Below are 72,089 nucleotides of genomic sequence, written 5' to 3'. Positions count from 1 at the left end.
AAAAAGCCTTTTGAGGCCGGGAACCCTAGAAATCGAAGAAAATCGCGGGCCAGATCGATGAAGAGAACAACAGAAAGGGAAAGAGCGAAGCGTACCTTATCGAAATCTTACCTAAGATAGCGAGGAGATGAACGGAGAGAGAGCTAGGAAAAAAGGGCTAATGAAGGGACTCTGAAAGAGTGGTGATCTGACCCCGCTTCCCGTATTAGTACGGAATATTAAAACTTAGGAAAAGGGGGAAAAAAAGAAGGGAGTGCGAAAATTATTAAAAAAAGATAAAATCCCGAGGCTCCTTCTTGGAACCCGAGCGTGCTACGTGGGCGCGTTCTGACCCTATGATCTACGGCAACCGTCTATAGCCGGCGGGGTTCCATGGATTCTCCGGTGCTCGTGATCGGAAGCACGTGGAGGACGGGTCCACAGCTTCAGAGCTGAGGTGGTCCCCCGGCGGAACACGTGTCGACGTGCCTTCAGGGGGGGAGCACAACGTGGCGCGTGTGGCCAATCCGTCATGCGGGGGCCGCATACACGTGCGCTCTCGCTCGTGTGACCTTGGGTCATATGGTCTACGACGGAAAGGGAAAAAAAAAAAAAAAGGGAATCCGTGGGTGCTGACGGCGGGCACGGTTGGGTTACGTTAAGCACGGTAAAATGGGAGTAGTAATGTTGAGGGCCAGAACCATTGGTGGCTTATGGTGTCACAAATTAAGTGAACCGCTTATTAGTTGATGGCAATGATAAAATATTTTTTTAAAGATAAAAAGGAATGATAAGGGTTAGGGTAACATCGTAATATTCAATCTGAAAATATGTAGAGATTTTGACCATACGAAGCCATCGCCGACCTACACTCTGAACTGCCGATCCACACGAAGAAAGCGAGAAGTCTGCAAAGATCCCCTCCATCTCCAGTCGAAGGTTAAGAGATCAGCAAGGAGTCCTTCCAAGATCTCCTCTAACCAAAAGAAATCTCTCTGTCTCTGGTTAAAGGTCAAGAAGCCGATGAGAAGCTTCTCCAAAACCATCTAGACAAGAGGCGCTTTGCGGACGATAATAATAGTCACCGAATCCGATGCCAATCACCGAACCTCCCATCAGCCGCTAATTTTAATGTCAGCCGCCGATCTCAACTCCTGGCCGACTCCAAATACAGCTGCCAATTTAGGCCTCACTCACTGATCTTAATCTCGATCGTATATATGGAACACCTGCCAAAATGAATCTAGGGATCCCGTCTTTTTTCAAATTCAAAACAGTCCAACTAACTCCGAAAGTGGATAAGGCAAGTATAATCACCACATCTCGAAAATTTTGATCCCAAATCCCATCATTGTGCATCCGAATCGATCGGAATGAACCTAAAATATCGTCCCTCAATGGTTTCCACCTCTCTCTATAAAAAAGAAGATCCCAAAAAGATCCTACAGGTACATATACTATTCTCTTATGCACGCTTTTTCTTTCTGTTTCCTAAAATCTGATTTGGACATCAAAAAATTCTTATTGAAGCCATCTCCGATCAGAATTTATTTTGTAGATCATTTTTTAGGAGGACAAATCGCTGCTCCAACCAATCCAAACAAAAGTCAGATTTCAATGACAACAATAAAATATTATTTTCTTCTTGTGCACCAATAACTATTATTCTTATATGATCATATGGAACATTTTAATTGTGCTTATGGTTTCTAAAATTTTTGTTGTATTGGTTTTAGTACCGTTTAAATTTTGTGAGTGACCTTGCAGGTTCCAGATTAATCCTATAATAATGTTTCTCTACAAAAAAAAAATTATATAATAATATTAAGCAGCGTCTGTTTATGGCTGCCGAATAATGTTGTCTTTATGGCAATTATCATGTTGAATCCAATTCTGTATCTTTGTAGCATGGTGGCTTTTGGTGCATTGAACTTGTTGCTATCAATCCCCTCATCGCCTGGTCGCCGGGAATGAGCGCCTGCAAAAAAGGAAGTTCACACAGACCGGTGGTGACTCCGACGGGGACCCTCCGACGGTCAAGTCAGGGAGGTGACTGGACAACAATGAAATGAAGACAGAGAGCTCAATCGAGAGAGAGAAAGAGAGAGTTAGAGGGAGCAAGCCTGTTGTTTTCCAGACCCCCTGCATTGTTGCCTTCCCCGATATATATATAGTGGAGCGTGGTATGGCGCCGTCATTAATGGCGCAGACAATTGAGGAATTGTCAACTCACTGTAGACTGTCAGAGTCGCCGTGAAAGTGTCACACCGCCGTGGGACTGTCAAATCACTAGGGTTGACAATGCCCTAGGCGGGATAATGCCCTTAGGTGGCAGTGTCGCATGTCGCTGTCAGGGCTGACAGTCTCTGGCAGCTGTACGGCGATCGGAGGAGTCGACCGACCCTAGGTCGGTGGTCATTTGTGTGGCGTCGGGCGAAGATTCGGGCCCCTCTGATAATCAGCCGGGCATGTTGCGAGAGTCGGCCATCGGACTCCCCGGTTCTGTCGGTCGGGAGAGTGAGAAAGGTCTGTCCGACCGACATATCCTCAGTCGGTAAAGGGCCGTTAATCGGTCGGTGATGGCGTCCGGTCGGTCGGTCCGTCGGTCGATCGATCGGTCGAACGGTCGGTCGATCGGTCGGTCGGTCGGTCGATCAAACGGTCGGTCGGTCGGTCGGTCGATCGGTCGGTCGGGTATGTTCGACCATGAGCCGTCGTGAGCGGGAACAGTTGGTATCCCCCAACAGTTGCCCCCCTCCACTCCTGAGTCGGACGGTATGCTGGCCAATGCCTCCGTTTGGGCAGCAACGCCGGGCGAAAAGGAATGGATTCGTCGTATGCCACAACCCGACCATACCGCGAGTCGATACGATGTCAGGTGTCTCATGAATGCCGAGCGATTCGCTGACATCAGACGTTACGTCGGTGTCAGGAGTCCCGTCTTGTCGGCGTCAGATGTTACGTCGGGCGGTCGAGTGCCGGACGATTTGGTGTCAGGCGATCAGGTGCCGGACGATTTGCGTCAGGCGATCGAGTGCCCGGCACCTTTTGGGGAACGCAAATCGCCGCCCAACGCCGATTCTGGGAGTGCGGGGCGCTGTCAAGCATCCCATCGGGAACGCGAATCGCCGCGGGCGATTAAATTCGGAACCGCGGTCCTCTTGCCACGTGTCGGAGGTGGTTGGGACCAGCATCCTCCGTATTAAATGAGGGCGGTGCAGCTTTCTCGGGATGGGCGCGCCGGACCATCGGGTTAAATGGAGGGCCCGGACGTCGCCACGTGTCGCCCATCCGGGGGACCTCGATCGGCGCGGGGTCATCTTGGCCATTGAACGGCCCTATATATATAGGGCCGCCTGCGCTCGAAGCCCCACCCTGAACAATTTGCTGCAGAGACTCTGTCCGAGTGGTTCCTCCGTCGGCGCCGGCAGTTGCCTCTCCTTCCGGTCTCCTGGGGTTCGTGATCCTTCCCTTCCTTCTTCTTCTTCTTCTCCTTCTTCCTCTTCTTCTTCTTCTCCGGCCTCGCCTTTCCCTCGATTCTGGTGCGATGGCCGAAAATCCATCTCGGGGGGCTCGATCGGGAAATCCGACCGATGACCCTCGGTTGACTCCGGAAGTTGAGGTTTCCTCGCTTTCGGGGCCGAACGTTGATCGGCTTCGGGATCAGTATCGCATCCCGGAGCAGTTTCAACTTTCCGCCACAGGGGTCGGCGGTCGGGTTAACAACCCTCCGTCGGGCCAATTGGCATTGTACGTCGAAGATCTCTGCGCGGGTCTTCGGCTTCCGATTCTGGAGTTCGTCCGGAATCTGCTGGATTATTACGGACTTTGTCCGGCGCAACTGGCGCCGAACTCCGTCCGACTAATAATCAGCTTCGCTTTGTTGTGTCAGCTTCTGCCGACCAACCCTCGCATCTCGCTCTTCCGGGTATTTTTTGTGCTCCGACCCCACCCTAAGGCCCGAGGGTGGTGGCTCTTCAACCCCCGGAAGTGTCTTTCCTTCATCACTGGTCTTCCATCGTCCATCCACAGGTGGAAGAACCAGTTTTTCTTCGTCTCATCTTCTTCTCCCTGGGGCTTCCCTTCTCGCTAGAGCATGCCCCGAACCGAAGCAAACGAGAACAGTCGGGTGGAGACGGACGACCGGAAGGACTTCCACTGACTCAAGGACATATCGGTCCCGAAGCAGAGGGAGCTTGTTACCGAACAAGCTCTCTATGACGCTGGCCTGAGCTTGGTCCCCCGACTAGGTATCGCCCGATCCCTCGGTTCTCTTTTTATTCGGCCCTTATTCCGGTTCTTAGATTAATATTTCTGTCGGTATCGCAGGGACACCTCCGAGGATGTGGCCGACCGACGTCGAGATCCGGCAGTACGCAGCGAGGAAGAGGCCGGCATCGGGGGCAGGACCTTCGCATCCGCCGAAGAAGCCCACCCCAGCGGTGCCGATCGTCGAGGCGTCGGCGATCGACCAGTCGGAGCCGGTGATAGCACTCGCGGCTCCGGCAGCGCAACCGGAGGAGAGGCCGGCGGAGGAAGCGGCGGAAGGAACATCGACGGTTTCGCCGGTAGGTGTGGCGCCGGATGATGATCGGGAACCCGAACATCAACCGACGGCATCTGCAGCCGCAACGGGGGGTGCCGCGTCAAACTCGAGCATCCCCTCCCTGCCGGTTCCGCCGGTCGGGGTGGCTGATCGGGGGAAAGCCCCGATGGACCCTGCGGACGACACGAGGTCGGGGAGTCGCACTGTGCCACCCAGCGCTCAGTTCCCCGAAGGTGCGTCGGCACTGGCCGACCACAACCTTGCCAGGAGGCTGTGCCAGGGGATCCTCCTCCCAACCGACGTGGAGGCGCTGAGGTCTCGGCAAGTGACCGAGATGTTATCCTCGTTTTATCCGACCATGGTCGAGGTAAGTTCCGCTTCGCCTCCTCCTTCCTTAATATTTTCTTTGCTTTCCTGACGAAACGCTTACGTCGGCAGCTGATCTACACTATGTCCGAACTCGAAGCCGGGTACCGGAGGTTCGGAAACGTCCGGGCGGCTTGGAAAGACAGGGCGGCGGCGGTCGAAGCCGACCGGACAATGCTGGTCGACCACCTGAAGCAGTCGACCGATCGAGAGGCGAAACTGGTGGACGAGGTCTCTCATCTCGAGTCCGAGCTCAAGTCGGCCCGGAAAGAAGCCAAACGCAAGGGTCGGACCGTGCACCGTCTGCGGCGCGAGCGTGACGGCGTCGCCGCCGAACTCGAGGGCGAGCGCGAGCAGCTCCGGGTCAGCCTGGAGAAACTCGCCAAGGCTGAGGAGGACCTGTCGATCGCCCAAGCCGATGCTGACATATCGAAGGCAGAGGCAGAGTCAGCAAGGGACTCTCTCGACCGGGCGGAAGAGGAAGCAAGGTCGGCGAAGGAGTTGGCAAGTCGGGCGGTGGACGACTTCCGTGCCACCGACCAGTACCGAGAGGAAATGTTGGAGTCTGGCTTCACGTCGTACCGGGTGGGGTACGAGGATGGTTGGGATGCGGTCCAAGCACTGTACCCAGAGCTGGACCTCAGTAGTATCGTCCCGCTAGGAGCCGAGGACCAAGTCACGGAAGAGATGGCCGACCCATCGTCGGGAGGCATCGCTGTGGCGGGAGAGGCCATCCAGAAACAAGCTGCCGAAGGAGAGACGGCTGCGACTCGTGACCCGGCGTCGACTGCCAGTCCCTTGCCGACTGACGATCCTGCTTCGGCTGTCGACCCAGTGCCGATCGCGGTGGACACGTCGGTCATCCCCGACCTTCCATCGGTCGAGGAGATTGACTCGGAAGGATGACCGCGGCCCCGTCGTCTTTTATCCTTTTTGTTTTTTCTTCTTAGAACACTTGTAACTGGGCTTCGGCCTGGCTTTGTAAGCTTCTTTTGATCTTGAATGAAATCAGTCTTAAACTTTTCCCCCTGCCTGTTTTTCTTCCTTTCATGTGTTGTAGAATGCACCCGAACTCGTAGGTTGCCAACTCATATAGTTCGATTAGGACGTTCGGCAACTCACCCCGCCACGAAGGTAGGACAAGTCCCGACTTTGGATCGGCCTTTGACGATCGAGGTCGTAAGTCGGGCATCCTTCCTCCGGTCGTAAGTCGGTAGTCGGGTCTCTTCCGACGCATTCAGTCGAATGTCGTCCGGCGCATTTAATCAAGGGAGTACCGATAAGTCGGATCCCGATACCCTTGTGACGGGTATCCATACTGTGCCACATGATATACGGTGGTAAACTGAATATCTCCCGGTCGGTCGTAGCTCGGTCGGTGAGTCATGGACGCGACTGAGGTCGCATCGTGCGATAGACGGTGGCAAGCCGAATATCCTTCGACCGACCGTAGCTAGGTCGGTAGGTCGCGAGGGCGGTCGCGTAGGCATTCCGCCTTTCTTTGGTCGGGGCTCAGTCGGTAGGTTAGCCGATTGTCTGGCTCGAAAGTATGATCGTAGAAGGAGTGTCAACTCCCGTCAATATAGATATATCGATCCCTGTAAGGGTTCGATGTTTCATCGATCGTCGTGGGAGTGTGACTCCCGTCCATCAATCTTTGTAAGAGTCCGATGTTTCATCGACGATGGTGCCGTCAGTCTCAGGCAGATACCAAGTCCGAGTCGGCACGTCGGTGCTCGACCTTGATGAGCGTCGATCGTCAGTCGAAGAGTTAAAACTCCGAAATTTCAAACTGGATTTGTATTCCGAATGAATGAGTCCAAAGTTCATTGGTGATACAACTTCAGGTTGTCGGCGTTCCATGTTCGGGGAATGGGTTTCCCTTCCAAAGTCTCTAGTCGGTAAGCCCTTGGCCCATAGGTGTCTGCTACCACGTAGGGCCCTTCCCAGTTCGGAGCTAGCTTCTCTTGGTCCAGGGGCTTCGAGACCTCTGCCTTTCTCAGGACTAAGTCACCAGGCCTGAAAAGCTTTGGTCTGACCTTGACGTTGTAGTACCGGGCTACCCTCTGTCGGTAAGAAGCCATGCGAAGTTGAGCCTCGTTTCACAGTTCGGGGAGGAGGTCTAGGTCGGCCCTCCGACAATCGAGTTGTCCGGCTCTTGGTACCGCTCGACCCGCGTAGATGGCAGTCCAATCTCAAGTGGGATCATCGCCTCCGTCCCATAGGCCAAACCGAAAGGCGACTCCCCTGTCGGTACGCGGGGGGTCGTTCGATAAGCCCACAGAACGGAGCCTAGCTCGTCGACCCAGAGGCCTTTGGCTTCGTTTAATCGGGTTTTGAGCCCATGTAGTATGGTCCGGTTGGTCACCTCGACTTCGCCATTGGACTGTGGGTGCCCGACCGAAGTCAGTCGGTGCGTGATGTGAAACCTTGCACAGAAATTCCTGAAGTCTGGTTGTCGATTGCCGCCCATTGTCGGTGATGATAGTATGCGGCAACCCGAATCTGAAGATGATGGATTTTTGGACAAAGTCCTCCATCTTTCGTTCGGTAATCTGCGCCAGGGGTTCGGCCTCCACCCACTTGGTGAAGTAGTCGATGGGACAACTATGAATTTTCTTTGACCCGTTGCTGGAGGGAAAGGACCGAGAATGTCGACCCCCCACTGAGCAAAGGCCATGGAGCGACAATGGGAGCGATTTGGCTGGCCGGTCGTGTTGCATGTTAGCGTACTTCTGGCAAGGTTCGCACCTCCGGACCAACTCAGCCGCGTCCTTCCTCATGGTGGGCCAGTAGTAACCCTGTCGCAGACTTTGTAGGCTAGAGACTTGCCCCCCAAGTGATTTCCGCAGATCCCTTCGTGCACTTCTCGGAGAGCATAGTCTGCGTCGGTCAGTCCCAAGCACCTAACAAGGGAAGGGAGAACGACCTTTTGTAGAATCGATCATCCATGATCACATATTGGGAGGCCGACCATCGGAGCCGCTTGGCCTCCGTGGGATCTTCAGGACTGATTCCGTCAGTAGGAACCGAACAATCGGATCCATCCAGCTTGGTTCAGCTGCCAGCTGCAGTATTTCTTCGACCCGATCGATACTCGGCTGCTCGAGGTTCTCCACGAACGTCCGACCCAAAGAGTCGAAAGTCGAAGTCGCCAGTCTGGAGAGTGCGTCGGCACGGGCGTTCTCCGACCTAGGGATGTGGAAAATTTCAAAATACCTGAGGCGCGCTACGAGGTCCTTCACTTTCTGGAGATATTTGGCCATGGTCGGATCTCGCGCCTCGAATTCACCTTTGACCTGCCCCACGATCAGCTGAGAATCGGAGAACGCCCGGAGGCTGTCGACGCCCAGTTCCCTCGCCATCCTCAAGCCGGCGAGGAGCGCTTCGTACTCGGCTTGGTTATTGGAGGCTTTGAAGTCGAATCGGAGGGCGTACTCGTGACCACCCCATCCGAGTTGGTGAGCAGGAACCCAGCCCCGCTCCCCTGAGCGTTTGAAGCTCCGTCGATGTGCAGTACCCAGGTGGAGACGGGTCTAGCTCGGGGACCGCATCTCCTCCCGGGTCGCAGCTCCCGACCCTTGGTCGTTGGTCGGGCACTCGGCGATGAAGTCGGCCAGGACCTGAGCCTTCAAGGCAGGCCGCGGTCGGTACTGTATGTCGAACTCGCTGAGCTTCATCGCCACTTCGCCAGTCATCCCGATGTGTCCGTCGGTGCAAGATCGCCCTCAGGGCTGGTTGGTGAGAACCACTATGGCATGAGCTTGGAAGTATGGGCGGAGTCGTTGTGCGGAGACGGTCAAGGCGAAAATCATCTTTTCCGTCTCCGAATATCGGCTTCAGCACCGCGGAGTACTTTGCTGGTATAGTAGATGGGCTGATGGGTTCGGCTCTCATTTTCTCGGACGAGCACCGAACTGACCGCCTCAGAGGAGGTGGCCAAATAGAGATACAAGGTCTCCCCGACCTGCGGCTTCACGAGCAGCGGTGGGGAAGCCAAGTACTTCTTCAGATCTTCGAAGGCCCGTTGGCACTCATCCGACCAAGAAAAACCCTTCGCCTGCCGCAAAGTTTTGAAAAACGGGAGGCACCTCTCAGCTGATCGAGAAATGAACCGGCTGAGAGCGACGATTTTTTCGTTCAGCTGCTGGACCTCCTCTTGGTGTTCGGATGACGCATGTCGATGATCGCCTTTATTTTCTCAGGGTTGGCCTCGATCCCTCTCTGAGAAATGAGGAATCCGAGAACTTCTCCGAGGTTACCCCGAAAGCGCACTTAGTCGGATTCAGCTTCATTCGATGTTGACGTAGAGTGCGGAAGGCCTCTTCGAGGTCCTGAACGTGATCTGAAATCTGCGCACTTTTCACCAGCATGTCGTCCACATATACCTCCATGTTGCACCGATCTGGTCTTTAAAGACCTTATTGACAAGTCGTTGGTAGGTGGCGCCGGCGTTCTTCAGCCCGAAGGGCATCACTCGATAACAGTAGAGGCCCTTGGGGGTCACGAAGGCAGTGTGCTCCTCGTCTTCAGGCCCATTCGGATCTGGTTGTACCCGACAAAGGCATCCATGAAGCTGAGCAGTCGAAATCCGACGTCGCATCCACCAGCTGATCGATCTTTGGAAGTGAAAAACTATCTTTTGGACAGGCCCGATTCAGGTCGGTATAGTCGATGCAAATCCTCCACTTCCCGTTGGCTTTCTTAACCATGACAACATTGGCGAGCCAATCGGGATACGTGGCTTCTCTGATGAAGCCCGCCTCGAGCAGCTTGTCCACTTCTTCGTCGATGGCCCTCTGTCTTTCGGGAGCGAAGGACCTTTTCTTCTGCCTCACCGGCCTCATCGTCGGTCGATGTTGAGTCGGTGGGTTATTGTCTCTGGGGGGATGCCCGACATATCTGCTGCCGACCAAGCAAATATGTCGGCGTTGGCCGTTAGCAGCCTTTCAATCGTCGCGTTCTGGGTCGGGTAATTGAGACCCGACCCATACCTTTCGGTCGGGGTCTCCCGCAATCGGGATTGACACGAGTTGCTCGGCCGGCGAGCCCCGTTCTTCCTCCTCCCGCTGGTCCAGTTTGTCGATCGTCAGGGAACCCCTCAACTCGTCGTTCTGAGCGGAGATCTGAAGCATCGGCGAGCGAGCTGTTGGTCCCCGCGCATCTCTCCGACCCCGTTCCTTGTCGGAAACCGAACGAGGAGATGGTACGTCGAGATGATTGCCTTGAGGGCGTTAAGTCCGGATCGTCCAAGTATGGCGTTGTAGGCCGAAGGTACTTGGACAATCGCGAAAGTCAAATGAACCGTGCTTTGCCGTGGTTCGGTGCCGGCCGTCAGAGGCAGGGTAATTTCTCCTTCCGTCGCGACGGCGTCCCCGGCAAAGCCTATCAAGGGCGTGGAGACCCTCTTGAGTCGGTCGGTTGATAGTTGCATCCGGGAGAAGGTCGAGTAAAACAAAATATTTGTCGAACTTCCATTATCTACAAAAATTCTTTTTACATCATAGTTTGCTATTGTTGCCGAAACAACAACAGCGTCGTCATGGAAGTTTGGATGCCCCGACGTCTTCTTCTGTAAAAGTAATCACGTCGTCCGGGCGCGGCTTCTTCGTGGGCTCCCCTTAGCAGACGTCCCCGGGCCAAGTCATTTGGAAATCATATTGATGACCCGACCGTCGGCTGATTGGTGTCGCTTCCTCAGTCGGCTGGGGTCGTCGGTCGGCCACAGGTTGAGTCGGCGGGTTCCTCCGAATTTACCGAGATACCCTCGGCGGATGAGAGCTTCGATCTCATCTTAAGCTGGATGCATTGCTCGGTATTGTGGCCGTGGCCCGGTGGAATCGCAGTACTTCCGTCGGTCGAGGCCTTTTGCCTTCAGAGGCGGAGGCCGTCGCAGGTATTCTTTCCCCTCGATCTCCATCAAAATCTGCGCACGGGGGGCGGAGAGAGGAGTGTAGGAATCATACCTGGGGCGTGTCGGCCTTGGAGTCTGCCGTCGGGGCGACTTTTGGTTCCGTCGTGGTGTCGAGACCCGACCATCGGTCGGGGGCCTGCTGGGTTCAGCGGGGTCCCGACCCTTCCTTCGTTTTTCCTTCGGACCCTTGAACTCGGTTGAGCGTCGGTCGGAGGCCCCTTCGTCTGCGCGCATATACTTGTACGCGCGCTCCAGCAATTCGGCATATGTACGGGGGAGGGTCTTGTCCAGGGAGTAGGTGAATCGGGACGCCCTCAGCCCCCGTTTCATGGCTGAGATAGCCATGTCTTCGTTGAGGTCCCGACCTCAAGCGTGGCCGTATTGAATCGCGCCACGAAGTGTCGGAGCGTCTCGTTTTCTCCCTGTTTGAGGGAGAAAAGGCTGTCCGACGTTCGCGGCGGCTTCCGGCTGGTGCTGAAGTGAGCCATGAAAGAGTGCTCGAGCTGCCCGAAGGAGTGGATACTCCCCGATCGAAGATCGGAGTACCAGGCCCTGGCAGCCTTGCGGAGTGTGGCGGGGAAGCCGATGCAAAAGAGAGCATCGGTTGCCTCCTGAATCGTCATGAGAGCTTTATAGCTCTCCAGATGATCGATTGGGTCGATGGAGCTGTCGTAGGGCTCCACGTGCGGCATCTTGAACCGACTGGGATCGGTTCGTCGAGAATGAGTCGGGAGAGAGGTTGGGCGGTCTGGAAGTCAACGTCGTTCGAAGACTTCTGCCCGTCCACCTGCAACTGCGTAAGCCGACGGTTGATTTCCTTGAACCTGCGTTCGTAGTCGTCCGTCCGTCGGTGCTGGGAGACCCCAGGAGTGGAGTCTCCGGAAGATTCCGAGAGGGAGGCGGACGGCGTCCGCGGTCGCTTCTCCTTCCTCGCCCGTTCCAGCAGGGAAGGAGAGAGCTGCTGGGACTGACGGCATCGCGCCGTGGCCGCCCCTCCTCCTCTCCGTGGGAGCGCTGTGGCAGGCGCTCGCACGGAGACGACGGAGATCGGCGCGGGCGTCGGCGGCTGCTTCTGGAGGGCACCGGACGTGCCGTCGGTTGTTGCTGGAGGCTCTTGACCGCATCCGTCAGCACGGTCATCTGCCGTACGATTACCGCGATCTGCGCCTCCGTGGTCACCGCGGGTGCGGATAGCTGGGTTCCGCCGCGGAGGGTGACGGAGAGGCCTCTTCCCGGCGGGAGAGCGCCTCGCCGACCCTGTAACCCTCGATCGTTGGGCTCTTGTCTTTGTCATTAGTATCTACTAGGCTTCCCCCCTACCTGGCGCGCCAATCTGTTGCGGCCAATCCCCTCGTCGCCTGGTCGCCGGGAACGAGCGCCTGCAAAAAAGGAAGTCCACACAGACCGGTGGTGACTCCGGCGGGGACCCTCCGACGGTCAAGTCAGAGAGGTGACTGGGCAACAGTGAAATGAAGACAGAGAGCTCAATCGAGAGAGAGACGAGAGAGAGAGAGAGAGCAAGCCTGTTGTTTCCAAGACCTCCTGCACTGTTGCCTTCCCCGATATATATATAGTGGAGTGTGGTATGGCACCGTCATTAATGGCGCGGACAATTGAGGAATTGTCAACTCACTGTAGACTGTCAGAGTCGCCGTGAAAGTGTCACACCGTCGTGGGGCTGTCAAATCACTAGGGTTGACAATGCCCTAGGCGGGATAATGCCCTTAGGTGGCAGTGCCGCATGTCGCTGTCAGGGCTGACAGGCTCTAGCGGCTGTACGGCGATCGGAGGAGCCGACCGACCCCAGGTCGGTTGCCACCCGTGTGGCGTCGGGTGGAGATTCGGGCCCCCTTGATGGTCAGCCGGGCATGTTGCGAGAGTCGGCCATCGGACTTCCGGGTTCAGTCGGCCCGGAGAGTGAAAAAGGTCTGCCCGACCGGCATATCCACAGTCGGTAGAGGACCGTTAATCGGCCGGTGATGGCGTCCGCCGATCGATCGGTCGGCCGGCCGGACGGTCGGTCGCTCCGTCGGTCGGGCGGTCGGTCTCTCCGTCGGTCGGGCGGTCGGTCGCTCCGTCGGTCGGTCGGTCGGTCGGTCGGTCGGTCCGATTATAAGTCGGCGCGAGCGGGGTCGGTCGGTATTCCCAACAGGAGTGATCAACTTTTGGTAGGTTGGACAGCTTCTTACTATTGATGCTCAGGGATTGCATTTTCATTGATCTTAAGTCCAGGAGATCCTCTTCCAATCAACCCTAGCCCTTGTATGTATGCAAGCACCTAAATACACATCTATAATCTATTTCTAACCAAAATGCGCACCCACCAGTTCTAAATTATTTTGAAGATATTCTAACATCGGGTGTAAAGTTATGCCCTCTAAAAATTTTGATGAGTAAATTGACATTTTTTTTCCTTATTTTCATATGATTTGAGATGTTATTTTCCTTCGTGTTCTCTTTTCCATATCATTTGCCTCACTTTTTTTTCACATACTGATTCTTTTCTAAACCAAAATATCTTTTGTATGTGTGTCCGTGTGTGTATGTATGTATTAATGCATTTGTATGTGTGTGTGTCTATATATATATATATATATATATATATATATATATATATATATATATATATATATATATATGCGCGTGCGCGTGCGTTTTTCCTTTTTTTTTTTTTTTTCCCAGAGTTCATGTGATTCATGTGCGATATAATTAGTGATTCCTAATATCAAGCAATCATCACTGTTACAAAACATTGAACTCCCAAACAATCCGTTGTTCATCTATCTCATGCCATTACATGGTAACTCAAAAAAAAAAAAAACATGAAGAGTGATGGAAATGTAAGGCTATGGGATTTAATAAAAGTCCAAAAAAAAATCTATGAGATTTTTTCTACTTCACATCTCTTTCTCATGTACTTCAAGCCCCAATTAGCTAAATCATATAATACCGAATCAAACTTCCAAATAAACCCAAGATATCATACCTTCGCACCATCATTTTCTCTCGAGAAAGTCAAGATTTCTAATGGTATTACCAAAACAAAAATGTGATTATATGATGGACATACCATGATCATCCAAACTTCTCACTTCGATGCACGTGCTAAACACTAGTATGGCAATAAGAAATATAAAAAGTCACAAAGGATTAATTTTGCATTAGTGACAATAGGCCTTTTCTTTGTTTGTGTTATATCCGGCCACTTGTGGTCAAATTCTCCGTTCGCTAAGATTTATAGCATTTAGTGTATCTGGGAGCTCATTGCTTGACAGTCATCTTCGACCCAAAAGTCCATCATTAAAAAAAAAAAGGAAAAGGAAAAAGAAAAAGCCTCCTTTTTGTTCCCAAATACAATCTCACTCTGGCTGGAAAATTAATTTTCAGTTCAAATAACGAGGTTTCATACAACCACCACTTGTTATTACGCCTTTGTTGATATATAATTTACACAGACGATCCATTTGGAGGTAACAAATGACAGCTCTTTTCAGTTCACTCAATCTCAACAAGACAATTTGGTGATTCACCCTCCATCCCTGCATGGCTAGTTAAAAGGAAAAACATGAGATAGAGGAAACTCCAACCCAGACCACATAGGACAGCTCCAAGTTTTTGTTTTAGGCATGACCATACCAACACTCAGTGAATTTTATTGCGACCAAGACAACTTCCATGAATGCTGAAAATTAAGATGTAGATATGAGCTCTGCAGAATTTCGTAAGGGGAAAAAAAAATCTTATTTGCTTACCAAAGATTATGTCTTTTTTTTTTTTCCAGAAATGCTAAACAATTTACAAGATATTAAGAGAAATAGCAATAGATGCATTACTGCATCCAAAGATATAACCCAAGTACAGGAAACCACCCAAGCAACATGGATGTATATCATGAGAGGGGAAAAAAAAACTTTTGGAAACTCTGGTAAATCATACCAACCCTATACATCATATAACCCTAGAGACTCCACCCAACCATTTCCAGTAATCTCTTCCTACGACTTTCTGTTTTACTGTGCATACAAACAATACTTACGTTTGACACCAAATTTTTCATTCACTCCACTTCCAACTTCTCTTTTTAACCTTCTATTCCATATACTCATCATCGGGCAAACAAACTGTAAAAAGTGAGTACTTAACACGCAGAGAGATCTTACCCCGCTCCACATGCAGTTTTGCGCCAGAGACCACCCAGTAACCAGGCATAACCTGAGGACCCCGCACCATCTCAGTTGTATCAATTAATTTAAGAAGCTTTGGAGTCTGTATTGGAACTGGAGGTCCGCCAGGATACACTGCTGAGTTGACGTTCACATCTGCAGGCCGAGGTGGCTGCTTTTGGAAGGCAGCAGTAAAGTGGGTGCTGATCAGTGTTGAGATGATGCCAGATTTTTGGGCCAAACTAGGAGATCCCTCCCACTCTGGATTCTTGACCAGCGTAGCATTAGTAACAGTTGAGAAGTGGAGGCGAAGGAAAAGGACTTTCTTGAGGCCATGGTGCGCTACATGTAACTGAGCCCCAGTGACGATAGAGAAGTCACCAGATTCAACAGGGGCAGTGCAGATGTGGGAAAAGTGTCTACATTGAAGAGGTTCATAGTATTTGCGATCATGTGATTCATAAGAGAAGCTGTTGGTGGGGTCATCCTGGAGCTCAAAGATTCTAGGAAGAGAAGAGAGATGTTGGAGATGGATTGCTAATCTGTTGCTTCTCCTCCCTTCCAAGTACAAGCGAAGGCCAGTCACTGGCCTCTTGCCTGCATCAACCTGCATCAGAGCTGACTCAGAAACCTATATGAAGCAAAACCCATTATGTGGTATCCATAGCTGGAACAGTAGAGCTTGTGAATGTGAATTATCAATTAGATATAACGGCTATAACAGGCTCTACTATGATTTTTAGTTTGAGGGTGTTTCACTGTTTTCTAATTCTCATTCGATAATAATATACCACAGCAAGAGGTTATATCTTACTGCAGAACTGGAACTACTTGGAACTGCATTGCAAATTTCAGAAAAGCTACAGTTTGCATCATATCACATCCACAAGGTGTAGGATTAATGGATTTTACCTTAAAAATAGACGCCACTTGCCATTTGACTAGTTCCATGCACATCAACTTTGTCAGATCACAAATTTTAGCTCAAAATCCAATCCAACAAATTTGAATGTCATGAATAGCAAAAGATGAGGACAGTCTCTCCATTAAAGTTTCATCATAATCATTCATGGTTAATGCTTAAATATAGCCCCCTCAGCAGGCAGCTCCTTAATGTTAAAATAGGAATTTGCAACCCTTAGTTTTCTGTCAGATGGAATCACACGATTGAATTTAACTATCAAGCAAGGAGTGAGTAACGTACACAGGCCACGAATGAATGTGAGTGAGCCATTTACCAAATTCTTAAGTTGATCAATCTCCTGGTTCTCCCAGACGAGGGTACCAAGTCTGAGAACATTTTTATCTGGTCTTAAATGTAGGAGTATTTTCCCTGACATCTTGAGTAATATGTAACTCACACTGCATTAACGAGGGCACATGTAGAGAAGGATGTTTGTTACTCTATTTGCATGAGAAATTCTCTAGTGATGTTTTTGAAAGTTAAAAAATGAAAACAGCCTATACGTGCAAAACAACCAATATTCACCACTAAAACCACAAAATAGAACACAAGAAGAGAATGATCTCCAGAGTCAATAAAATTAAATCATTACCACATTAGTATTGACATAAAGCTTAGGACCCATGAACGTGAACTGTAGATATGCACCGCTCTGTTGCTTACGTTGAGGTCCAAGGGGAAGGTCACCAAAAATAGGGGCCCATTGCCTTGGTAACTGAAACTCCAAAAACTGATGAAGTTCTGTAACTGGTGGTTTATCTGTAAATAGAGAAAAATATGATCAGCTCAGATTAAGCACAAGTCAGCAGTAAAACAGAGGAAGCATGATACAGCATTCGATGTGGTGGGTAACAAATTTTAATTTCCATTGTTTAGCCATGATATAGCAGGGCTCAAAAAGCTTTTAGTGAAAAACTTGATTTGGATGTAAAATTTAAATCAGTTGTTTGACACCTTATTAGTGTAAAGCAAAATTTTTTGATACCCCCTATATTCCTCACAATTCTCCCATGCAGGAGCATATGTCATTATGCAAAAATGAGGTCCAGACAACACAGCCTTTCACATTACCAAGAAGCATAGCCCCTCCTATTACCCGAAGAAAAATTGTTGGTAAGAATGCAAAATGCACTCAATTAATGAACAGCAGAAGTAGCCAGATCATGACGATGATATAAAAGTGGTGTGGACACTTAGGTAATAATAGATATCCATCATCAATGCAGGTTAATTTTATGCATAATCCTAGTGAATAGGCAGTTAAAGAACACTTGTGAATGGGGTTCTAGATCTCTATTTGCTAACCACTGCAATGACAATATGGTCTACATTCTTAGAATTTGCCCATGATACGTACCATCCATCATGAAGGTTGTTTTATGTGCAAGACATTGTGATAACTTGCTATCTACATCAATTTTGACTACTTCTGCATAATAGTGTACAACCTCAGAAGTGAGATTAAGCACATACTCGTTGTATGGTATGACACAAAATCTTGCGAGTTAGTCCCTCAGCTCCATCTTGTGATGTAATGCCAATGAAAGCTATGGTGCAAATTGAGGAAGGGTCATGAATAAGAACAATATATAATATGTATGGCCCATTCATTAATGAGATGGATGACAAAATATATGTACATGGTACATGGAAATGTAGTCACCAACATGGAAACTTAAAACACAGAATTAGTAGATCATTTAGTGAAGTACACTGAGATATATGGTATTATAGATATTAAATAACACATAAAAACACCTAGTAGATACTATGCTGGATCCAACAAGTTTGCTGGGGATAACGGACAAGTAGTCCGCAGCTTCGAAAGCAAAAGCAATAACAAAACCACATTCAAAACCTACCGCAGTTCTATTTAGCAGTAGCTGAACTAAATAAATGTCTGATCAAATCTACTCATTTAGCAATAGTTAAACTAAATCAGCCTGAAAGTTTGCTTTGGGTGCATGAGAATCATATTTCGAGTCTCCTTAAAGCCAAGAAATCTACCTAAATAGCTTGCAGCTCATTAAAAAATGCACATGGATTTTCTTTTAACTTGAGATGCAAGACAAAAAAGACCAAAGAAAAATAACATGGTAGGATGACGACAACAATCCTAATCAATAAACAAACTGCGATTCAAAGAGGGGTGAGAGAAGCCTACACATGTGTGTAGGTCTGCCATGTGGTAGGTGAACATGAAAAACTCTCTCTATAGGTAAAGGTGATAGGTATGAAAGGTTACTTCCCATCTTCCCCCTCCTCCCATGTCTACTCCTTTGCTCAGTGTGCACCCCAACATCTGGCTCTGCCTCTTCATCCCCTCCCTGACAACCACCAATGCCCCCTTGCCATATATGGCAGTAGCCACATCTTCCCCTCCACCCTTTGTCGTCCGCAATGCCCTTTGCAGTTGCCTTTGTTGCTCAAACCATCATTTTCACTTTCATCAACTATTGCTTAGCCACCATGCACCAATTCCTCGCCCTCTATAATGATGGCATTGATGCTCTTCAATTCCTTAATGCTGATGGCCTCAATGAGGTCACTTCTGCCTATGACCTCTCTAACTGTTTTCTCATAGAGACAAACACCTGCAGAAACAGCATCAGCAGCAGTGGCTGCAGCAGCAATAGTGGAGACTGTGAGCATGGTGGGGTCAGTGACGAATCAAATGTTATATAAGGAAATGCAGACCTTCCATGAGTAGATCACCTGCACAACAAAAATCTATCCACTGGGATCCTGCAGCTACTTTGTCTTCTTCATCACCTCCTACTATTTGGCCAAGTCAATCTTATCTTTCCTTGCTGGATAGTTTCCTAGCCCAATGTGATTCCTACTGTAAGGCTGAGTTTGTTTCCTATCTAGAAACCGTTGGAAAACAAAGACATACCGGGATTGAGTCATCAAGGGATACCAAGGTAAGCAAGGGGGCAGGCATGAAAGTACAAACAACAACACTGGCATTGATTCATTGAGGGAGATTGTTGCAGAGTTATTGAGGGAGATCAACAGGAGCAAGCATGGAAGGAATGATGCCAACATCTGCTTTCAGTTGTTAAAGGAGGTTGAGATGATTAGATGTTTGAGGTCATTTTGGATTTGATTTAATTGAACAATCAATGTGCTGATCAGATGCTAGGATCTATCACCCTACATCACTACATGAGTCAATCTGATGCATGCCATGCCATATTATCAAACGATCTATGCCATGTCATTTGAGGCGCATCCCAGAGGTGCTATTATTATGGGATCTATCAAATATGCTACCATCCAATCATCAATGAACGTGATATGAACAAGGGAAAGGAACAATATATGTGTGGGCCTGCACCAATTTATCACGCCAGTTCTAGCTTCATAAGCTACGGCAGCACACTATGTAAGCCTCGCATCATATTTGTAGCCTTATAGGCTATCTTCAATATTAACCGTATTGGTCCATACCCAAATATAGAGAACCTCACTTAACCACATCATGATAAATCATCAAATTGGATTTGACCTGTGGCTGCCAATGCCTAATCTCTTAGGCCAACCATTGAAGGAAAGAGTCGCAAGCCAAGCTGAAAACAGGGCCAGGACAAAAAGGAAGCAGAACAATTTAAGGTTCTTGACATCTTTTCTCTCTCCTAATCCAATATTTTCTCTAACTCCTTCACGCTCTTTGCATGACCCCTCAAACTATCACGACAAGATATTTAAACTCTCTCTCTTACCATGCACCCTTAAGTTCTTGTGCCCCCATGACCAAGTTAGCGTGCTCCCCACTCACCCTCCAATCTCTCAAACTAACCCATTTCTCATCCCTCAACTCTCTTCCTCCCAAATATAATATTTTCAAGACTCAACAGAGATAGCAAGCACTCGAATACCCCATGACTTCTGCCTTTCCCCTCTTCTTCTCCCACCAAACTCTCTCATCTGATCTTTCCACCTCTTCCATAGCTACGCCAGGTGTGCCTTACATTCTTTAGAACTACAACTTTTTATCTTGAGCTACAGGTCATATATCTATAGAGCTATGGCTCGTTATCTCGAGCTGCAATTCATATACTTACAGAGATATGGCTATGGCTCCTTTGCATGTTGAGCTACAGCTCATATATTTACAGAGGTATGGTTCATAGATCTAAAAGGTACAGCTATTTTCCATTCAAGCAATGACTAATAGAACCATGGTTCTTTTTATCCTGATATAAGGCCCTGTTTCTATCTCAAGTTGCAGCTTGAAGGTTTTAGAACCATGGCTCTCGTTCTTCATGAACCAAAGCCATCTCTCTCAACAAAGCCTGTTGAATTTTCTTCCCCATAAGCCAGAGATCACATGGTCATCAAACTTGTTGGCCCTTATCCTTTGATGACAGTCCCATTTGCATTGCCTCAAAATGTCATAGCTGTAGTAGGGCCAGAACCAGCAGCATTTCAATGACAGTTTTGTTCTTCCAATGTACCCATTCCTTTTTCCTTCCCAAAATAATCAAAACATTACAGGGATGCCTTGATACTTGAAGCATCAGTTTCAATGACTCATAAGTCTGTTCACTATAAACATCAGTTGGTGCAGTTATTCTGTGCCCCGATGTTTCCCCAGCTCACTTTCTCTCATTTCCCCTTAATGGTTTTTCTAATGTGACATATTATAATCATGTAGCCTTCCAACAATCTGTGGCCAAATCTCGTCCCACACCATCCATTGTAGGATTCATAGGGGTACTGACATGTCAGAGAGATACGATTGAATTATCCTTTATATATGCACATGAGAATACAAAAGCATGCATAAGTGCATATCTATATTCATATCCCAAAAGAGGCGATCCTGTATGTCAATGCATGCAGATGAAAGTTCATCAAAATGCAATGTGGAAATTAATAAACATGCTCCAAGAAGACTCCTAACACCTGCTGGATGTGAACCAAGCCAGCATTGAAGTCCATTGGTCTGGAATTGAAGTCCATTGAACTAGCCTAAAACCAGGAAGATTAACATGGATTTGAGCCATAAAGGTATAAACAAGGTGAAGCTTAAGTTTTGCTGTACATGAAATAGGCTTAGGATCCCTTGTAATTATGGATAGAAAAGCGAGCCTAGGCATGTTAACCAGGCTTAGATACTGACTGAAAGAAGACCCAGTTCATGCAAATGTGCCATAATACAAACATATGAAACCAAAGTCCTCGAATTAACCAGTTTGGCAAGGGCTAGCTTAAATGTTTTCATTAGTTTTTTAATCTCTCTCTTTTATTACAAGCCTTGTGCAAGGGGTTTTCCTTGTTGAATCATCAACAAAGATAGATCTCTTGCTTCTTTTCTTTTTTCTAAAAGTATCCAGTTGGCTCTTGTTCTTCATAATTCGGTTGGCTGTTATGCCTTCAAAAGCCCACTGGATCATGTCTAAATGTGCCACTTTTCATCGATCATAAGGTCTATTGGCTTTTTAACTTCAAAAACCAAGTCTTGCTTCCCATGGAATTTGTTGGCTGTGCTTTGCTTCTCATCAGCTCTTTCTAGAACTTCATACATCAACAGCGGTCATGCTATCATGGCTGTTTATGAAGCATTGAGTTCCCTAAATGATTCCATATGTAGGTGAAGCTTCCAATAGAGCCCTGGTATGGTGAATGGAGCTTGACGTGAATGCTGTTGGTTCACTTCCCATTGCCAAATATCATGGCCAACCAGCACTTATCTTCACACGTTATCAGGTGGCAGCTTTGAAACTTCATGACGAATTCAGGCTTTATGCATATCACAGAAGAGTCATTTATGTTAGATTGCTGCCCCATCAATCTGATGAAACCTGATTTGTAGCATTCATTAAACTCAAAACTCAATGGAGATCTGATGATTGAGGTGCCAATGGAGGCTGATAACCTGCAAACCAGATCTGAAACCAACCGAAACATTGGATTTGGGTATGAATAAGGAACCCAATAAGCTATATGGTTTGGTTTGGATTTCGAAATTAGACCCAAGTCTCACTGGATCGGTTTGGTTTTGGGTAGATACATGACCAAAAACCCAAAACCCCCCCTAATTAAATTTGTACCTTCAAAAACATATATTGTAATCCATCTTGTTCCACCAAATTCATAACTATGTGATTTATGGTCATCATTTTACAATATACTAGTTGCAATTTAATGTTTATACCGAGCTTGATCCTCATAGGATTTATTTTCGCTCTTAAAATCTTTTGATTGGATGGATGCTTAGGTAATGAAGGTAATAGTTGAATAGGTATCCTCTTTCAGATATATTTTTTATTTTTCTATATCATTATTTTTTTTGTTTCATAGTTCATGATGTAGCATTTTTGATGCATCAAATAATTTGAAGAAATGGTCCAAACATGTGACAAAATACATGACCGGATATTTTTGAAGTTAAGATATCAATATGGCCAAACCCAAACCGAACATGAACAACTTGTAGACAGCTGGCATTAGACAACCCATGGGTAAGACCACAGTCATTTGAATAGCAACTCCCTAGGGTTTCACATTCCAAGATAAAGGGCCTGGACTTGCTGCATTAAATGCACCGCATCCTTCAATTTTACAGGCTTGGATCAACCAACAATAAGATACCCAACATTAGTACACATTCAATGCCATATTTTTGGCATCATATGGTCTGAGACTGCAGAAGGAGGGAGTCAAGTGATGGAGAATCTCTATTTGTCTGTTTAATATCGATAACATACTAACTGGCATCCGATGCCTCCCAACAACACAACCTTGACCATCTGAAGGGTCCCATGAGTCATGTTTTACTCAATTTTCTCAAGTTTTTAAGCAATTTTTCGCTAATCCCTTTAGTCCCATATTATATACACAAGCTCCAGGCAACTCCTAAAGGCCCTATATAAACCCCTTAGCCTCTAGGGCTAGAATCTATCAAGAAATCATTGAATGTCAATAAAAGGAGCTTTGAACCTTTGCAAGAGCATACTTTGAGAGCCTAAGAATTTTCTGGTACTGCTGGAGAGCATGATTTCCATTGCAAGATTATCCATTAATTAGTATGAAATCTGAAATAACAACAAGCAATCACGCACAGAAAGTAAAACACACTGATTTACGTGGTTTGGCCTCCACAGGGAAAGATGGAGAGAAATTTTACTATATCAGAAGATGGAGTATAAAAAGAATGAGTAATAATCTCTACAGTGGCTGCTCAAATAACAAAAGACATGATTACAATATATAGCCACCAACCCCTAAAACAACGAAAAAAGACTAAAATGCTCCAACGAGTCAACTAAAGTCCAAAAAATAGGTCAAGTCTGTACCACCATAGACCTCATGAAAAATATGCTAGGATCGCGTCCTCAAAATAGTCGGATCGAATGATAAACCGGATCACACCAAAATTCAAACCACACTCAACAATTTCTAATCTTTTGTGATCCTAGAGGGCGCAGAAGACTCAGTGGGGCTCATGGGAGAGATTTGGTCTCAAGCTTAGCATGTTAGAAAAGATCTTTAGTCTTTTTTCCTTTCTTCTTTTGTTTAGCATAATTTTCATTTTCTGCTAGAATAGTTTATTTTCACATATTAGCTTGCAAAATTCTCAGTTAGTATCATTGCAATTACTTCTTCAATTTTTAGAACAACTTTAGTCTTCCTCACCTACCTAACCTAATTTAGTTTTAATTTTCTTTTTCCTAGTCACTTGGACACCCCTACGATGGGTATATCAATGTCCTAGAGAGGCTGGGGCCACCACAATGGAGCAAAGATTCCACTATAATCAAAAAGGATAGAGTACAAGAAAAGAGCTGCCTCTCCACCAATCCTAACCCCGATAAGCCCCTATTTCACCTGCCTTCCTAAAAAAAGAGGCAAAAGAAGACTGCGTAACTACTTTAAACTTAAAGATTGCTTGACTACTTTTCCTTTCCCCTCATAAAGTGAAAAGTATGTACCTATCATTGGCATGAAATTTCAGATGTGACTCCTCAAGATTTATTTAGGCCAACATAGTCGATTGTGTTAACCCACCTATCTACGATCAAACAAAAGTGAACGCATCATGATAGAAGTGTGAACATGCAAATTTTAGACTTCTAGAGGGGAATATGTGCAGTTTTTACTTTTTAAGGGTAAATATGCCAAAAAGAGAATTTTTGAGGCACCAAAGCAAAATTTCCTTTTTTTTTTTTATTGTTTCAGAATTGATAACTGAAAGGTACAAAATGAAACCAGAAATGGACTGTTTAGTCAATTGCCCAAGTTTCACTATATATAGTAGAAACCGAGAACGATGAATAAAATACTGTAGCTTAAATTAATCTATGCCTCTTGATAATAGAATAATCACAGAATATTCATGTGAATAATTCCATTGAAAGGAAACACAAATTCCAGTCACGTATTCACTTTAAACTCTGATGACCTTAACATTTCGAAATATATATTTCAAGTTGGGAAGGAACATGAAATCGTTGAAATATCTTTAAACCAGTTTGTGGGTACTTTTCTCTCTGCACAATAAACAAACAAATATGCTTAATAGCTTATATCTCCTACTCAACATTCAATAAAATGATGGCTTTTCTACCTCATTTAAGTTCGTTTTCTGTAAACTCTCAAAATTGATGGAAAATAATCTCTAGTGCATCTTAAACAGAGCTAATACACAAGCCAAAATGAAAAAGTGATACTGTTAGCAAAGGTGATATCTTGATCTATAATCCTGCTCAACAATTAAATCAATTTCTGAATGATAAAGCATAAAATTGTCCAGCAGACTCCATTCAGAAGTTTAACTGGCCTGCAGTCTTTGTTAACATTGACTATGTCGTGTAATTATGATTACTCAGAAAGCACCATGTTGACTGAAAATAAATAATTGACAATTCATGTTACAGATTTATAAATGTTTGCTGTTACTTGTGTAAATCCAGAGTGGGTGACCATGTCACATGGAAGTAAATGATGGTGTTAAACTTACCACTAGACCCCAAAAGCGTAAGCTATTAAGGGGTCAACCATGCATATCTGGCCTTAACACCCCACCTACCATGCAGCCCAGGTACCATGGATGTGAAGACATAAATGAACTAAAAATGACTCAAGGTAAGAGCGACAAGAATGACTCAGCGAAGAATGATCAAGCGAGGAAAAGAATCGAGAAAATAAACAGGTAAAGCTGATTTAAATGGGGATTTAAACCTATGACTTTGGGCTCCGATACCTTGTTAATGTACCACTAGACCCAAAAGCTCAAACTATTAGGGGAAGGGTCAAAAATGCATAGCTGGCCTTAGCACATAGAGTGATGCAACTGAAGTCAGACTGAGAATGACAGCAGATACATTTTTTTCAAGGGAAAATGACAGTACTTACAGCGCAGATATAGATTGATGGCATGGGTCAAGAACCCACCGCCGGGAACTCCATTCAAGAGAGAACTGATCGGTACAAAAGACATTGAGATAGCATCAGGTTCTGACTGGACGCTGTGCAACCACTCATAATGTGATAAATCCTTATTCTCATTTCCCCCTCGCCTTTTGAATATTTTCATAATATCCTAAGATTAAAAAATAGGAAATCATGAAAGGATGCAGTATATAAGTCTGGCTTATGTCAAAATTTTTTGAAATAACAGAAAGGAACTGGGTAACCAGGACAACAATTACCTACAAATCATACCTCCTTTGTTGAGTAAGAACTTGATGGACTGGACTCTACAAACCTCAGACGTCGCTCTCTATGATCAACCTGCCAAAAAAACAAGGTGAACAGTTTAGTAGTGCAGAGAGGAAATCTCCTAGATTGATATTGGATGACTGGTAGCGAGATTAAGGCTTAAAGATCATGTTGTCAGTGATATCAAACGAAAATTGTGGTAAAAAATCTAATAAATAATAAAAACGTGTCTGAGGAAATCTAATTAGGAAACATTGTTGAAACACAAAGTGTAAATATATTTTAAAATGAAAATCATACAAAACAACAGTGCACATGGGTAGAGTTGTAACACTCAGTCAGCACACTGTCTGGCCTGAGGTCACTGATGCCTTCACCTTCCATGTATTATTGTCAGTTTTTTCAGTACTATGGGGAGGATCCTGGTCATCTTAGGAAGCGGGGAGATACACTCAATTGACTACACAATTTAAGCACATGCAACCATGACATCATGCAACCTTTGACAGTTCTAGTACTGGAAAGAGTCTAGGAAGCATTATTAGAAATTTAAAATGTCAAGACAGGAAAGCATGAAGATTTCTAGGGACAACCTAGAAAACTTTTGGAACTAAAATAATAAATCCACAATATCCCTTCTAAGTGAAATTGCATGTGATTGTCAGGTAACCACTATGCATCTATAGGATAGAGAAATGAAAATATGTACTGGAAACAGGATTCTTACTTGCAAGTTTAGATAGCACCAAGATATGAAAATCATCTAATATAGAATCAAAATATGATATCAAAAAACAGATTATCAGTTATGGTAATCTGAGGCTACGTTCTTCTTGTGCTAGAATGCTCTAGATCAGCATTTGCTGTGCCACCTCATACCAGATGGTACAGGCCATACTATACCGGACGGTATGGGCCGTACCATACTGGCACGCCATACCATCTTGCACCGACATAGCTATACCGCATACCAGCACTATAGTGGGATTTTATTGGCATGGGGTCCGATACCAAGACAACAAATCTTGCTCCAAACAGTAAAAGTCAGAGATGCAATATGCTGAACAATCTTAAATCCTCAAACTTATCTACACACAGTATGTAAAGAGAAACATCCTTTCTTAAATTCCCATAATATGGTATTCTAATCCAAAAGTTACTAGATAGTATAAGACAGATATCTTGGCCGACTTCATGAGCTTGTCGACACTTCAGCATCAACTAATTTAAAGATCATTGTCTCTATCATAACAATTGTCGAGTTCCCTTTCTAGAGGTTGTCATTTGTGATATTCTTTTTTTTTTTTTTTCAATAAGAAATTTCACCATGCACGAATAGAAGAAATGACGCCAATGAGAAAAAAAAATACCTTATCTTTCTCATATGCTTCATCAGCATTCATGCCATACTGCCCATTCACATCTGGAAGCCTCTTATCTGCCATGTCCTTTAACCCCTTCTGAACTTCAATTGGTTGGAGATTTGATGAGTGTTGCTGCCGCATATAAATTACATCCTTCCCTCCCATCTTCACACCAACAATAACATGGGTGCCAAACTTTTCAATAAACCTGCAAATTATTATAAGAGCAGGAATGGTCATCAGCATTCTATGGTGAATGAGATCAACAAAAAAGAAATGTGAATACCATGAAGCTAGTAGTCATGGATTTTAATTTGAATTTATAAAAGATATAAATAATTGACCATAGAAAATATCAAGACACTAAACAAAATATTTTATTATTTTAAAAATATCAAGACGCTAAACAAAATATTTTATTCTTTAATGCAATGATATGCTGCAAAAGGAGGAAAAAATAGAAAAGCCTATGGAGACTTGCATAATTATGTCAAGACAGCAGCAAGAACATTTGCATATAAAGCAATGTTTCACAAGAAACAAAAACATAATCAAATGGATATGTAATGCCATGAAGCTAGTAGTTATGGATCTTTAATTTGAATTTATAAAAGATACAAATAATTGACTATAGAAAATATCAAGACACTAAACAAAATATTTTATTATTTTAAAAATATCAAGACACTAAACAAAATATTTTATTCTTTAATGCAATGATATGCTGCAAAAGGAGGAAAAAAAAGAAAACCCTATGGATTTGCATAATTATGTCAAGACAGCAGCAAGAACGTTTGCATAAAAAGCAATGTTTCACAAGAAACAAAAACATAATCAAATGGATATGTGATGTAAAACTTAATAACTTACCTATGTAGCGAATGAAATCAAATCACAATACATTAAGAGCATAAATAAAAAATAAAAGTTCTCATATTTAAAGAAAATTTTGGGCCTTGTGCAATCACACATAAACTATGAACTCAGTCTTTTGCTTCTTAGTTAACTTAACCTTGCCAAGGCAGCAGGATCCCACGATGATGGAACAGCTTGTTTAACATGATCACGAAGGACGATCTGAGATTTTGTTAAGGCAACAGTGTATAGGGTAATAAACCATCCATCGAATGCAAGAGATTTGGTGTTTGCTGCATCTTTCTGCCAACAGCCTGAAAATTCAAACGTATGGTTGAACAAGCCAGAAGGAATTTTTCCTGACAAAGATAGCTTCTGGTTGAAAAGCTCAGACATCTGTAAAGAATTTCATAAACATCAGAAACAAAATTATTGAGTTCTTTTCTCAACTCTAAAAGAGATCATTCGATCAGTTTTGATATGGTAGTTGATGTAAACTTCAACCAAAGCTGATTCCTATCCATGCCCCCAACCTGATCAACCAGTCTAATCATCCACAAGCAAAAAGGCTCAGGCATGAAGCCCTTAGAAGAGCCATATCAAATACTAAAATTATTAGCTTTCAATATGTTATAACCATGATGTATCATGTTAACAGTTACAGAAGTGAAAATTGTACTATCCATTATTTTTAAACCAAAATTAGTGCAATAACCTAGATCAGGAATTGTTTGCATATAGCAGTTCAAATGGTGCAACTTATGGCTGAACAGCCATCAGATTCAAGATATAAAATGACTCTTGAGAAAATGATCAACATGAAGAACAACAAGATAGTTGCTCCTGCTTATGCTATTACAATATTAACACAATATACCATTCAGGCTACTTGTACAATGAAGTGGTTTTAATGATTCATGCTCTCTAACATCATTTTGGATGGAGGCAACCATTTACACAACACCAGAATGCACCATTACTAAGTGGGAAAAATCAAGTTTTCAACAGTTTTTTAAGTCCGCCTAGGTTAGTGCACCAACTTTTAGTGGTATTTGTAACTAATTGATCACTTGTAATGATACTGGTATATAGAAACTTCAAGCAACAGTTTCCAAAAGTTACCGATGCTTTACAAATATTACAAACCAACCAATGCAGTTAAGATGGAGAGTACCAATCAGTCTATTAATTCTTTTCAGAGAATAATTATTGAACTAAAATGTTAAATATCTAGAATCGAATGAAAGATGTAAAGAAATCTAGATTGAATGGATTAATATAGATTTCATGGAATATAGGCAACAAATAAATAAACTCATGCATAACAAGTGTTAAAGATCTCTGATTTCCTATGCAATCAATATTACACAATTTAATTGTAAAACCAGGAGTCACAGTGGTTTAGTTTTTGACTGTTCAACAGATAGATATAGAAATTGACTTCATAATATAGAAAAACTTTTTACAACTTTCTATATGTCACAGAGATAGTCCCCCCCACCCCCCCACCAATATATATATATACATATACACACATACATACATACATATATATACATACATACATATATATACATAGACATACATACATACATATATATACATACATACATACATACATACATAGACATACATACAGACATATAGATATATGTATGTATGTATGTATGTAATGTGTGTGTACATACACACATACATACAGACATATAGATATGTGTGAAGCCCGGTCCAATTGGGCCTGTTTTGGATAGAAGTTGACAAGCCTTGCCGACTTCAGTTCAAAAGTTCAAAAAAATATATGAATTGGAAGAGGGGAAGCATGATCCCCTACCCAATCCCTTGCCATAGGAAGGAATAAGGCCATGAGAATGGTTGGAACGGATGTCGCGGCCAATGTGGAATGGCCGTCAGCCGTTGGGGGTGGTTACAACCAGCAAACGGCCAGTCATATCCATCATTAAACCAAGCTAATCCTATCCAAAATCTCCTCTTTTTAAACCCCACTTCCCCTATGGTCAAGCCACCACCGAATCCCTCTCCAACTCCCTCTCTCTTCTTCCTCACCATCGACAGCCGTCGGCTGCTGCAACTAAGCTTAATCATCCGAAACTCCCTCTTTTCCTCTCAAATTCCCCTATTTTCCTCTCCCTGGGAGCTTTGGGTTTATTTTGCCACTGGGAACTGGCAATGCTAGCCACGACCCTCGACCACTGCCCCCTCCAGTGAGTCTTCTTGCATGTTTCTCCTTTTGGCCATGGGTGCCACCATCAAGGTAACTTAGGGCAACACCCATTTTCTCTTATCTCTTGGCTCCCTTGTGGACAGTGAACCACCACCACTGTCCACCGCTCTAGCCCCATCATTGCCAACCCCACCCCTCATCTTCATTCCCTTTGTTCTCCCTTAGAAAGCCATAGGGAGATCCTTGGTTTAGCTTGGGAAGAAGAAAGAGAGAGAGGCAGAGAGGGAGGGGGAAAAGAGATCAAGACCCAATTCGATTAGGTCAATTGATCTCCCGATGATCAGTTCAGACCACCAAGACCGGGCCCATAATTAGGCCTGACCAAAGCCAAACCGAGAGTCTCTCTCTTCACTCAAGTTTTTCTTCGAATTGAAGGCTAATAAAATTATAAATTGCTTATGCCGGAGCCTTCAACGTCGAAATAGCACCGAATCTAGAGATCGAGTTGAGTCAAAGATCGTAAATTTCATATCCGATCAATCAATTGTAAGTTCCCATTTATCTCTAAGATTTTTACTAATGTATTTCATGTATATCCAAATTATAATTTGTAAAAATTATTAAAATATTTAGAAATTAGAAAGTATGGAAAAAAAAATGTAGCTTAAAAAGTAATTCAAAAATTATAGATCAAGAAAGCTTAAAAAGTAATTCAAAAATTACATATCAAGTATAGTGTCACCCTTGCATAGTCACAAATTTTGAATAAAATGATCCTTCTGCCCTATTATTGCATGGTATTATGCTTGCATAATTTTTCTAGTTTACAAACTATGAAAAATTTAATTGATATTGACATGGAAATAGTATGTTTATGTGATGAGAAATTAATTTTGAAAAAAATCATGAGAAAAACTCTTTAGTTAACTATAAGTTAGAACTAGCCAATGTGGCTGATCATTAGGCATGCGTTAGAGACTAGTTTCTTTCGAATCCAGCCAGTCGAGGCTAATCGCTGGCACATGCTGATGCATCGCATGTTTGTTTCAGAATTAGTTTCTTTACCCTATCATGGGGTTAATTGTGGCCATGTGAATTAGAATTAGTTTTTTTCAGGCTTAGCTAGTTGGGGCTAATCACTGGCATATGTTGATGGATCGTGTATTTTGATCCAAGGACTAGTCCTTTTTAGATCTTATCACAAGATTGATCATAGTCGTAGTCACCCAAGACTAAGAGAATTTTATATTTTACTGTTGTGCATGGCATGCTTTGAAAAAAAAATATATATTGGTATATATATCTTACTATTGTTAAATTATTATGTTAGAAAAAAAATTATGTTGTGCTTGATCCCTTAGAGATATTGGTAAATTAGTGAGCCTGTAAAGCTCCATCCTTTTTTTTTCAGATCCAGAAAAGCATATGAAGCTTGGGACTGAGCAGTGAGGAGACTTTAGACGACTTTTGCTTAGTTTTATTTTTTTGAATAAATGTTGATTTGGATTTTATGCTAATCATCTTTATTAGTCATCGGTGAACTATTTTTATTGAATAAATGTGTTAGAGATTTGTTTTTTATTACCGCTGCTTGAGATTGATATGAATATGTACAAATGTGAAGGTAGGCCTTGCATATCCTATGGGGTTAAACCTTAGGGATGCACAGCTGTTTGTCACATGCCTAACTTGGGCCATCAGGTCGGGGCGTGACAATAAATCTCCTCAATAATGGTTTAGCAAGTGAAAATTGAAAGTGTTAGCTGCACTCACATTTTCTCATCTAAAATGTAAGAGTTGAGCTTCTCGAGCATATGCACATGGAAATAGTTTTGTATTTTGGAGCTCTTGCGGGTGAAACAAAGAGGCCATATTTCTCCTAAATTAACAATGAGTGGAGAATGAACAAAATAAGGGGGGAATGAACAAAATTAAGTAACCACCTTCGTCTTTTGACTCCTATCCTCTATTTTATCTCTTTCACTGATTTCTCTAAGTTGGTGAGGTGAAGGACAACAAAAGGCCAGACAATACATGGGACCATAGCCAGCCTTCGCAGGTCATAGAAAAGCTAGCCAGAAAAGATTTGACTGGCCCTTTATTGAGCCTTGACTTACCATTTTAACTCTTACCTGGGTGCTTTCCAGATTGGGATAAGATTTACTTTGCTGATCTTCAATGATTGTTTTTTAATGCTTTCTGGGAACACAACCATGGGAGACATTTGTTACTTCAAGCCAACTAGTGAAGATGCACTGGACCGCCAAAGAAGTTAGTTATGAGTGCCCAGAATTTCAGCACTATTTTCTGGTTTATTAAGTACTACAAGGACTCTAAAGGATAGGGAGGATAGCTGGCTGGTCACATTTATAAGTAATTGCTAGCTGGTTTAGATTTTGCTTTATTGTTTTTAAAAAGGTTCTATACGGAGTCATACTTCTTCCCTTTTCCTTCTTTTTCCTCTTCAATATCTGACATGCCCCTTCCCTCTCTTGTGTCGTCTTCTAACTTTTGTCTCTCTTTACTTCCCCACTTTTGCTGCAAACATTTCTGCTGAACAGAGTAAACAGAAATAAAATCCTCAAATCTGCAGCTGATCTGAAAAGAACTCTATTTAACAAAGTTCTATGGAACTCTTTTGCATCATCAATGTCACAAATAATTTTTTTATTACTTGAAGAGCAACCGGACAAAGCCAGTACAAAAGCAAATTGGTATGTGATTACCTCTGGTTTGACAACCACAGGCAACCGACGTATCCCAAAGTGGCATGAGGACTAGCTGACTCAGCAGAAGTACACATCTAAATTTAAACAAAATGCTTGTCTGGTACAGAATTAGCAATTCTTTGGACTGAGATTCATCTAATTTTGCTTACTAAAGGGGACACCTTAAGGAACTTATTCAACAGAAGTCTACATTAGCTTTACTATGGAAGAGCAGCCACTGGGCTATATGCAATTTACATTTTAATTTTGATGTAAACATTGCCTTGATTTTCCGCTGACTATATCATGGTAGCTGAACCTATCCAAATAGCACAGCATCAAGTCCTTGATAACAGTAAAAGCATATCAAGTTTGATCATCAAATTGTTTGACATTTCTATCCTAATACTTAGTCCCTTCTCCATATCATTTAAGCAACTCAATGGCTTTTTCGCGAATACCTAAAGCACTGCATTGGGTACACTTAAGCAATTTAATGGATATATACTTGATGAATGATTTGCTGCGAATTGGATTGACTGCATGTATGATTGCAAAATATCTAGATGTGTACACATATGTACTCAACTTTTACTCAATAACCTTGTAAGATCATCCTTCTAGTAAACATGGATATCTAAGCAATCCCTTATAATAAAAATTTGAACACCAAAACTATACTTCTGCTTAAAGCACAAAAATAGACAAATTCGCAAATATTTTGGCCTAAAGTTTGCTTCGTTAAAGTCTTGGCAACATATCCTGTCATCACAAATGCATTACAGTGGAAACAAATGCAAAGTCACACAAAGCGAATGCAAATAATGTAATAAATTGCCTACTGAAGTAATGGGGAAAAAGATCAAACTTTACAGCTCACAGAAAGTAGGGAGGAAAAAAAAATGCGTACCCGTTGAAAAGAGAGAACATCAGACCTGAACCTCATCCTCTCTCCTTTATCACATTTAATGGACTTCGGAACATTGGGGATGGAAATACCACCAGGAAGAACAATTTCTTGAACTTCATCGTTACTGAGCTCAATCAGGCAAGGATCCGGTGAGCCCCTCTTGCAATATTTGAGCCGGATGTCATCAGCTATGTCATACCCTAGCCCAATCGAGTGAATCGCAATCTCAGCAGCTTCTAGCGGTGATGCCTTCAGTGCCATTTCTTGAACATTCAGTGAAAACCCAAAACTTTGATATACTTAAACTGACGGCAGCAGAAATCAGCAAATCGAGCAACACCCGTTCGTGGCAAGACACAAACTTGCATAAGAGAAGCTCTGGAGTTGCTATCAAGTCAATCAGAACCCTATTTCTCAGAAAAAATCTAGCAGCCAAACACATTACCAAGCAACCACGATTGCATGCACCTCTCCGAAAGAAACCTGTGTTCAAATTCCACAAAATGGTGAAACAAAGGTTCACTTTATATGTATCTGACTCACCAGAACTACAAGTACTCAGCTCGAATCCATTCAAAAGGAAAGAAGACTATCAAATTCTAGATTACCAAATTTACTGATTTAACTTACAGGAACCCTAGATTCCTCCCACATGAACTGAAATCCATCGATGAAATCGCCAAGCTCAATAGCTCTTGAGCTAAATAATAATTCTCTCTCTCTTGTGAAGCTCTCGATGACCAAACACGAAAGGAAGAATTACCTTAGCTACTCGATTACGACTCCGAAGAGTCAAAGAACAGCAGCTCGACGCACACGGTACGATGCACCAAACCAAACATAAAAGAAACACTTCAAAATCCCATCGTTCTCTCCAAAGTCTAGAATCTATGGAGCCCAAACAACACTCTTTCTTCCGCCCCCCGATCGAAGAGAGAAAGAGGGCGAGAGGCGAGCGGATTTCCGCGGCCTAGCGCGCGCTAACTCTCCCTCTCCCTTTCGGCTGGATGCATTCTTTCCTTTTATAGTTCGTTTAGACGTGAGCACTTTTTTGAGCTGCTCTTCGAGGTTGACCATGTTGTGATCCTCGAGGTAATATGTCGTTGTGTTGATGGGCACTAAATGCATAATTGATTTTATGCGAAAAGAATCCGTACGTCCGTGCTGCCACCTGGCGAATCTCAACCGCCATTTTGTAACGCCAGTTTTCTGGATCAGGGCGGCATTAATAGAGATGCCGGGCAACCCGCGTCCGTCCGTACGTTTTGTGTGCGGACAAAATTCATCTCCGCGGCAAAATAACGTCGCTCATCTAGAGTAAACCAAGCTAGGCGACATGAGACGTGATTCAGGGGCGAAGTGGATTGGGGCAGGGGAGCCGGTGCGGGAAGGTGGCAGGAGGATTAAAAGACTACAGTAATTAAATAAATTATGGGAGTTTTTTTTTAATTTTAATTTAATTTTATTTATATTTTTTATTTTAAAAATATTAAATTTATTTTTAAAATTTTTAAAATATTTTTTAATAAATAATGCTAGCTTTTCATTTCAGCGGATGAAAATATCTTCGTTTATATATAATGGATTGCCAGTGAGGAAGAAGTGGAGCTGGAGAGAGACGTCTTAACAGGAGAATATTGTTGAAGGCCTCATGAGCAGGATTAGAGGACAAAAAAGAGAAAGGGTAGGAGGAAGGAGAGGGTGAAGGAGATATTGCCTACGAGAAAGAGACGTAGATAAGTAGAACCGTTGTGGAAGAAGAGGACTCTTGGACGGACTTGAGGAGAAGGATAAGGAGGAGAAAGGGTTGAGAAGAAAGATGGGTCGCCAATAAGGAAGGGGGGAAGTAGAAGAAGTCGTTATGGAGGGGTAGGGCCTATGGGCAAGACTAGAAGAAGAGAAAGAGAAGTGGATAGGAGAAAGGAGAAAGAGAGGTCATCGGTAAGGAATAATGGAGGTAGAGAGGGAGGGCTCATGGACGAGCTTGAAAGAGAAGGAGAAATGGGAGAGAAGAAAGAGGAGGAAGGAAGAAAGAGTTACCACGAGAAAGGGAAGAAATTGGAGGGAGCCACCATGGAGACTAGAGTTGATCATGGGCAAACCTCGAATCTAAACTCTATCCATATTTAATCGGGCTTCTGGTCTGGTTATATAAAATCTGATATTTTCTGGGCCCAAGGTCAATCCATGATCAAGTCTAATGGAGATGAAGGGTTTATGAGTGGACTGAGAGGAGGAAGAGAAGTGGGTGAAGAGAAAAGAGAAGAGGAGAAAGGAGGGTGTTGCTGCTTAAATCAGTCAGGATCGAAGGACGGACACCTGAAGACCTCGGCGATGGTGCTGGTGCTGAAGCGACTTGCAAAACAAGTCCCAAATCAGAGGTTGTGGCTCCGGCAAGGACCTCCAATGCTCAATCAGAAAAACAGAGAATAAAGAAGCAGCAATGAGTTATCTGAGAGGGATTCAATTAAACTTACATGGGTCCTCAGGGCTCTGGTTGTTTATATAGAAGAATGTCAAATAATTGGGTCATTAGCTGTAAGATTGCATGATCTCGAGATTGTCGGGCCATTAGACATGCCAAATAGACAAGATAATTCAGTCCTTAAATGCTCCTGCGAGATCAGGGGAGATGATTATGCCAAATCTTATCTTATTAGGATGGACAGCTATCGCACACGTCAAAGAGATAAGTCAGCTGAACAGTTCAAATACAGGTCAGATCTTAGGGATGCCTCAGCTCAGCACGAAGGTAGACTCCTGACCTCATATGGTGGTCAGTGATCGTATTAGTGTCTGAGAGCTTGACATGTGTTGTGATATAGCGCTGATCCGAAGTGCTCACAGTAATCATCATAACACTACTTCCTTACTCCTAAGTCTGAGAATCAGATGAAAAGAGTATTTCAAAAGTGCCTCGATCCAATGCCAAGTTTTTCTGCCTTCACGCCTACTTCTGTCATATTTAAGGTGGATGACGTCAGCCTAATGCGACTAACGCGGACGGACATAACTGATGGACCACTCAGACGATGGTCTCTTCGAGGTTTTAATCATTTTGCGATGGCCTTTCATTTTCTTTCTTCTTTAAATTTGCTCTTTGAAGGCATGGATAGCCATAGATCTTTTTGTGCTGATTGTTTGTTACGATTCTTTGGAGCAAGATGGATTTACAGTGTGTGAAGAGACTCGAGCAATTCTAGCTCGTAGGAGGCAGATTGTGGTTTCGATTGCTGAAATGGGACCTGCAGTCAAGGAAGAAGAACATGTTGTTCCTACCATCAAACCCACGGCCCAACCATTAGAAGCTACGATGTAGGGTTCTCCAAAGGAAGTTCTGACTGGTGGGAACCAACGGAGATGTTATCGGAGATGAGCGTCGAGGAATGCTCTGAAAAAGATCTAACTGAGGAAGTATGGATAAAGAGGCAATCGATAATCCAGAGAAAGATCTGACAAGACGATAAAGATTGGGGGATCTCCAGAGATGGTGACTCCTGTTGGGCATTTTTCTGCATTCACTGCTCATGCAGGACCTTCAGATCTGATGCCTCGTGCTCCATCCATAGAAAGATCCTCCAATCTGCAGTGGAATACTTGAGAAACCTCTTACCACCGATCAAAAAGTTATTTCCAACGAATAAAGAGGGGAGAAATGGTCTATTGATGCCTTGAGATCCGTTGCTCATATGGATCAATGTCTGGCGAGCAAGGTCTGCGGAATTAATATCAGTGGTCGGATTGATCGACCGACGATATGATTCGGTATGCCTCCATTCCGTCCTGAATCGAGATGAACTGATGAAGAAAAACAAAGCCGAACCGAAGAAGAAAAAGAGAGAAAGAGAGAGAGAGGGCGGAGGGCCGGAAGGCCTCTGACGGACCGTCGTGGCCGTCGGGCGCGTAAACACCTCCTACGGCTCCATGCGTGGAACAGGGGCAATCTGCCCCTATTTCTCATTTTTTTTTAAAAAAAATATTTTTCAAAATGATGCCGGCATGGGAAACATTTAAAAATATTTTTCATGCCAGCTTCATTTTGAAAAATATTTAAAAAAAATAAAAAATAGGAGCGGATCGCCTCTGTTCCACGCACAAAGCCACGGGAGGCATTTATGCCGCCCGACAGCCACGACGGCCGCCGGAGGCCCTCCAACGGCCCCTCCAGCGGACCCCCCTCCCTCTTTTTGTTCCTCTCTCTTTCTTTTCCTTTTTTTCCTCTTTTTCTCTCCTTTCTTCTCCGGCACCAGCATGTGTCATTTTACATGTCGGAACCATCTCGATTCCCCGCTGGGACAGTTTGGCATGTTCTGTACCGAACGGTTCCGCTCGATACGATATTCCTTGTTGGTGAGCCTCGTTAAATCTAACCTCAATGCTCTAGTGATGGAGAAAGAAAAGATTGACTTACTGAAGTATCGATTGGAGCATCTAGAGAGGGATAACACTAAGCTGGCCAAGGAACTCAATCTTACTGAGGAGGCTCTTTAGGAGGCTCAGGAATCGATTTTCCATTGGGACGAAGAATTGTGGTAAGCTGAAAGATGGATTGAGGCCCTCGAACAATAGAAGTCTAGGGCCGACAGAAAGATTGAAGACCTCAAGGGGAGGATCAAAACCCTTGAAAAATAGAGGTCTGAGGCTGAGAGAAACTATTGCTGGAGCCGTGATGACCTGGAACACTTGAAGAAGACACTAGAAGTGAGAAGAGACTGATGACCTGGAACACTTGAAGAAGACACTAGAAGTGAGAAGAGATTCTTCGAGTTTCGAAACTCACTCTCAAAAGAGCCTCAGTGGTGGTCCATCTAAGAGAGCTAGAATCTCCGAGGGGACGAGCCGAGGAGAGAGAGCTCTTTGAGGAGATGGATGTTTGCTTTCAGAAGATTTCAGACCTCTTTCGAGCCACTCTCGGGAGTCCAATAGATTGGATCAGAGGTGGAGCACTTGAAGAAGAGGTTGAAAGAGAGAAAGATAAATTATAAGCTTCTTTGGGATAAATTTATAGATTAGGAGATTTTACTCAAACATGCTAAAAGCAGGAGAAAGCAGCTGGAGAAAGAAGGGACTAAGATCATAGCCCAAGCTTGCAAAGCGGCATTCTTCGCGGGCTTCGAGAAATGCAAGCCCATTACCCAGGTACATCTTCCTTCTGACTTCATCAAGCATCTCCAAATTGATTATCTAGATAAAGATTTACAAGTGGTGTCGTCGAATAGCTGATCGAAGTTTATAATGATATCCTATTTTTTAGATTAAGTGGACAAGATTGATGCAGTTGTTCAGATCGAAGACTTCGTCGGTGCTGAGGAATACCATCTCGCAGACGACTGCCTCAGCAATCCCCTGAGGAGTGATTCATGTCCTTTTCTTCTCTTTTTTTTGTGATCCAAGGCCCTGGTCTTGTACTAGAGTCTTCCCAAGAATAGATGTATTCCTCTCCTTTCGATGAATAAAAATCATGCTTTTTAGTCTTTATTGTGTGCTCGGCCCTAGGTCATAACTACAAAATCTGATTAGAGTAAATAGCTCAGGCAAATACTTAACTTGGGCTCTGCTTCAAACAGAGCATAAGCCGAGCTGAAGTCAGGGCAAAAATTCGAGCTGGCTCCTGCTGTCATACAGATTTCAAAAAGATCAAAATTCGAATTGTATCCATGTGAGAGAAATTGTAGCATGTTTGCATGTATTCCTCTGAAAGTGGCGCAAAGTGCGATTTACTTGTCATTGGCATTAACTACCATATCGATGGTAGCAATCATGTCCATTCGCAGTCTCCACATGTCGCATGTATGCCAGTCTTCTATTGATGCACATCTCCTGCAATTAATGTGTCCATAGGAGGCGGCTTTTAGACGTCCCGTTAAGGTCTGAGGTTGTTTAAAATCCTCAGACAAAACTAAACGCAGACCTCGTTAAGTTTTGATTTTTCTCCTTTCATTGCGAGTTCTTCTCTTCTTCATTTTTTCGTGGCTTTTCTGCATGAGAGAAAGAGATGGCCACCATGGAGACTAATTTTATACTGCTGGGTTTCAAATCAGAGTTGATGGAGCAGGACATAATCATGCTGCATAAGTAATATCAAATACCTCCTGCATTCCAACTCGAAATCCTAAGACTGGGTGATCGAGTCTGCTGTTTGCCTTCAGGGCATATGAACTTCTATGAGGAGTATTTTCGAGCTGGACTGAGGTTTTCTCTCCACCTCTTTTTTGTGGTGCTCCTTCATTATTTTGAGATATCATCGTGTACGGTGGTGCCGAATGCGTGGCGACATATCTGTGGCTTCACTATATTATGCGTGTTGGTTGGGATTGCATCGAATGTTACATTCTTCCATTTTCTCTTCAGCCTTAAGTGGCACCCAGACTCACGCAAGGAAGGTTGGCTTCTCCTAATATTTTCGAGTATGTCCTCCATTGTGCACGGTTGAAAGTCAAGATTTCTCTTCATCTCGCAGACATCAGGTGAAGATTGAAATTTTTTTTCTTAGGGCGAACCTCGAGAGGCTGCATTGAAGGAACCTTCGATGAACAAGAATTTAGAGTAGGAGATGGTAGCTCTGCGAAGCCTCAGGGTTTCAGAGTTGAAAGAGCTACTGTCGGCTCAGGTGCTATTCAACACCGGTATTAGCCAAGTCACTTCTCAAGGTACACAAATCAGCTATTTTGGCCTTAAATCTTCTGGCTCTGTTCGTCTTACAATTTGATCGCCATGATTGCAGAGTTGGATGTTGGAAAGAGCTCGAGCCCATCAAAGAAAAAGAAAAAAACTCTGTGGAAGAGAAATGCCAAGCCCGTCACAGGGTGGAGCCTCCAGACCAGGATCGGGGATTCTGCACAACTGACTCTGAAGGTCAGGAAATCTGAGTCTTCTTATTCGGAAGGTCATGAGATTACATGGGTGAAAAGTAGCTCACCTACCACCTCAGCTATTGCAGGCAACTGGGTAAGCTGTGCAAATCAAGATTTGGAGGAGGTGATTCTGAGCCCACCTTCTCTTTCCAGTCCTCCGACCCGACTAGCTTCACATGTTGTCGGATCCTCCTCGGATGGGGCACCAGTCGAGGTTATCGGTGTGTCTGGAGCTGCGCCAGTTGGGCTAAAGCTAGAGGCCTCAGTGCTGAGGGATTCCACATTGGCGAGCAAGTTATTCTCCAGAGACTGCTCCTTCCTACCGACGCGAACGAGCTGCTGAGCATTTCTCGAAGGGAGATGAGGAGAAGAGCTATGGATTGCCTCATCCAGATATATTGGGGCTTTCTCATTTAGCACTTACTGCAAACTCATTTATTACTTATGAGTTTTTTTTCACTTGCCAGCTTACCCATTACTTGAACGGATGCATTGAAAGCTCTCGTGAATTGGCCAAAGAGGCAAAAAAAATTTGGACTCGAAGTTGAGATGCTCAAAAGAGTGAAAGAGAGGGCCGCAAGAGAAGTCAGAGAAATCTCCATGAAAGCTGATGCCACTAAGAGGAGAGCCGAAGATGCTGAGACGGTATTGAGAAAAGCTGTTGAGGAGAATTCTCGGCTACTGGACAAGGTAGCGAAGCTCAAAGCTCAGACGAAGAGGAATACGGCCACTTGCGAGGAGAACTCTCATCTACAAAAAGAAATAAAAGAGTTAAAGATCCGATTGGGGGCAAAGGAGAAGTGGACAGTCAAGGCTGCTTCTAAGACTATGGAGGACTTTCAGGCCTCAAAAGAATATAAAGAAGAAAGAACTGAGTATTCCACCGATGCTTATGATGCTGGAAGACAGTCTATCCAAGCTCGAGTTGCTGCAAAATATTCGGATCTGGATTTGAATTTTTTAGATGAAATCTGGGATCCTACTGTGGTAGATGTCTTAGTGACTAACACCTCAGCTCTAGGCACCACACTATAATTTTTGTATTTTTTTTAATGTTTTAGGGCCATTGTAAGAGAATTTTGAAAGGAATGAAATGAGTAGTCTTTTGTCATGCTTTTATTTTGTGAACTTACTCATATCGATTCGAGGCAATTTAAGTGGATGATAATCTTGTTCTGCTCCCTTAAATGCGAGAGATTATGGAGAATAGCGATCGATGACTCATCCGATAAGGCCACGCCTGGGAGACGACACGGGATCTATGAAGATGCACCACGTGGGCATGTTTTTTTTTGCAAAGTGTCGTAGGAATTTATTTCCTCTTTGGAGAAGGCGCATCATTAACTGCTTGGTCATTAACTCCTAGAAAGCACCGATTGATGATTGGTCTTGCTGCTAGCGCTTATAAATAGGTGATTGAGGGCAAAGAGATCTCTACTCCTCCTTCTGTGGCAAAAAGTCTCCTTCTCTGCCTGTTGCCATGTCGTCGCCTTCGAACCTACCACCCTTAAAATTAATTAAGAGACAGGTGAGAGGGCAAAATGCCATTGCGAGGGATGCTCGTCGGAGGTACTTAGCCCATGAAAGAAAGAGAGCTAGATGGGCCGGTGCATCCACTTCTCATGGGGCTCCGCCTCCTTTGCCTCCTGCGACCAGTCTTCTTCATCAGCTCGAGCACATCTTGCCTGCCATCCAAGAGTGCTGCATCGTGGAGTTTCGAGATTTCACAGTGTTTCAAGGGAGTTGCTCGACGTTGTTGCCGCTGCCTTAATCTAGGCCTTTGATGATTGTAAGGCCCGTCTACTGAGGATAATGCTGTATCTTGAACTTCACGACATATAGGCTGACGGTACTGACGAAGAGATGGGGACCTCAATGGATGAAGATTGAATCAGCTCATCCAGATATTGAGGAGGTGAGTCCTCGATGGACGAAGATCGAACCAACTCACCTGGTCAATCTGATGTTCCGTCGATTGCAGCGGGATGTCCCTCCTCTTCTCCTTTTCTTGCTCTTCCTCCTCTTCATCTTTCACTATCCTCCTCTTCTTCTGCTATCCTCCTGTTCTTCCTCTTACCTTTCTCATTTTCTTCTTTTGTTCGTAAGATGGTGCCTGGAGCAACCGTCCCCTAAAGTATTTGAAACATCAGCTTTTTCTTTATAAAATACTTGTAAAATGAATAAAAAAAATATTTTATTCTAAAAAATTTGTATTTACGGACTGTGAATTTTGCTTAGCTCATAGAGAACAACACAAATAGATGCTCGGATTAGTGTGAGAAAATACTCAGTGCTCAGCTCAGCATGAGTAAGATTTTAGGTTGCTTAGCTTCAGCATAGATATTCTTAGGATGACTTCATTGAAGCGAACATGCATAGAGCAATTTAGAACAACTTAAATGTAACTTGAATGTAATCCAGCTGTTTGTAAATCTGAGGCATTGTAATAACTATCTCAACACTACCCTCTACTCCTAAGTCTGAGGGAGTACCTTAGACGGAAGGAGTACTTGTTGAGGTAATGCCTTTAAATATAAGTTGTCTGTCTTTTTATTCTTTTTTTGAAGAGGTTGTATGTACCAGCAGCAAGCTTGTGCCTATAACATCTAGGGCTCTTCAGTGGCGTTCCGAGGGTCTGATTAGTTATCACTTACAAGTGACATTGTGTGCCTGCAGCGATCTTATGTCTACGGTATCTAGCATTTCTCGTCTTCATGCAAGAGGTAGTGTGTACCAGCAATGAGCTTGTGCCTATAGCATCTTACACTCTTGACAGCATTCTGAGGGTTTGATTAGTTATCTCTCATGAATGACATTGTGTGCCTACGGCGATCTTGTGCCTACGCATCTAATACTTCTCATCTTCACATAAGAGGCAGTGTGTGCCAGTGGCGAGCTTGTACCTACGGTATCTTGCACTCTCTGCGGTATTCTGAGGGTCTGATTAGTTATCCTTTCGGAGGTTCTCTAAGGGCCTCCTTTGCTTTTCATGCGACTTAGGCTTTGCTGAGGTCTGGTAAGTTAGCCCCATCTTAAAGTCATCAAGGTCTTCTCGAGGGTCTATTAAGTTAGCCCTTCGAAGGTTCCCTAAGGGTCTCCCTCTACTTCTTGTGCGACTTGAGCTTTGTTGAGGTCTGGTAAGTTAGCTCCACCTCGAAGTCGTCGAGGTCTTCTCAAGGGTCTGGTAAGTTAGCCCTTCAGAAGTTCTCTAAGGGTCTCCCTTTGCTTCTCACGTAACTTGAGTTTTGCTGGGGTCTGGTAAGTTAGCCCCACCTCAAAATCATCGAGATCTTCTTGAGGTCTGGTAAGTTAGCCCTCCAAAAATTTTTAAGGGTCTCCCTTCGCTTCTCGTGTGACTTGGGCTTTACTGGGCCTGGTAAGTTAGCCCCACCTCGAAGTTGTCGAGATCTTCTCAAGGATCTGGTAAGTTAGCCCTCATGTTAGTTGACCATAATTATAATTTAAGATCTCGAGTAGAAGGAGAAAGTGACTCTTGGAGAACTCGGATGTCAAGTACAAATTGATGATCCTGTAAATTTTATTTTCATAAAAAATAGTTATATCATTAGTGATATATGTAAAGATTCGCTGAGTTCTATGGCCTTGATATTGGAGTCCCATCGAGCTACTTCAGCCTAGAAGCTTCTGGGCATGCCACTTCATCCACTCGGTTGGGCAATAGCCTTCCCTCTAGCACCTGCTCGGTAGGCTATGAGACTTTGGCTTGCCGTATCATCAGGTCACTCATCTAGATGTGAGCTAATTTTCACCATTCGGCCCAATTTCAAACGACCCCCTAGTAATCATGTGGATTTTCTTTGGATGGGTTATTCTTCTTCCGCCATTTACCCTCTACCCTACTGTTGTTCCTGCCACATTGGTGTTGCTGTGGCTGAGGTTGAGGGAGATGCTACTGAGGCAGAGGGGACAGCTGCTAAACTCTTAGAACTCAACGTTGAGGGACTGCTCTTCGCAAAGCTGGTGGCAGTCTTCAGTATCGTGATCATGGTCACGATGATAAAAGCAGTATCTATTCGGATCCCGATGGCATTCCGACCTCGTTCTCATAAGTCGAGGCTCAGGTAACTTAGGCCTCACTTGTAACAACACCTCCCTTCAAGGAACATTCAGAGGCGTGTAGCTATCATACAGCTGAGGAAGTGATGATTGCCGAATCTTTCTCGAAGGACTGCGGGATCGATGATTTGACTGCCATAATTTTGCTTCGAGGGTGGGACTGGAAGCGCCAGCTTCTTTTCTCTTCTCGCTTTGGATGGCACTCCTTGCTGGGTCCCGTTGCAGCTGAACCAGCAGGAGTATCCTCGACAAAGGTCTTTTTCATGCGGACATACTTCTCCGCACGGACAAGCATATCTGAGAAATCCCGAGATAAGTCTTTACTAATGACTTTTTCAAGTCGTTCTTCAAGAGACCGCTCATCATTATGGCCATCGCGGTCGATTGATCTAGATTTTGGATTTTCAAGGTCGTCATATTGAATCTGTTCATAAAAGAGTGGATTAACTCACCCTCCTTTTGCTTGATGGTATGAAGGTAGTCGAATCACTTTTGTTGTTGCTGGTGCTGATGAAATGACCGATGAAAGACTGGCATAAGTCTTCAAAAGAATGGATAGACGCCGACCTCAAACTCGAATACCACTATCGAACGGCCCCTTTAAGAGTTGAAGGGAACGCTCGACAGAAGATTATTTCTGATGCTCCTTGAAGGAGCATGACTACCTCGAAAGTCTCCACATGATCGACGGGGTCGGTGGTCTCATCGTAGACCTCAGTTGAGGTAGTTTAAAGTGTAGGGGGAGTGGTTCCTACATAATCCTCAGGACGAAGGATGACTGGCTGTTATACCCTTTGTAGGATAGTGCCGAGGAGCCATTATTGTTGAGGGCATTTTCAATTTTCTGACCCAATTACTAGTCGAGCTTCTGGAACTGTCTTTCAAAGTCAACTTTGTGGACAGTACCAGCCTCGGAGTGTAAAGAAGATCGACATCTGGGGATCAAGTCATAGCCTGACTGTGGGCTTGGAGATCACCTTCTGGCTGGCTGCTGGCCTCTAAAGCGACTTTGATGGGTTAATCTTCTCTCCGGACTTTGAGGAGGTGTTTGCGGCTCTAGTTGAGGTGGTGGTTGCAGAGCCACAGATAAAATAGGATTCTACGGGAGTGCCACTGCGGAAGGCACAGGCGGCATCACCGAGGGAACCGCATGATGCACCACTATAGAGGGTGTAGGGACAGCTTGAGGAGGCTGTGGCACCGTCTGAAAGGATGCGAGAAAGGTTTGGACTGCTTGAACTACAGTCATCAGATGTTGAACTTGTTGGAAAGTTGATCGAATTGATTGACCATGACTGATGCCGGCAGAGCTGGTTGAACCAGTGGTGGGATGATCGATTGGACCGATGGAGGGATTTCCAGCACGAGTGACTGAACTTGATTGTCAGCTTGGCTGACCGCCTGTCGAGAGGCAGCGGCTTTGAAAAGTTGAGAATATGTCCGTTTTGGAGCCATAAATGTGAATGTAGCCCCTTCCTCTATCTGTTGCTGTTTAAATTGATCGGGATCAGAGGATAGACATCTGGAGACCTCGAGCAGTGGTGCTGGTGCTGGAGCGACCTACAAAACAAGTCCCAAACCAGAGGTTATGGCTCCGACAAGGATCTTCCGATGCTCCAGTCAGAAAAATAGAGAACAAGGAAGCGGCAACGAGTTCTCTGAGAGGGATTCGATTAAACTTACCTGAGTTCTTGGGGCTCTGATTGTTTATATAAAAGAATATCGAACAGTTGGGTCATTAGCTATGAGATTGCATGATTTCGAAATTGTCGGGTCATTAGACATGCCAAACCAGGCGAGATAATTTAGCCCTTAAACGCTCCTGCAGATCAAGGGAGATGGTTACGCCAAATCTTATCTTATTCGGGATGGACAGCTGTCGCATACATCGAAGAGATAAGTCGGCTGAATAGTTCAAATATAGTTAGATCTTGGGGACGTCTCAGCTAAGCACGGAGATAGACTCTTAGCTCCAACGACAGTCAGCAGTCGTATTAATATCTTAAGAGCTTAATATGTATTGTAATATAACGCTGATCCGAGGTGCTCACGGTAATCACCGTTACAGAGAGGTTGCCAAGGAGGAGAAAGAAGAGAAGGGAGAAAGAGGGAAAAGTAAAACCATGAAATGGAGAAAAGGAATAATCGGAGAGGAAGGAGGAGATCGAAATAAGGAATTTTGATGATTTTATAAAATGAAGTATCTTGTGATGATATGTAACATCATTTTATTAATGAGATAGACGTTAGGATCATTTGCAATATAGTTTGATATTTATTTTAAAATTAAAAAAATATAAATAAAATTAAATTAAAATAAAAAATATTTTATAATTTATTTATTTAGATAAAGGATAGGCGCCAATTTTGGAGAGGATGGGGCTACGCATTGCCCGCTGACGGCGAAAAAATAAAGAAATAAAAATTTCAACGCAGCTTCTAGCCCGGGGAGGGCAAAATTTCGGAAATGCCATTAGAGTCTCTGACCAGATTCTAACATAATTATAATACGACAGCTTAGAAATCTTAGATGTCCAGAAGACAAATTTGAAACGTGATTCAGGGCTGCTGTCAAATGAGATCTGAAGCACTCCAAATCATTATAATACTGAATACCAATTTATTTAATATTTGATATTGAATACAAGTGACTTTGGATTTGCTTGCTATAATGATCCGAGTTTGACCAGCTCACCTCTTGTTCTTTCGAAAAAAAGAAGAAAAAGACAGCAATGTCCCACTATGGAATGTGACAATATGTGTCGCTTTATAGTAATATTTAGAAGATGCGAATTGTATTTGCACGTTATCTCATGTCCTTTCCACATGGTAGATTATCATCAAAATGGGCCCACCTACGCTAGAAAATACAAAACAAGTTTGCTTTTGCCTCGCAGCATATGTGAATGCACATTTACAAGAGTAGGCCAGCCATGTGGATGCATTTGTGCCTGGGACTATCCATGCATTGGATGTTGAAAAGATGCTGTTGGGGTTGCCAATTGATCTAAGCAGCTCCAGCTTAGCTCCATATAAGCTCAAAGCTAGCTCCATTCGAATGCCATTCAATCAGGTTTGAACCTGGTTTAAAGATTGGAAATAAGTTCTGACTAAGTTTAAATGCAACTAACCCAATCTTGCTTAGCTTGGCGAGACTTGAAAATTAGCAATATATATGTAACATGTGCTAGCATATGATCGACCATTGGATTTAATTAACTTTCACTTTGCATATGATTATCCATTGAATCAAGCTTGAATCAGGCATGAAGTGAGCTTGATTGGAGTTAGAACTAACACTAAACTAAGCTCTATTCAAGCTTCACAAGGATTGAGCTGATTTTATCTCTATAAATATTACAAGCTGCTTGAAATAGGTTTCAGGTTGGTTAGATTTGAAATTAGTCTCAATTAACTAACAATAAATCAAACTTGATCACAATTTTTGAGTTGCAGCTACTAAAAACCAAGCTTGATTAGACCCAGCTCGGATAGATGACATCACCATCTACCATGTGATATAGATGTAGAAATGCCTAATTGATCAACCGCCAAATGCATAATAAACTGCCCACCTCAATAAGTAATCAAAATTTGACATTGGATAAGCCCAATCAATTTCAGAAATTTTTGCACTTGAGATATATGAAGGCATTATCCAAGGCTCATTTCAAAGTCACTAATTGAATCAAAAAATTTTCAAAAAAAAAAAAAAAAAAACATTTCTGCCTCATTTATAATGTTGATAGAACATAAATATAAGGGAACAAGTATGTGCCATTTTGTGATTGACATCTGCTGCCAAAAAAAAAAAAAAAACATCTTTGAAAGGACGATCAAAATTTCATAATATAATTTGTTATATCATGATTTTTAATTATAGTTAACAATATAAAAGAATCATCTTTATTGCATCATTCATGGACCATTGTATATTCTATATCATATTTTTATATTATATTATGCCATATAAATATTCTTGAAAGCTAGTAGTATAATGAATATACTATTATAATTTAATTATAGTTAATATAATAAACTTAATTTTTTGAATAGCATAGCCCTGACCTTAGCTTCCAGTCCATTCGCTTTATTTCTCATGTCCCATATGTCTAGGTATCATGACCCCTCGCTTCATTTCCCCTCTTTTGAACCATCTCTGGTGGCAGACACTTCCCGAGCAACAGTTGTGAGGACATATTAGGGTGTTCCTGTCTCTTGCCATGGAGAATGTGGGTTAAAGCTTGATCCACTATATGATCTTCCAAATTCCAAGATCTCTACTGGCCATCATCTCCTCGCATGCGGTAGAGGGGGCATTGAATCTGGTTGGGTCGTACGAGTGTGCTGCGAGTAGCAATCGAGTCAAATCAACTCAAATATAGGTGGATTGAATGAAAATGGAGCTAAAATTTTATCAACTTGAATCTGATCTTGTTATTAAATGCATCAAAAATTCAGATATAAATTTAACCTATCTACCAAAAAGAGTTTAATGATGTAAAAAATTTTAAATTTTTTGAATATTTTTAATTTCATTCTGAACTTTTATTTAGTACAATTAAATCATTGAACTTTTGAATTGGTTCAATTTGGATCTTGATTGTAATTACCGTTGGCCTACCATAATGAATTATTACATAACTTATATGCAACAAATTACTTATATGGCAAAAGGTGATGAGTAGCAGCAAGCAAGAGAGCATTTCTCTCTAAATTATCCCCTCTTTAGTTAGCATTTGGACTCCTATTCCGACCCAAATCCCATCTCATAATCTTGGCATTTGAACACTAGCAACAATTATAGCAATAAGGTGTTGTTTCCCTTTGGCGACGAACATCAGTAATCAATCTTCTATTTTGACTACGAAGGTAATATCTTCATTTTTCATTAGATTGTACCTGTAACTGTGTTAGGATTTTAGTTATCTTTTTTTCATAATCTCTAATCCTTTCATGTTGAATCTCTCGATCAATCGAAAAAATGCCTGAGGATTGTCTTAACATCAAACATTAGTAGTGTTTTGTAGAAAATGACCCAAAAGATTTATTTTTGCCTACAGTCTCGAAGCTTTGTTAAAGATTTATTTGTTAGAAAAATATGATCTCAAGATATTTCTTTTTTTATTCCCACTTGTTCCAAGTAGGAATAATTTTTTTTTATAATACAATATAGTTTTTTTGTCATGATAATACTTTCTTTTGAAATTGTTGATTGGTTCAATGCCATAGCACTATAGAAGGGTTGTGAGGCATTTGAAGGCTGTAGGGTAATCATGGATTGCATATATAACTATACATACCATTGATTATTTATTGACTATTATGATTGAAATCCATCATTTATCAGCATTTCTCTACTTAGTAAACTAGCAAGCAAATGAAGTAGACTTTTGTTTATTAATTTCGAAAAAATTGTCATATTATCTTGTTATTTAAAGTCTAATCATTTTATTATATCATGCATAATGGACATTGTAACCATTGTTGTGCATCATGATAGCAAGTTGGTCAAGAAAGAGATAATATAGTGAACATGTTAGAAGTAGTGTAGCCTATTTCAACATTATTGACTTAGAAACCTTATCTTACGAAAAGTTATAAGAAATGGTGGAGAAACTGTATGTAGATAAAGTTGTGAAGTTGTTTTATAGAGTTTATATTCCCATAGAAGTCATAGAATAATTTTTTTATATGAAGACAGTCAACTTAAAAAAAAGATAAAGGTTGCTTTGGATGCAAGGAAATAGCTTCATATTTATGTGGAGCATGAAGCAGTCATAGAAGAAGTCATAGAGAGACTTAAGACTCGAAGTCATACAAAATAGATTGCGACTAGCAAAGTCAAGAAGAAAAGAATGTGTTAAGAAGCAAGGGACAGATACAGTAGTGATAAAGCAAAGAAAGAGGCTCATGCAAACTTGAATAAAGTTAGTAAAGCAGTTGTAGAGTAAAGTCAATAAATGATTACAAGCCAAGAAGTGAAAATAAGAGAAAAAAAATATTCGAGAGACTTAGGACTCTTGGGGTTATTGTAGAAGGTAATGAGGATAAAGAGTACAGACTATATAATGACAGTAAAGAGAAAAAAGAGTGAGATAGCTATTACATAAATATTGAGCTATTAATTGATAATGATGAGTTAATAGTTATAAAGAACAAAGTTAGAGAAGCAAGATATATACAAATAAAAAAAGACTCGATGAGGTACAGATGGAGCAACCGACACCTATCAGTGGGATTAAAAGATCAAGAGAAGCTGCTGCTTTACATGAAGTTGAAAAGTAGATTGGCTACTACAATGATAATCATGATTCTTTTGAGTTTGATACATCTGAGTCATCAAGTCTGAGCATAAGATTGGAGAGCTTAGGAAGACAAATAGATGACCTTATTTCAATCCTAAAACTGACATGTGGGATGTCAGTTTTTCTAAAGAAATGATATTCAATATCATAGAATACTTCAAAAATATTGTGAACGAGTATAGTATAGTATAAAGGTACAATGTAAGGTTTATCAACAATAGAGTTAGTAGAGTAGAGGTAAAATATGCATTTAATGGCCATCCATTTAAGTTATATGTTCTATGAGAAAAATTTAAATAAATTCCAAATTAAGACTCATGTTGAAGAACATAGATGTATAAGAAGTCATACGAATAGTCAAATCATAGCCTTGTGGATTGCAAGAGAATTTGAAGATAAGATTAGGATATATTCTAATTATAATGTTAAGATCTAAAGCATGACATTAGGATAAAATCTGAAGTGGATGTAAGTGTATCGAAATGTTGGAGGGCAAAGCAAACGACTTTGGAGACTATTAAAAGGTCTCATTATAAATATTGTACCATGCTATCTGATTACTATAAAGAGATCAGAAGGAGCAATAAGGACATAATAGTTATTTTAAAGATTAATAGGTCCGCTGCTAGAGTGTAGTTCCAAATGTTGTATATAAGTTTCAAAGCTCTTCCTAGAAATTTTTTGAAACTTGCAGACCTATATTTAGGCTTGATGGATGCTTTCTTAAATGGGCTTGTAAGGGTGAGCTCTTATCTGCCATTGGTGGAGATACTAATAACTATATGTTCCCAATTGCATAGGTTGTGGTTGAGGTGGAATGCAAGGATTCATGTATTTTCATCAATCTATTGATTGCAGATCATGGATTTGGAGATGGGTTAGGTTGGACTATTATTACTGACCAATAGAAGATAAACTAGTTACTTAGTAAACTAGTGTAACATGCTGTAGTTCCTGGTATAGAACTAATTACTTATATGTTATTGCATGTTTTTTATAAGGATTGATTCAATCAGTTAATGATCTATTGCCATGTGCTGAGCACAAATATTGTGTAAGGCACATCTACAGACATTAGAAGAAAAAGCATTAAGGTGAATTTTCAAGTCCACATTCTTCAAAGCTATCAAGTGTACAACTGAGAGAGTTTTTGTTAAGTAATAGATGAGCTGAAGGAACTATTAAAAAAAGCATAGAAGGACTTCACAAATACAAATCTAAGAAAATTTGTCAAGTCTTTTTTTAGTCCATTTCTCCATTATGATGCCATTGGCAATAATATATCCGAAGCATTCAATTGTTATATAGTACAAGTAAAGGAGAAGCCAATAGTTGAGATGCTTGAAGACATACGAAGGACATTAATGATCCGATGACAAAGAGAAGGAAAGATATCGAAAAATAGGATAGAATTATTTATTCTTGAATTCATTGAGAAGAACAAGTCAGATACTAGATGGTTTGAACTAATTTATAATGATGATAGAAAGTATGCAATAGCATACAAGGGTCAGTCTTATGAAGTGAGCTTGGAGCATAAGACCTATGTATGCAATAAATAGAACCTATCAGGTATTGTATAGTATTCTATGCAATCATGCAATATCTATAATATAGCATAAGAATAATACTATGGAGGTTTATATAGAAAACTGCTATACTATGTATGAAGGAAATGCTATGAATTTGTTCTTCAATCTATCAATGGAAAAAAGTTATGGCCTAGGATTGGTACAGAGGTGGTGCTATCTGACTTATGAGGATAATTATGTCAATAAGCCAAAGAAGAATAGGAGGAAGGACCATATGAGGAGTCCAAGAACTCTCATAAACTCTCCAAATATAGAAGGCAAATGATTTGTTAGCTATGCTTCAAAATAGATCATAACAAACAAAGATATCCTAGCAGAAGTGATTTATCAAATGTTGATTTGTCTTATTGTCCACCACCAAAAAGACATAAAGATAAGCCAAGAGCTGATAAGATTATGACAACAACTATGTTATATGTATTACATATCTTTTTTAGCTTTTGTATGTTTGACAATATTTATCTTTATTATGCTAAGTAATCATCAGTGGAGCCACTACAAAAAGACAACTAAAGCTACTAATAAGGAGAAGAATAGAATAATTAGCAGCTATTGAAACTGGTAAGCAATGGCATTATAAAAGATTTATTAAAATCAGAAAGAAGTCAAGGCAAGAAAGGCTACCTAAGGATTATGAGCTGTATATCTCTCCTAATAGTAGGGAAAGGCTTTTTATGGTAAGAGTTTTATGATAAGGTTTTTTTATGGGCTATGGATTGTATGTCTCACCTGAGGGTTTATTTTACATGGACTAGGTATGGTGAGCCATTTGAGTGGAGAAGCATCCCAACTTATTATGGATTCACTAAGAAGGGAGAAAGCAGATCGGTGAATCTACTTAATCACTATCTTTTTAGCCAAAACTCAAAAAAGCAGTGTTGGAGATGTTTAGAAAGATTGTTGCTATAGTTGATTCTTTTTGTTAGACTAAACAGTTTGTTGACTATTCAATATTTAGTTGTTGTGGAATAATATTTTGTTGGTATGAATATAATTACAATATTTAGCTCAGTGTAATCGATCAATATTTAATATTCAAACAATGGTACTTGCTCAAGAGAAGTTCAATGTTTAGATAATGTAATTATAAACTATGTTGCAATGTTTATTTCACTGTATAATAGCATAGTGTAATATTTCAGCTTCAATGTTTCATGAGTTCAAGATTTGGCTTAATATGCAGTTCAATGTTCAATTGAAGGTTTTATTTTAATTTGTTCTATAGAACTAGATGTTTAATTCAATGTGCACTTTAATAGCATAGTTTCAAGATCAATGTTTCTACTTTACATGCATGATGACACAGTATAATATTTTAGTTTCAATGTTTCATGAGTTTAGTGTTTTATGAGTCCAATATTTCATGAATTCAATGTTTGGCTCAATGTGCAGTTCAATATTCAGTTGAAGGCTTTATTTCAATACGCCTATAAAGCAGATGCTTACTTCAATATGCATTTCAATGGAATAGGTTTAAGATCAATGTTTCTATTTCACATGTATAATGGTACAATGTAATTTTTGGCTTTAATGTTCCATGAGTTTAATGTTTGGCTCAATATGCAGTTCAATGTTTAGTTGAAGGCTTTATTTCAGTGCCCTCTGTAGAATCAGATGTTTAATTCAATGTGTATTTCAATAGCATAGTTTCAAGATCAATGTTTCAACTTCATATGTATAATGGCACAGTATAATATTGTGGCTTCAATATTTTGTGAGTTCAATATTTGGCTCAATATGTAGTTCAATGTTTGATTCATTGTATTATAGTTCAATATTCAATTAAATGTGCAATTTCAATGTATAGTGCAATTTATGTTTACTTCAATGGGTTGTCGATGTGAATGTGATTAGGGCTCAAAGTGGGCTCAGATCGGGGCAACTTCAGATCAGACTTTGGGCTCGTCCGAAATAATTCAGATCGAACTTGGATCTAAATATAGAGCTTATTTTTTTTTTGGATCGGGCTTGGGCCTACATTTGGTCCGGCCCGGGCTCGGCCCAGCCTGAGACCGAATGTCAACATAATTAAGCCCAATCCAAAATAGGTTCAACCATTTATATTGGCCCGAATCAATTGGCATCTAAGTTAGCCCAATCAAGTTAGATCCTCAAGGGCACGATAAATCTCTGGTTTTGTTCCTCGTCCAAATAAAAGGGCGATTAAAATAAACCCTCTCTTCTTCCTATCTTTGACTTCTAGTCTTGCCCCAACATCGATGCCCGAGAGGAGTTTTGGATTTCTCTCCACAACCACCTCCACCATCAATTGGCCACCCTACTAAAGTCAGGCTTCGTCGACCAGATGGTCACCGTTCGTGTTCATCCATGCCCTAAGTGGTATGGCATTAGCTGCGACCCCACCATCGGCCGCATCGCCAACATCATCCTTCATGGCGAGTCTGAGGACCCCATCCTCACCCATGTCAGCTGCTTCGATGGTATCTATTAGATGTATGCTTTAAAAGCTAATTGGGCTGATACATTAGTTCTTTCTAAGCCATAATTTCATACTTGACCTAACTAATTAGGACAGTTAATTTTATTCATGTAGTGTATGTGTCATGAATTATCTAGAGAATTAATAAGTTGATGACACATATTTTAAGTGTTAAAAATTTGAGGTATGTACCATTGGTGGTTAATTCCTAAATTACTCCTAATCAATGGATCGTCATGGAGACAGTGATTGATCTGGTTAGATTAGTGTACGGATTGCTTTCCTTTGCATAGACAAGTTTTTATTAGAGAATAAAAGTGCCGAGCATGACCAACACGAGAAGTCACTTAGATGTCTACTCACTCGTCAGTGATTTTTCGATGCTGTAGTGGTGTGACTAGTTCTTTAATCTACGATGCCTCGATTGCTCACAATGGGGTTGCTGTAGTTTAGCTACATAAATATTTGGTCTCCTAGCCATATAGATCTTTACGATGTATGTTGGCAGCAGTAGGTTCATTGTAAGAGTATGTGTGCACTTAGAAGGGATCTATCGACCTTTGTAGTAAAAAAGAAGTCCTATATGATTTATGAGATTGAGTTTAGAAGATCTTGGATAGAGCACAGTGAATGATGGAAAAGTATTTTCACAGTTTTCACATAAGAACTCAAGTTAAATAAATCTTACATATGACAGATCATGGGGTTTGATGAGTTTTTCATAACTTTCATCTTGTTGAGACTTACGATAGAAGAACTGAATCACACGGTAACTACATCTAGATATTTATTTCTTTTATTCTGCTAGGCTGTTACTACATACTACTATTAGAATTATGTTCTAAAGTCAATTGGCTTATTGTAAATAATTAAATTTTATATATAAATTATTGATCAATGAATAAAATTAATTTGATATTTTCATCATAAGGTATACATCTTTGTTATTAGAACTCTTGTGTTGTGATAAAGTTTTTAGGACTATATTATGTCGATAAAGGAGGATTTGTCGAATAGTTCTGAAACAAGTTCATGACCAAATGATATGCCATTAATAGGATGATGACGTTTATCGAGTGTAGGTCGTTGTATGCCATATAGGTTGGTTATCCTCCTAATCAAGAAGTATAGAGATACTGATATGGTATACAAGTGAGATGTAGGAGTACATCATCACTGAACAAGTGACTCACCTACTGAGCATTCTATTGTCAAGAGCAACTCACAAAATGTATGGGCATAAGTGTCCCTTAAACCTAATATCACCATAGTGACTTGCAAGCAACTCACTGTACTTTAGTACTAGACTATCTGTATTTCTAATGCAGTGACAGAAAGTTACTGGGTATAGTCAAGTACTTGCAAAGTCTATGTGTGGATCAAGATGGAACTGATCCTTTGAATCATAGGAGTTAATGCATCACTGTATTTTAATTTAATAAAATCTTGATCAGGATAATCCATGGATGGATTTGAAAGATTGAAATATGATGTGGATGACTGTTTCAGGATTGATAGTTAAATCCTAAGTCATCTTGAGCATTAGGATCAAAGGAATGAATTATGCAGTAACCATATATCGAGGTTCTTGAATATTACTTTATAAATATTCGATCTATCAGATATCGAGTATCATTGCTAGTGGTCACTTCAATTAGTAAAGGAAGGAGTTCTATACTACTGACTTAGTATTCGAACCTATGGAGTCGCGTACAAAAGTCAAATAATATAGAAAAAATTGATCGAATATTTATGTATTCAATTTGGAAGTATGAGACTTGATTAACATATAGATTAATTTAATTAAGAATTAAGTTATAGGTCATATGGAATTAAACACTGACTATGTTTAGCTAGCATTACGCATGTGGTGCGGATTTGATTTCAGAGATGAATTAAATCAAATCAATAATCCAAGCAATTATAGATATTCGATTTGAGTCTTAATTACTTTAGATTAAATCTAACTTAATTGACTTAATTTTATTAAGACTTGATGGGTTAATTTATCAAGTTGGAATTGAATAAGAATCCTAATTGGATTAGGATTAGCAGTCTTTTCGAAATTAGTTCAAATCAGATTTGAATTGACCCAAATCTAAATAAATCTGATTTGATTTACTTAGCCACATTTCTTAGCTATTTTGTTACCATGTGGGCCGATCAAGATGGTTAGAAAGGGGCTAAAATAGTCTCCTCCCCTTGGGCATGCGGCATTATGAAGGGAGGCACAAGTTGGCGTATCTCCTACTTGGATTAGGATTCCTTGTGCTTTAGAAGTTTGATTTGATTCAGATATGAAGAGTACTATTCTTAGAATCTAAAGAAGTTTTATTTAGTCTAGAACCTCTTACCTATATAAGAAAGGGTGTGGAGAAGAAAAACAAGAAATCAATCAATCAATCTAGGAGTGAGAAAGGCTTGGGCGTCCCCTCTCCTTGGGTGTCACCTCTCCCTGACGTTTCTCTCCTTCTTGGCATCCTCCCTCCCTTTGTGGCAGCGTGTGAGCAATTCCAAAGCATTGAGATCAGATCTCAAGGGTTCTTCTCCTTTCTCTCGAAGAAGATGTTCATCCCTCTCTTCTACAAAGTTTGGCATGCATGCGAAGTAGAGGATCCGCATATCCGGATTTTGTAAAGTATATTGATTGAGGAGCTTCTTCAACCTTGATTCTTTTTTACCATGAATCAAGATGAGAATTCATAAATATTATAAAAATTTTAATTACTAATATATTCTTCCTTCTGTCATCCGATGCGATCGGACAAATTTTTTCTTCATTCTGTATTAGAGCCAGCTTTGTATGTCATGATCGCATAGTCAAATTTTAGAATTTTTTTGATTTTTTTATCTAGTTTTAAACTAAAATTTTTTATGTGATTAAACTTTGGTCTCTTTTAATATCTCTTATATATTTTTTATTTGATTTTGATCAGAGTATCGAACCAAAATCAGCCCCTAAATTTGGACTGTGAAAATCTATTTTAGTAGAAATTTTTTATACAGATTTAATACCTGATTATGTATGAATTTAAATTTGTTTTGATAGATTTTTTGTGATAAAATTCAATTAGAAAATTGATGTTTGAATCAGGCTCAGATCTGAATTTGTTTGATTAAGTTTCAGATCTAATTTCAGTATAATATCGATATATGTTTGATCACATCTCTAACCAAATTTTTTTATGCAATTATACATATGTTTGAAATAGATTTTTATATTATTTTAGATCTAAATTAATTATTTTATATGCTGTATAAAAGTAGGTTCAGATCTGAAATAAATTTATGTGTTGATCTAATATGATTAGATGCACATCATATTTGTATGATCATATATACGCATGGATTGTATGATAATTTATATATTCATATAATTAGATTTTAAAATTAAATTTTAGATCTTAGTAGCTTAGTACTCGAATTAAGAAGATCACTAAGTCATTCAGTTATAAGAGCAAGTAGGATTTAAAGATCCACTCTTCCTATTCGATAAGATGTTCTTATGACATGTCGGAGTGCTATTGTGATCAAGTCTCATGATGAAGAATAGCAAAATTTTTTTAATTATTTTGATTATAAATATATTTAGATTAGATCTAAAGTGATTTATGATTAATTATAATTTTAACAAAATAAATTCAGATATGAAAATTAGATTTTATGATCTGAATTGTATGTTACAATTGAATTTTTTATAATACATATGATGTATACATGAAATTGATACATGTTTAATTGTTAAACATAGATTTAAAAAATTAGATTTTGACTTGAAACATATGGTATGCTTCATTTGAAACCCTAGTAGAATAATTTTACAAACTAAAATACACGTTTCATATACTTAATTTAGAATTAAATTTTTAAAAAGATTTAGAGTTGAGAATTGAAGATCTTTAAATACCTCATAAATCAATAGATAATGGATTAGCATGAATTAGATCATCTAACTGGGTTAGACCTAGAATTAAAAATAAATATGGACTAAATAGAGAAATTGATTAAATCAAATCAAAAGTTGAATTAGATTAGGTTAGAATTTTTCTAGATTAAACTCAATAGTTGTGGCTTGATCAAGTCCATATTTTTAACCATACCAATTGGACTATTATTGTAGCTCAAAGGTTTAGCTCGAGTCCTTTGGTTGATTGAATTGAAACTAATCCACCAATTTATGTTTAAGATAAGTTTGGCAATATTGTATGGCAATTCGATCGATGGTTTTTAATTGGTAGTTCGCTTATTTGGCTATTTCGATGGTGTCTAAGGTAAGCCGAGACAAATTCTCCCACTGATCTCACTTATCTAGCCAATTTGGTAGATTATATTTTTATTAGATTACTGACTGATTTGAGCTAACCCATGCCATTGAGGTAAATCAGTATGACTAATTTAGGTATCTATAGATCAGCTTGTATCAAGTCCTCTTCATGACTTGATGAAGTCAGTGGGAGGATTAATGACTCATAGGTCAATCTCTTCTCTTATTCTCAAATCATTAAATCAAATCTTCTAAATTATTAAGTTCTTGAAATGATATAGTTATGGGGATAACTAGTTCATTACCTCCATTAAGGTGTATGATAATATGTCTAATATTCTAAATAGGTATTGGAGGTGCCAGACATCTAGTGTCTATTAGATATTGGAATTATCATTCATCATATGATCACCTTATTGTGTCCTTGAGATCCATGATCAGGTTGATCGAGCCACACTCGAGCCTAGATATTTGTTTATTGGATGTACTTGGTGTAGCCATATTAATGGTTAGACCTAACCAAGATTTTCAGTGAAAATACCACACGTCTGCTGAAGAGATGTCTGGGGCAAAACCTAATTGCTAAAAATTATTTGGTAAAATAATTGGTTAAAAATTTACTCATGGATGCACTAAGATTGGTCGAGCCACACTCGACCCGATTACAGTCTGTATGAATTCTAGTATCCTCTGAGAGATTAATATAATTCTTCAAATTAAAAATAGAGGCTACCAATTTGTATAAAATAATGAGAGGACCTTTAGACTAAAACCTATATCTTTAGGATTTATATAATTTATATACTAATAGATTTTTGATTTTTTTCAGCTATGGCCAATACATTATCGCTCCAATCATTGTTGGACAACAACAAGTTTATCGGACTAAATTTCGATAGCTGATATCAAAAGTTTAAGATCATCCTAGAGCATGAAAGGATCCTGAACGTGCTAACGGATCCCGCACTCGAAGAACCTACTGCCAACGACCCCGTGCTATGAGAGACACTTATATGAAGTGGCTCAATGATCGCACTACAGTGCGTTGCATCATAAGGATAGCCATGAACGACGAACTTAACTGTAAGTTCGAAGATGTGCAATCCGAGGAGATGATTTAATTGTTGAAGGAGTCCTTCGGCACCCCTCAGGATGTTGAGAGACATAAGACCTATTGCGCTATGTTTAATACCCATATGCGAGAAGGAGCATCAGTCATAAATCATATATTGTATATGATTGAGCATATTGAATGTTTGAGCAAGCTTGACTTTTGTTGCATGAACGGTTGAATAAAGATGCTATCCTAAACTTGCTACCGAAGTCCTACCTATCCTTCTTGATTCATTATAGAATGACTAAATCTGTAGTGAACTACCATGATTTACTAGGATTGCTACAGACATTCAAGAAGGACCATCAGCTTCAGAAAGAGCTGGTGCATATTGTGGAAGGATCATCTACAAGTCATCATTCCTCTAAGAGAGGAAAGAAGAAGAAGGTGCAAAAGGTTTGTGCTGTCGATCCAAAGCCAAAACAGAATAAAAAATCGAAGGTCGACAAGAGCTAGGCAAAATGCTTCTTCTATAAGAAGTTGGGTCATTAGAAGAGAAACTGTCCTGCATATATAGCTTCCCTTGACCCAAACAGACCAAAGAATAAGAGAAGTAAGCAATCTATTGCTTCACATGGTACTTATATGACAACTCTTTGTAATTTTTCTGTATATGATACTACTATCTGAGTATTGGATACCAAAATTTAATTAATATTTATAATTCGTTGCAGAGATTACAGATCAGTAGAAAGTTTAGAGAAGGCGAGCGGTTCTTGAATGTTGGAGATGGAAGCATTATTCAGTTCTAGCTTTAGAAACTATGTAGCTTGTTTTCGAGTCTAGTAATGTCATGTTAGATGAGTGACATTATTATCTTTTTTTATGATGAATGTCATCTCTATAATCTTTTTGGCCAAACTTAATTTTAAATTTTTAATAAAAAATAATTTTTGATATATTATGAATGATACTAAAATCATACGAGGAAATTAAATATGACATATACATTATCATAGTCTGTTGGTGCAATGTACACATCAAATAAATATCTTAGGATAGATAATGTCAGGGATTTCTACATTTGGCATTATAGGCTGGGTCATGTGAATAAGAACAGGATAGACAGATTAATCAAGGAGGGTGTCATTGAAATTAATGATTATGAATAATTACTGATTATGAATCCTGTCACCTTGGTAAGGTGATCAAGTTACCTTTTAAGAGAAAAGATGAGTGAGCTAATGATATTTTAGGTCTAGTACAAAGCGATGTATGTGGATCTATAAATATAGGTGCTAGAGAGGAGGATATTATTACTTCATTATATTTACTGATGACCTATCGAGGTATGGTACGTCTTCATTATGAAGCACAAATCCAAATCATTTAAATATTCAAACGATTCCATAGTGAAGTAGAAAAATAGACTGAAAAGAGTATTAAAACTCTTCGATCAGATCAAGGAGGTGAATATCTCATTAGTAATTTTTAACATATCTAGAAGAAAATGAGATTCACTCACAATGGACCTCTCTTGAAACACCTCAACACAATGGAATGTCAGAAAAGAGGAATCAAACACTGTTAAATATGGTTTAATCCATGATGAGCTTTATGATTCTATCAATTTCTTTTAGAGATATGCTCTTGAAACTATCTGCTACCTACTTAATAAGGTCCCGAGCAAGTCTATAAATAAAATATCATATGAGATATGGTCAGAACGTAAGCCAGTACTCTCACACCTTAGGATTTGAAGATGTCTGACTTATGTAAAGTGTTTAAAGATAGACAAGCTTGGACCTAGGTTCAATCAATGTTTATTCTTAGGATATCCAAAAAAATTTTAGGGTACTACTTCTACCTCACTGAAGAATAAAAAATATTCGTCAGCAATAGGGTAGTCTTTTTAGAAAAAAAGTTTCTTAGAAAAAGAACTAATGCCACTAAAATCAAACTTAGTAAAGTTCGTGAGGTAAAAATACCGACAAATACATAATCAGATTTGATTGGAGAATCAAATTCAGAACATGTAGAAGCACTATTAGGGAGATCCGATAGAGTACCGTATCAGTCAGACAGATATTATGGTTTCTTGGTTTGAGATGATGATCCTGTCAAATTAGATGAGAATGATAAAGATTCGATCACCTATATGGATGCTATGCAAAGTCAATTTTAGAAATGACTTGATGCCATAAATTCGAGATGGAGTCCATGAAAATCAATGATATATGGATACTGATTGATCCATTTAAAGAGATTAAACCCATAGGATGCAAATAGATTTTCAAGAGAAAAAATAGAGCGGATAGGAAGGTGGAGACCTATAAAGTCCATCTAGTTGTCAAGAGATACCGTCAGTATTATGATATTGACTATGATGAGATATTTCTCCTATGGTAATGCTCAAATCCATCTGAATTATGCTTGTGATAGTGGCATATTTAGATTTTGAGATCTGACAAATGGATGTCAAAATTATTTTTCTTAATAGAGAGTTGGAAGAAGAGATGTATATGATACAGTCTGAAGGGTTCACATTCTCAGATGAATTTAAAGTATGCAAGCTAAATAGGTTCATCTATGGACTGAAGCAAGTATCTAGGAGTTGGAACATGCATTTTGATAAGACGATCAAAATGTATGACTTTGTTAGGAACGAAGAAGAGCCTTACATTACAAGTAGACTAATGATTTGTAGTCATCTTTTTGTATTGTATGTAGATGATATACTGTTAATAGAAAATGACATTCCAGCTTTGCAAAGTGTAAAGCTGTAGCTATCATCATAATTCTCCATGAAGGATTTGGAAGAAGTATCCTACATTCTAGAGATGAAGATTTATAGAGATAGATCTAGAAGATTGCTTGGATTGTCCTAGTTAACGTACATCGATATCATGCTGAAAAGATTCAGCATGGAGAATTTCAAAAAAGCTATCTATCGATAGGCCAAATTTTTTTTTTTAAGAAGAATTATCCGACAATCTCTCAAGAAAGAGAGCATATGAGTAGAATCCTACATGCTTCGATAGTCGATCTATCATGTATGTCATAATGTGTACGAGATCAGATATGGCCTATTCACCAGGAGTAGTGAGCAGATACCAGTCTGATCTAGGAGAGAACTATTGAAAGGTTGTGAAGACAATCCTTAAGTATTTGAGAAATACTAAGAACCAATGGCTTATCTACGGAGATACTGACTTGAAACTTATAAGATATACTGATTTCAGTTTTTAGTCAGATCATGATGGCAGTAAAAATATATCAGACTACATGTTTATCATGAATGAAGGAGTGATTTACTGGAAGAATTTCAAGCAACATACAGTGGCTAACTCAGTATATGAAATAGAATATATTGCAGTATCTGATGCTACAAAGGAGGTTGTTTGGTTGAAAAATTTATCACTAAATTTAGAGTGATTTTCTATATTGATGGTCCAGTTTTACTATATTGTGATAGTACTGGAGCCATAGCACAAGCAAAGGAGCCCAAGTCCCACCACAGAAATTATGGATCGAAATGACGTCTAGCTGGAAAAGATTGATGAAAAAAGAACCTAGCTGATTCCTTCACTAAAGCTCTCAGGATCAAAAAGTTCGATGATCATAAGTGGAAGATGGGTATAAGATACTATCTCAATTGGCTTTAGCACACAAGTGGGAGTTGTTAAGAATTATGTTCTAAAGCCAATTGGCTTATTGTAAATAATTAGATTTTATATATGAATTATTGATCAATGAATGAAATTATTTTGGTATTTTCATCACAAGGTATACATCTTCGTTATTAAAATTCTTGTATTGTGATGAAGTCTTTAGAATATATTATGATCGATAAAAGAAGATTTATCGAATAGTTCTTAAATAAGATCATGACCAAATGATACGTCATTAATAAGATGATGATGTTTATCGAGTGTAGATCGTTGTGCCCCATATAAGTTGGTTGTCCTCGTAATCAAAGAGTGTAGAGACACTGGTATGACATACTGGTGAGATATAGAGTACATCATCACTAAATAAATGACTCACCTACTGAGCGCTTATTGTTAAGAGTAGCTTGAAAAATATATTGGTATAAGTATCTCTCAGATCTGAGATCACCATAGTGACTTGCAAGTAACTCACTGTGCTTCAGTGCCAAACTACCTATATTTTTAATGCAGTGCCGGAAGGCTATGGGTACAGTCAAGTACTTACAAATCTGTGTTGGATCAAGATGGATTGATCCCTCTGAATCATAGGAGTTAATGCATCACTGTATTTTAATTTAGTAAAATCTTGGCTAGATAATCCATGTGATAGATTTGAAAGATTGAAATACGATGTAGATGACTGTTTTGGATTGACAGTTAAATCCTAAGTCACCTTGAGTATTAGGTTAAAGGGATGAATTATGCAGTAACTATATGTTGAGGTTCTTGAATATTGCTTTATAAATATTCGACCTATCTAAACGTTGGATATCATTATTAGATGGTTACTTTGATTAGTATAGGAAGGAGTTCCTATGCTACGGTTAGTGTTCGAACCTATGGAGTCATGCACAAAAATCAAACAATATAGAAAAGAATTGATCAAATATTTATGTGTTCAATTTGGAAGTATGAGACTTGATGGAAATATAGATTAACTTAATTAAGAATTAATTATAAGTCATACGAAATTAAACACTAACTATGTTCAGCTAGCACTATGCATGAGGTGGGATTTGATTCTGGGGATGAATTAAACCAAATCAAAGATCCAAACAATTATGAGATATTCGATTTGAGTCCTAATTACTTTAGATCAGATCTAACTTAATTAAATTTAATTTTATTAAGGCTTGATTGGATTAATTTATCAAGTTGGACTTGGATAAGAAACCTAATTAGATTAGGATCGACAGTCTTTTTGAAATTAATTCGAATCAGATTCGAATTGGATTCGAATTGATTCAAATCTGATTTGGTTTACTTAGCCATATGTCCTAGCTATTCTCTCACCATATGGGCCGACCAAGGTGGTTGGGAAGGGGCTGAAAATAGCCTCCTCCCTTAGGCATGCGGCATTATGAAGGAAGGGCAAGTTGTATGTCTCCTACTTGGATTAGGATTTTTTATACTTTAGAGAGTTTGGATTTGATTCAAACATGGGGAGTCCTATTCCTAGCAACTAAAAAAGTTTGATTTGATCTAGGATCTCTTGCCTATATAAGAAAGGGTGTGGAGAAGAGAAATAAGGAATCAATCAATCAATCTAGGCATGAGAAAGGCTTGGGCATCCCTTCTCCTTGGGCCTCACCTCTCCTTGGGCATTTCTCTCCTTCTTGGCATCCTCCTTCTCTTTGTGGTAACATTGGGCTATTCCAAAGTCTTGAAATCAGATCTCAAGGATTTTTTTTCTTCCTCTCCAAAGAAGACATTCATCCCTCTCTTTTACAGAGTTTGACATGTATGTGAAGTAGAGGATCCATACATTCGGATCTCGCAAAGCATATTGATTGAGAAGCTTCTTCAATCTTGATCCTTTTCTACTATGAATCAAGATAAAAATTTATGAATATTATAAAAATTTTAATTACTAATCTATTCTTCCCTCTTGACATCTGATGCGATCGGATGAAATTTTTCTTCAACAGCTAAACGTCATTGGTGGATTATAGATCATAGAAAATTATTTTGATGGTCAATAATTCTTAATTGATGAGTTGGAATTATTTCAATCTATTACAATAAATTTAATAATTTTTTGATGGAGATCAAAATATATCTCACTATCAGATAGAATAGAATATATGGGCTCATACTCAAAAGAAGTTTTGACTGATCGGATAGTTGAATCATGATTAAAATCATAAAAAAATTTAATTATCAATATGATTAATGATTGGACTAATTTATAAAAGTTACATAGAGGACTTGCTAAGAGTTAGTAAGTTATAGGAGGATTTATTTGTAATTATTATTAATTATTTGATTTGATCAAATAATGAGGTTGAATTCTAGTCAAATTAAATTAAAATTTAATTTGATTGGATTTGATTTGAGTTTGAATTAGATTGAGTTTCATAAATCCAAAACAGTTTTGGACTCAATTAAGTTTTGACTTGTTTGGAAATTCAAATCAGTTTGGATTCAAACCGAACCTAGTTGGACTTGGACCAAGTGTTTGACTTGCTCCAAGCAAGCCACAGCCCCAAAAAATTTCATGTCTCATAAGAAATCATCGTGGATTTTTTTTTTTGGCAAGGGAGTGGAGTGCACCTAAGAGAGGAAGAGTCCTTCTCTTCATAAACTCTCTCCTAAAATCCTAACTAACCCTAGACATTGGTTTAAAAGGGGATAAAAAGGTGTGCCTCCTCTTTGTGTGTGAGAAGAAAAATAAGAGAAAGGAGGGCATGCGTAAGTTATGAGATGGCACACAAAAGAAAAAAAGAAGAAGGGGCACTTCAAAGGTTGGATGCCTCTCCCTTCCTATATTTCTCTTCCTGATGTCTATGGGATGGATGCCTTGCTTTTCTCCATCTTTGGTCCAAGAGTTGGATGGATCTCTCTCTCCTCCTCCTCTAGATTCAGTCCAAGAGTTGGATGAAATGAAAAAAAGAGAGATTTGATCTCTGTCTTCCTCCTCTAGATCTCCTTTCATTTCTCTTGAAAAGAGAAAAAAAAATCAGATTAGATCTAATTTCTTCCTCCTACTACAAATTCCTTTAGTTTTTTGAAAAAAGAATAAAAAAATAAAAAGATTCGATAATCTAAAAGTGATCTCTACAAAAGAGCTAGTACCTCCATGACATCGAGATCTCTTGATCAGATCAGCCTCGAATGGATACCTGTAGAGGCTGGATACTTGTGCAACTTTAATGGATTTGAAGACATCTATGGATCATCAGATCGTAGCTTCAACAATCTTGAAGATATCCATGGATCATCAAATCGTAGTGAAGATCTACCCACGCAAAGAAAAAAATTATATGATGATGTCTGATTTTATATTGAAATATGATCTCTATATATCTAATTAGATTAGATCTAATTAATGATTAATTTTAACATCTCTGACATAAGGTTGTCCTGACATATATTGAAATGTTATGTTATATGGTTGTCCTATATCTGAAATTATGAATGCTTGAGGAAAGGAGATGGATTTCAAGATCTAAAAATATTTTTTCAAGATGTAAAAATTGAATGATTGAAATTCATGCAATAGATTTTATGATCTAAAAATTATTTTTAGATCTAAAATTTAGATTGATTGAAATTCATGTGATGGATTTCATGATCTAAAAATCTATTTTTACATCTAAAATTCAGATTGATTGAAATTCATGTGATGGATTTTATGATCTAAAAATCTATTTTCAGATTAAAATTGATTGAAATTCATATGATGGATTCCATGATTTGAAAATTTATTTTTAGATCTAAAATTTAGATTGATTAAAATTCATGCAATGGATTTTATGATCTAAAAATCTATTTTTAGATCTGACATTCAGATTGATTGAAATTCATGCAATAGATCTCATGATCTGACAATCTATTTTCTGACCTAAATTCAGATTTTTTAGATCTAAAATTCAGATTGAGTGATGTTCATGTGATGGTTTTAATGATCTAAAAATTTATTTTTAGATCTGAAAAATCTGATTTCTTATGTTCATGCATTTAAAATTCTATATCTAATCTTTATGTGATATGAATTTTATTAGATCTAAATTTTATTTTTATTATATGTTCATGCATGTGATGATGTTCATAGATAGAGATTCATCTTGATGTGATCTATGATGATATAAATATTTTAAATTAAAGTAATTTGATTGAACATAAGATAAGATTTTATAAGTCAATCTAAAATCATCCTGATATAAGGTTGTCCTGATATATAAGACTTGTTATTGGTATAGTTGTTCTAAGATGAAAAGAGATTAATACATAAAATATCATAAAAAATTTAGCATGAATATAAGAATTATATGATAGTCATGCGAGTGTTTTTCATGGATACATGTAGTGATCTCCATGCATCACTACAATCTCTTGGAGTAGGTTGTATCATGAATACACATCTAATTGGTTTGCAATTTTGTAATTTATGTTGGTGGAAACTAATGGGCTAAACCAATTTAAAATCAATTGATCGATTGGTGTCTAAAGTGATAGAAAGTGGTTACTTAATTAGAACGTTGCTTATGCACGGGAGCCTCCCATTAATCTTGAATTTATCTGATCAATTTAATCAATTAAGTATCTTTTTGGGTGCCTAGTATTGAGTTCACTACACATATTGCAATTGTACCTTGATTCCGATCTTGGTGAATCAGTTCAAGATCTCTCAAATAGATCCATGGCAATTATGGATTTACATCGAATGTAAATAAATAATTAAAATCAAAGAGACCTAAATAAAAATTTTCTCACACATATATTAAGTTGAACAATCTTTCATCATTGTAAATGTGTGGGCCCTTCCTGTTGTTGATTATTCTTAACTGGATACAGTAGTTTAATTATTTGGAAAGATGCAATCAATCTATTAACATGAGATGCTATGGGGTAAATATGGGTTGAGCCCAATATCTATCAGGTAAGAGATCCAATGATGGCTTTGCACTCACGTTGAATGATAGGTCTGACTTAACTAAGGAATGAAGCCAATATCTATCAAGAAAGATTTTTATGACTTAGAGATTGGTTACCATACAATGCTTGAGAAGTATTGGACAAGAGTTGTCCACTCATTGGTTTGCATGTCATCAATTACTGTCAGATGAGGTCGTGTAGATCGGTGGGATCACAATATCCACTTGAAATCCTAGTTGGAACGACTTCTGTCTCTCTACCTAAGGAGTATAAGATATTTAAAAAAATAGTGGGAGGCATATTTATTTTAAAAGATCTTAGAATAAATTTTGATATGAAGTATGAATATCTAGCTAGAATCTCTACTCTTTACAAGAATAAGATATGTTGCTCAGAAAGGTAGCAACACAAGAGGCAGGATGAATTAGTTCTTTAAAAATTTTAACTAAATTAATAATATAAAAAATATATCTTTAAATTAAATTTATTTGAGTATTTGTGAAGAGTAAATAATGTGTAGTACCAGAATAAGTAAAACTATACAAGAATTAAAATGACAAAAGTCATGCAAAATAAGAGAGCAAAAGGCACACGATAAATATAACAATTTATAGTGTTCATGCAATCCCGCACCTACGTCTACTCCCCAAGAGTTTCTTAAGAATTTTATTATAATCTTCTTAATTACAGTATATTTATTTTATCCAGACTCACAAACAAATCTAATTATTTTTTAAGATCATCAATCAAAATCTATACACTGATTGTTTTTCAAACTCACAATCAATCCAGTTGGTTTTACGAGCTCATCAACTAAAATCTACAAGTCCAATTTGGGCTTGGATGGGCCTAATCTCAAATTTTTTTCCTTCAAAGAAACTTATAAAAAAATAAAATACAAGATATAAATTTTAGCACAAAAAGAAAAATAAAAAATATAAACTTTTTGAAGCTTGGAGAAGAGGTTGATGAATTACTCTTTTGATGCTTGAGAGGATGTAAAAAATATTAAAGAAGAGCACTCTAAGAAAGCTCTCAAAACAGTGCACTAAATTCCTCTCTTTTATCTTTTTTAAAGGATATTCAATGAACCTAACAAATCTGGTTGTTTTTCTCTTTTCAATCCTTTTCTCTTACTTTTCAAATAATTCTCTAGCTTTTTATAAACTTGAAAATGATTTTTGAGTGAGTTTGAATCATTGAAAGGGCTAAAATAGCCGTTAGATCCAAAAATTTGCCATTGAAAAGGTATAAAAAATTAGTCATTATTGTTGTCCCTGTGAATGATCTCCATTTGCAGTCGAGTCGGTTTGATTTATAGATGAGTTGGCTCAGAATGAAATCGAGCTGGCTTGAGTAAAAATCTTGAAAATATAATTTTCTATCTTCTTTGGAAGAGTCGGCTCGGATTGAAGTCGAGTCGACTCAGACTTGTGCCCATCTTCTTCTAACATGCTAGAGTCGACTCAAAACCTTTCAGAGTCAGCTCTAATTCTTTCAACAATATTTTTCTTCATATTTTAGCCTTTCTAACTTAAATTTTTGGCCTCCTCTAATATTTACTTTTTTTAATTTTATTTTCTTCAAAGTGGGCCATCCAAACTTGTGAGAACTTTTTTTTAAGTACTTTGGCTTAGCTTCTTGAGAGAATTTGTTCCAAAGATGATTTTTTCATTGTGAACACTTTAGAAATTCTACATCCAATCTTAAAACATTTGGTTAGTATCATAATTACTTAATATTTTATTATCATCAAAATCAATCATAGGATCAACAATCTCTTTCTTTTTGATGATGATAAAATATTGAGTATATGCATAATAAGCATATTATGTGTTTCAATTAATTTACCAATATAAATCATGAAGTGATAAAATAAATATATGTAAACATATATTTCATGAATGCTTCATTTGAACTTTCATTATAAATTTGATACCAAAATTTAATACATACATATGCTTATTTCATGTTATCATTTCAAGCAAAGTGGACGAGCATTTCAAGCCTTCATGCATGTCAACTTAAGCATTTAAGCATATACTCAACACACTTATAGATGCTTATTTCATGTTATCATTTCAAGCAAGGTGGATGAGCATTTCAAACTTTCATGCATGTCAACTCAATTATTTAAACATATACTCAACATACCATCTCTCTCCTTTTTTGATAGCATAAAAAAGCACAAGAAAAAATTTAAGATAAATCATCTAAATCAATTCAAATCAAATATACACACATTTAATTTTTCAAATTTGATTTTAGTTCTCTTCCTTTCAAATCTTGGATTCAACTTTTAAATTTAGATTTTAAATTTTTTTTCTTTTCTCAAAAATATAGATGCAAAAATATCTCTCAATTTCAGTTAGAAAAATATCTAGAGCTTTAAAAATTCATAGAGATAGAATTTTTTGAACAATATAGTCTTAGAAATATTTATTTTGATACTAAAGTAGAGTACTCAAAAATATATCACAAATATTTATCACAAATGATGTAATAACAAGAATATAGTCATAAAAATTCAAATTTGAGGTATAGTATACTTTTTTTTGCCAAAAAAATAAATGATAAAATTTAAGATAAAATTAGATTATTTGATATCAATTATGAGAATTATGATACCAATTATAATAATATTCTTAAAAAATTTGTTTAATACCAATTGAAAGAAGTTTGAGTTTATATCTTTAAAAAATAGTTAATTAATTATTTTTAATACCAAATATCTTGAGATAATCCAAATAGTAACTATCAAAAGAATTATCTTTCTTTATTTGATCAATATAGATTGTGAAATATATCTCTCCCTTTTTGAATAAAGGTGATTAAAAAATATCTCAAATTTAATTACAAATAAGCTTGAACTTCAAGGATTCGAGAGAGATAAAGCTTTTCAGAACAAATAATTTTGAGTATCAAAGCTAGGCATATGAGATTTTTAGAAAAATTATTATTATTATTATTTTTAAATAATTATCAATCAATTAAATTCAGAGATAGTATCATGAATGTATCAGAGCACAATATGGTCCTAATATGTAGTATCAAAGTAAAATCAGAGCAAAACAAGATATCAAAGCAAAATAAACTTAAGATAAGGTATTCTTTTCTTTTTTCTAAGAAATAAAGCAATGGAGTATAAAGAAAAACTAGATTGTCTGATATCAATTATAAAAATTAATCTTCTTGATACTAATTATTTTAAAAATCAAACCAAATAGTAATTATCATGATACCAATTAGAGATTTTAAAAAGAATATATTTTAAATCTATTTCTTGAAAATA

General features: G+C 40.0%; 1 protein-coding gene and 1 pseudogene across 7 annotated transcripts; both read right to left on the bottom strand.

The window, feature by feature from the left end:
* LOC140850756 (scarecrow-like protein 9) overlaps window positions 1–224 on the bottom strand; it is a 3,614-nt pseudogene extending 3,390 nt beyond the window's left edge.
* A 14,284-nt stretch (window positions 225–14,508) lies between these two features.
* On the bottom strand, window positions 14,509–34,626 carry LOC105049774 (MACPF domain-containing protein At4g24290-like). 7 transcript variants are annotated; one of them, XM_073262110.1, is made up of 9 exons: window positions 34,251–34,626; window positions 33,621–34,103; window positions 27,978–28,216; window positions 26,972–27,173; window positions 25,605–25,673; window positions 25,296–25,482; window positions 17,406–17,479; window positions 16,596–16,691; window positions 14,511–15,575 (listed from the first exon to the last, which is right to left on the bottom strand). In XM_073262110.1, the coding sequence occupies exons 2-9, from the start codon at window positions 33,879–33,881 to the stop codon at window positions 14,895–14,897; spliced, it is 1,809 nt and encodes a 602-aa protein (XP_073118211.1). In that variant the 5' UTR covers window positions 33,882–34,103; window positions 34,251–34,626; the 3' UTR covers window positions 14,511–14,894. The 7 variants fall into 7 exon arrangements, with proteins under 7 accessions (XP_073118215.1, XP_073118211.1, XP_073118212.1 ...); XM_073262111.1 differs by having other exon boundaries at window positions 34,384–34,626; XM_073262115.1 differs by having other exon boundaries at window positions 15,412–15,575; window positions 16,525–16,691.
* Window positions 34,627–72,089: the final 37,463 nt, after the last annotated feature.

This window comes from Elaeis guineensis, chromosome 8 (assembly GCF_000442705.2).
Source record: "Elaeis guineensis isolate ETL-2024a chromosome 8, EG11, whole genome shotgun sequence".
Lineage (NCBI taxonomy): Eukaryota > Viridiplantae > Streptophyta > Magnoliopsida > Arecales > Arecaceae > Elaeis > Elaeis guineensis.
The sequence above is the reverse complement of the archived record's forward strand: the minus strand, read 5'-3'. Positions and strand labels throughout refer to the sequence as shown.

Excerpts from the sequence above, each read along its gene's own strand:
- LOC105049774 (XM_073262110.1), bottom strand. The coding sequence starts at position 33,881 with ATGGCACTGAAGGCATCACCGCTAGAAGCTGCTGAGATTGCGATTCAC. Across the intron at positions 27,174-27,977 it reads GATCCTGCTGCCTTGGCAAG|GTTTATTGAAAAGTTTGGCA; the intron begins GTTAAGTTAACT and ends AATAATTTGCAG. Across the intron at positions 16,692-17,405 it reads TGTGTCATACCATACAACGA|ATAAACCACCAGTTACAGAA; the intron begins GTATGTGCTTAA and ends CTCTATTTACAG.